Source organism: Leptodactylus fuscus, chromosome 1, assembly GCF_031893055.1.
Source record: "Leptodactylus fuscus isolate aLepFus1 chromosome 1, aLepFus1.hap2, whole genome shotgun sequence".
NCBI lineage: Eukaryota > Metazoa > Chordata > Amphibia > Anura > Leptodactylidae > Leptodactylus > Leptodactylus fuscus.
In genome coordinates, this window is record NC_134265.1 from 330192028 (window position 1) to 330252975 (window position 60948).

General features: G+C 44.3%; 1 protein-coding gene across 1 annotated transcript; it reads left to right on the top strand.

Annotated features, from left to right (window-relative positions):
* The first annotated feature begins 30972 nt into the window (after nt 1–30972).
* Nucleotides 30973–60461, top strand: LRPAP1 (LDL receptor related protein associated protein 1). The gene is made up of 8 exons (XM_075260985.1): nt 30973–31202; nt 43295–43439; nt 45289–45413; nt 45867–45987; nt 52006–52161; nt 52611–52693; nt 53968–54144; nt 59943–60461. Exons 1-8 carry the CDS (start codon nt 31032–31034, stop codon nt 60009–60011), a joined length of 1047 nt encoding a protein of 348 aa, XP_075117086.1. The 5' UTR covers nt 30973–31031; the 3' UTR covers nt 60012–60461.
* The last annotated feature ends 487 nt before the right edge of the window (nt 60462–60948 follow it).

The following is a 60948-nucleotide window of genomic DNA, read 5'->3' on the forward strand; positions in this document are numbered from 1 at the left end:
ATATATATATATATATATATATATATATATATATATATATATATATTGGATATATACACTACCTGGCAAAAAAAAAGTCGCGATTGTTAATATTTAGTTGGGCCACCATGAGCACGAATAACAGCATGCATCCGTCTCGGCATGGAGTCTATAATGTTCTGCAGTGTAGACTCAGGCATTTTGATCCAATTCTCGAGTATCAGGGAGCCCAGGTTACGCAGATTCGATGGGGGTGGTGAGTGACAGCGCAGGTTCCTTTCCAGCACATTCCAGTGTTTCGTGTGCTTCTTGTTGCACCCGGACACGACCATCACTCTGGAACAATGTGAAACGTGATTCATCTGACCACATGACCTTTCTCCACTGCTCTAGGGTCCAATCCTTGTGGTCTCTTGCAAATGGCAGGCGCCGACGTTTGTTGGTCTATGTCACCAATGGCTTTCTTGTGGCGACACAACTGTTGAGACCCATTCCTTTGAGTTCTCGTCGCATTGTTTGCTCTAAAATGTGTCGCTCCGTCGAGTTGAACATCTGCGTGAGCTCAAAGGTGGTTTTCCGGCGGTTACTCTTCACCAGTCGCTTTAGGGACCTACGACCTCGAGTTTCGAGTATAGTCTTACGCCCACACTTTCCACGGTTGGAGGGGGGTTCTCCACCATCTCGCCATGCTCGTATGACATGCTGAACAGATCTCTGTCCGATACCAGTTACTTCGGCTATCTCCATGATCGATTTGTTGGCCTAATGCAATCCAATGACTTGCCCCTTCTTGAAGGCACTCACATCTCTTCCTCTGGTGCTCTTCCGTTGGTAGACATCGCTTCACACCTTAATTATGATCTGCATTTGACAGGCTACAGCTCAATTATATATATTCAAGAATATATGCAAATTCCTGTCATGAACAGTTCATAATTATATCAGGGGTGGAACGCTACCTTGTTGCACAAGGCGACTTTTTTTTGGCCAGGCAGTGTATAAAGAGCAGTACAATTTAGCCCTATTGTAGCTCCACAGTTCTAATTACGCCAAACAGAATTTTCTTACTATTTTTGGCTATTCTATGCATAGTGTATCTGCAGAAATTGCGCTGTAATCTTTTTTTTTATAGTAGTTCATTAGTCTGAACTCTGTTCAGTTCTAGAAATCATAGAAATCACCTCCCTAAGCAATGGCTTCCTGGCAACCTGGAGGTGGGTTTGGGCTTAAACAGAGCAGCCAATCTGAAGAAGCAGAGCTGCGGTGGGTAGGAAAAATGGAGCCTAATGAGTGATGAGATAAGGAGCCTCAGACTACTTCAGACTGAAGACAATGTCAAAGATTACAATTCTGAGCTTAAAAAGCGGAGACGTACTGAATAAAATAAGACCCAGTAGAATTGGCAGAGCAAATAACAAGATGGAGCACAATAAACTCTTTCTATGGTACTGTCCCAAGGATGATATTTTCTTAGGTAATTTTGTCTGGGAGCTAAGAGTAAACATGTCACATTTTGTGCTGTGATGTGGCAGACATTCAGCTACATTTCGAGTGTCTAATAAGATGTGATCATTGAAGGACCATCTGTCAGTCGGATCACAAATCATTTTCATCTGTAAATGACTGTAAAGTGTGTGTCATGTGTGGGGATAATACAAAATCTATACTCGTATCCTCAAGCCTTAACACTTCTCAGAAATTTTTTTTTTCAGGTGATAAAAGGCAAATTGCCTTGACAACTTGGTAATGATGCCCGTTGGGTATTCGTGGATATCTAGTTACAATGGTGTAAAGTCTAAACCTTATCAAGGACGACTGTTTTAAATATAGAAGATCAGCAATAACATTAGTCGTAATGCAATTCTGCAGCCATGTTAATCCGTCTGGGGCTTGTTTTGATGCTTAGAAAGATCTAATTGTAGGTGTTTTGCTCGTGGCTTCAGTACATTGGGTGATGTTATCTAATGTTCCTTGTCAAAAGGCAAAATTCACACTCTACTTAAAGTTTTTGACTCCAGGTCAATGCTATTGGCAAGGTCATTCACACCATTACAGCCATATGTTTATATTACCACCGTGATTGGTCAGATCTGCTATATGGAAGTAGCATGGGGTAGAGAGGGACGTGCTGAGCTCGGAGATATATAGATATATATGATTTCATTCAGTTTCTTCATGTACAAACTGTGGAAATGCTGTCAGGACACAGAAAAATCCTTTGAGACCTGTGGATTCACAAGCTTTCTCTATGAGTGGGTGGTGGGCAGGACTCACAGGCTTTCTCTATGAATAAGTAGGGAAGCAGGACTCATAGGCTTTCTCTATGAATGGATGGTGATAGCAGCAATCAGTGGTGCGGTCATATCTCCATATTTTCCCTGGAGCAGTTTCTTTTACAGAATTATGCAAGGCCTTGTGTTGATCATGCTAGTGTGAGCTGCGTATGTAGCCCAAATGTGCTTCCATGGCCTGCAGTATCTCCAGATACCCATCGAGCACATCTGGGACACCATTTGCAAAGGGAGCTACCAGTAGCCAATTGTGATGATGCATTCAGCATGGCATAACCTTCCTGAGACATCCATTAATAACCACATTGATGGGGCGTGGCCTAGGACCACATGAAGTAGAGACGCTCATCACTGCTGCTCCTGCCCTGCCTGCTTGTTTAAGCGCTGCACATGCTCCCTGGAGCCCCTAATGGGGAAGAAAACACTGCCTGGTGCTGCCCCACAGACCCCTGTCTCCTCTACTGCCGGCAGCCAGCATGGAATATGCGCTTACCTGGTCCCTGGTACCGCTGCCACGCGATCCTCAGTCAGACGACGGCCATCTTTGAAGGCTGTGCCGGCACCTCTGGCCTCACTCTCTCCCTCCACGCTGCCTCCATTGCTGTTGGAGCTCCTCTCTGGAGTGTCCCTTGTAGGCAAGGGGGAAACAACCGCAGAAGGACGGTGGACCTCATTGATGCTGCCAACCACTCTGCCACCCCCACCCTCTTCTTGGGCATTAATGCAGAGAGGGCTTTTGACCGCTTGGACTGACTTTTTATGTTAGCTACCCTTCGTTCTTTTGGCTTTTCAGGTGCTTTTCTCATAGCTATTGAGGCTTTGTATTCTCACCCTTCCACTGTGGTGAAACTCCCCAACTCTATGTCCACTTCTTTCCCTATTCATAATGGGACAGGCCAAGGTTGCCCCCTCTCCCCACTTATTTTTGCCTAGTGCATCGAACCCCTTTCTGCCCAGATTCGCTCTAATCCTAATATTATGGGGATTTTGGTTAGGGACAGGGTCTTTAAGATTAGTTTGTTTGCGGACGATGTTCTCCTGACCTTTACTAACCTTTATACATCTCTTCTCAACCTTCTTCAGGTTCTGAAATTGTATGGTGATCTGTCGGGATACAAGGTCAACCCCACTAAAACTAAGGCCTTACCTCTTAACATCCCTAAGGGCTCATTCACACTGAGTATACGCCAGCTTATTCTGAACGTAAAACACGTTCAGAATAAGCGGCGTATAAAGCCGTTCCATTCATTTCTATGGGAGCCGGCATACGAGCGCTCCCCATAGAAATGAATGGGCTGCTTCTTTCACTACGAGCACTCCCATTGAAGTGAATGGGGAGCACTCGTATGCCGGCTCCCATAGAAATTAATGGAACTGCTTTATACACCGCTTATTCTGAACGTGTTTTACGTTCAGAATAAGCTGGCGTATACTCAATGTGAATGAGCCCTAACTCCGTTTTGTAGTTGTTGCAGTCTAACTACGATTTTCAATGGAGGGAACTTCCATCCTGTATCTTGGTATAAAATTGTCTACCTCGTATTCCACATAGTACTCAGTTAACTATCCTAGCTTGTTCAGTGAACTGCGCTCCCTCCTGGATAGATGGTGTCCTCTCCATATCTCTCTTTTGGGTCGTATTGCGGCTGTCAAAATGTCTCTTCATCCAAAACTCCTTTATTTCTTTGAGACACATCCTGTGGTGGTTCCCCGTGTTGGGCTTAGGGCCCTGCAGAAGTCAATCTTCCAATTTATTTGGAATGGTAAACTCCACCACATCCCTAGATCTGTCATGCTAACAGGCAAAGAGAGAGGTGGGTTAGCTGTTCCTCACCTTTTGCATTATTACTGGGCATCCCATTTATGCTGTATCCCATTTTGGGCCGCTTCTCGTGCATACACCAAATGGGCCGGGGTTGAGATGCTTTGGCTGGCCCTAACCCATCCTAATGCATTTTTGTGGTCCCGATCTCCTCCCCCTCTCCCGATCCCTCTACTGGGCCCTATCTGCTTCACGCGGGCTATCTGGGTTACATGTTCAAAACTTTTTCCCGTGGCATCACTGTGCTCATCTATGGTTTCCTTTCTCTATAACCCACTCCTCTTACTGCGGCAAGGGTGCGCCCGTGGAGTAAGCTGGGTCTGTTCCACATTGCTGACTTGGTTGACCCATTGTCTTTGGAGCTCAGGCCATTTGAATATTTCACTTCTGTGTTACACTTGCCTGCTACTGAGTGGCTTCATTACCGGCAGATAGCTCATTTTATGTCCACCCAGTTTGGCTCTTTGAAGGTCTCCTTACCTACTGCTTTTGAAAAGGTTTGTAGGGCAGGTACATCCACCGCGGGCCTAATATCTGGTATTTATAGGCTTCTTGTTTCTTTGGAAGAAAGTGGCTTCCCCTCTCATAAATATATGGAAAGGTGGTCTCAGGCATTGGGTAAGCAGAGCTCAGTGGCAGATCATTTGTTCCTGTGCGATTAAGTCCTCCACGTGTGTAACTTTTAGGGAGACCCATGTTAAGTTGCTTATGCACTGGTATCACACTCCTGCCCTACTTCACTCCCTCAATCCTAGCATCCCTCTCCTTTGTTGGCGTTGTGGAGTGGAATTGGGTACCCTGTTCTATATCTTCTGGGATTGTCCAGGAATTTGTCCCTTCTGGCAGGAGGTGAAGGCTCTTATGCATGCTCTTTTTATTCAAGGCGTTCCTCTGGATCCTTTTACCTTCTGGCTCAATCTCCCTCTTGTTCATCTAGGTAAGCAGACGTCCAAATTATTCCTATATACATGGCAGCCAAGCACTCATTGCCCTTCACTGGAAACGAGCCTCTCCTCCATCAGGCTCTGACATAGTGGCCCAAATTAAAGATGTAGGCAGTATGGAATCTCTAACGGCCTCCCTCAAGCACACCCTGGATTCATTCCAAGCTGTGTGGTCGTCTTGGGATGCTTACTATGTTATGAATGGCCTCTGACCCCCTCCCATTCTCCCCTATGTCTTCTCCCTTTGTTGTATTTGTGCCCCCCGTTGTTTTGATCCTTTTGATTTTTTAAGATACTGATTTTTTTTTTTGTTCTCGTTGTTCTTTTGTGGTTTGTTTTTACTGTATGTTAAAAATACTTCAATAAAAATTACAGTTGAAAAAAAAAATAACCACATTGATAGCATAAATCGAGATGTTTTGAATACTGTGTTTCCATTTTTTTTTATTTGTACATTGTTAACATGTCTCCCCTCCCAGTGATTTCCATAATTCCATGACTTTTCCTTCATGGTATTGAAACTCCCCATACACAAGTACATTTCCCTGGGAAATTCTGAAACGAGTTTTCTGGAGTATAAATCAAGAAGGAACAGGCTCTTTCAGGACAATTCTATATATTGGAACTGCTAGAATGTTCTAGGCTTCTATAATTTATAGCCGGACCGGTAGAAGATCAGTCTCAGACATAAAGAAACACTCTTCTTATTTTAATGATCAGAACCCATCAAGGAGATATCTGTTCACTTAGGCAGGAGAAATAAAAACTCAATCTCAGGACAGGAGGCAATATCTTTTATTTATGTGAGTCAATATGATTTATAATGGCGGACAACTTTCTTCGGTTTTACGAAGACACTTGGTTAACCTTCATGTGCAACACATTTAATCTATAGCCTTTTATATATGGTTTACTTGTACTGTTTGCAAGTCATAAATGTCTTTTCAGACTTATTAGTTGATTAACATGTGTGACTTTTTATGAAGTACATCAAAATGCTCATGGCTTTCCAGCTCCTTGCATGCGCACTCTTTGTTGCGTTGGCAGATGCAAAGTAGATCCTAATTCTCACCAGCTGGCACTAAAGGTGTTATAATATTACAGAATCCTAGAACACTCTTTTCTGCTGCTGTTGTAATTCCTGCACGCTTTGGCTGCAGAACGGTGTATCTCTGCTGACTTCACTGTACTTATTTCGTGATCTGCACCCCTGTCCACAGATTCCACATTAATATACTGTAAGTAGATGTATAGGCAGGTCACTGCCTCCTACATAATCAACACTGTCTACTCCTGACGCTGCTGTCATTCCTATAGTCTGATTGGTTATAGGGTGGTTCATATCTTCCCTACTCACCACATTTTACTTATCAGCAGTAGCCTTCCCTCCATGCAAACATAGTCACATGTCTGGACAAGTCACTGGCTCCTGCAAGATCAACCAGCACCTCTACTACTGCTGCCATTCCTACTATCAGATTGACTGCAGTGTTATGACACCATTCTTGCCACTTGCAAACTTGCCCAATTCACATTATCATAGGATAAGTCACTGCTTCCAAGAAGATCAACATACTCTTCTCCTGCTGCTGTCATTCCTGATATCTGACAGACTACTGTGTGATCAGTGCACTATATGACACTATTCTTGTTATAGACAGCCTTATCCCATTCACATAATCATAGGATCGGTCACTGCTTCCAAGCAGATCAACATACTCCAGTCCTGCTGCTGCCACTCCTGACCTCTGATTAGCTACAGTGTGATATAATCATAGGATAGGTCACTGCATCCAAGCAGATCAACATACTCCTGTCCTGCTGCTGCCACTCCTGACCTCTGATTGATGACAGTGTTATCAGTGTCCACTTTATGACACTATTCTTGCCACTTACATGTGACAGGTCACTGCCTCATACACAATCTGCACACACTATTCTGCTGCTGTCATAATTCTTATAGTCTTTTCACTTCATGGTACTTCTTCTGGCACCCGCACCCCTGTGTCCATACTACTATACTGTAAGTATATGTAAAGACAGGTCACTGTCTGCTACAAAATCAACAGTGACCTCTTATATTGTCATTACCATGTTCTGATTGACTGTGAGGGGTTGATATCTGCCCTATTTAACACATTTTACTTTTCAGCAGCAGTCTTGCATTCACATAAACACAGTCTCATATCTGGACAGGTCACTGCCTCCTACAATGTCTGTATATACCTCTCTTGCTGCTGTCATTCCTGATAACTGATTGGCTACAGCAACACAAGTCTCCACTTTATGACACTATTCTTGCCACTTGCAACCTTGTCGCATTCTCATACTAACAGGACAGGTCACTGCCTCCCAAAAGATCAGAACACTCCTCTCCTGATGCCGTCATTATTGCCAAAATCAAGTCGCCCATTCGATCTGTAGTCTATGGTTTCTAGACACTCCTACATGAAGCAGAAACTAGAGGTGCCAACATTTAACTGTTAAAACCACTTAGCACCTTCCAGTGCGTTACCATAAACTTTGATAGTTTGGTATTCTACTGTCATCGTGTTATAATTCCATAATTAAGATTAGATTGTTGCAGAATGTATAATTACTTATAATTGTTCTGCAGAATTCAATCATAATTCTATAATGAAGTTTTGCACTACACTGTGGAGTCACACTGCCCCCCTGTGACTCAAGGGAAGTTCAGCCAGAGTGTGAATAAGTAGAAAAGTTACACCATAAAGATGAAGTCACATATTATAGCCGAAATCATAGGGTCAGTTACAATGCAAGAAATGACATTTACTAGAGGTCTCCAGAAGATTAATCCATAGTAGCTACATAAAGTTTTGCAAATTATTAATGGTGGCATCACCCATACCTGATTAAAGGTCACAATGGTCTGTGACTGGCATTGGGAATGCCATCATCTGTAGCGTACACACTCTGCATAGGTGTGCAAACAGGACTGGAGCTTACCTGGACTTAAATGGTTCATGTTTCACTTCCTATGAAAGCAAATGTTATCTCCCATTGTGAGACAATGAACAAAGTATCCTGCTGTAGTAAAGGTTGTATATATTAGATGATTTTATTATGGGTTGGTTGTATAGATAGGATGCATATATCATATATACAAACATGCATAAAATACATGGTGGTATATAGAATGGTTGTATAGGGCAGTACAGTAGTCCCCATGGAATCTGTACGCTGTCATTGCCCCCAGATCCAACACATTAGCCATTACTACTGCAAAGGACAGGGATGTTCCTTAGAGGGGTTGGTGGAGCTCTCCCACTCTGGCAAAATTTATTAGGTATTAGCCCTGATGTACAGGGCAAACTAAGAAAATGGTGCAATCACTCTCTGGCTGCCTTTGCCAGCCTCTGTATAGTGCACCCAGTTCGTCATGCGACCAAAAGACTTACTTGCCCATTCACCATAAAGTTGGACGTCCGTGGTTTTTATATAAGTGTATGAGATCGTAACATTCATAGAGTTACATAGTAAAAGTGACTTTAACTGTGTATGAACTGGCAGGTCTGTCTGCTGATGACATGACTAGCCAAGGGGACTCTTCAAAGGCTGGGAAGATGAAACAATACCCCCCAGTGAGTGAGTGCATCATTCTCTTTACATTAGCATGACCTGTACTATAGTGCTAAGACTTATTACATTTGGCTGGAGTGAGGCTTTAGGTTACAGCAACCAGAGCTTTTCAAGAGCTGTTGTAACTTGATCCAGGTAGAAGACCTGCCAAAGAGTTGAGATTCGGTCTCCATATTACCTCAATCTTGATTCAAGAATATAAGGATGTACTGGAAAAATCAGTCCAGGCTATGGATCTGTTGCTAATGTCTTGGTGTCAGATACCAACATATACCTTTAGAGGTCTTGAGGCATCCATGCCTCAACAGGGAGATAGGTGAGTAACAGAGGTTTTTTTTTATGTTTTTCTACCCCTGGGTCTCCGATTATTATACTCTGGGGTCTGAAAAGACCCCAGAGCATAATAATTGTTTATGGGTGTCCACAGTGGGACATAATACTGTGTGCAGGGGCCAATATGGGAAATAATACTGTGTGCAGGGGCCACTATGGGGGATAATACTGTGTGCAGGGGCCACTATGAGACATAATACTGTGTGCAGGGGCCAATATGGGAAATAATACTGTGTGCAGGGGCCACTATGGGGGATAATACTGTGTGCAGGGGCCACTATGAGACATAATACTGTGTGCAGGGGCCACTATGGGGTATAATGCTGTGTGCAGGGGCCACTATGGGGGATAATACTGAGTGCAGGGGCCACTATGGGGGATAATAGAGTGCGCAGGAATGCATAGGAGGGGGTCGGTCGAGGTTGTCAGTGTCGGTCGGGGGGTCCCCATGTCAAAAGTTCACCACGGGGTCCTGCCATTCCTAGTTACGCCACTGGGGACCTACACAATATAATTCTACAATTGTTATTAGAGAGACCCCTATCTGTCATGCCCATATGGATTAGGGCCCAGTGGTTGTCTTCATGAGACATGATACATGTCCTCGTTCTCTTAGACGTAAATCTGGGTAGGGGAACAAAACATCCAAAGAGAAAAGTATATGGAAATATCAATGAAATGTTAAAATACTGTCAAAACAAGTCTTAAGAAAAGCCCTAAAATAATTCACAGCATGACGGACGCATCTGGTTAGACATGAAGCAGCAGCGACAGATGACAAGCAATTACAGATGTGACAGAAGCCCGCTATTTATAATCTTACATTGCGATACTTCTCTTCTTATTCTTGTTTTTTCTTTGTATTTTGCAGATACCCCACTAATACGTCTTATATAATAAGTTTAGGGATTGTTTTTGTGGGTTGTCCCTGAAAATGCATTAAACGTAGAATTTACCAGCAAGACTCATTGCACTTCCAAGGGTTGGGATTACCCTTATGGCACTTGCAAACTAACAATAGTAAATATATAAAACAAAAATCTATGGCATAATGCATTAACTTTATAGTTAGTTCTAGTAAATATTTAAAAATTGTATAAAAATGATAAAAATCAGAAAACCCTTTAATATTTCTATAGCGTGGATGTGAATTATACATCAAAGCTGACAAACTAGCCTTATAAACATGTTTCTGCTTTTCAATTTATTTCTTGAGCTATAAAAGAAGTAAAATTCAACGACAATGAGCAAAATTTGACCCAACACGTCAATGGGTCAAACAACTACAAGTCGTATTCAGAATAACTAGGATGCTCTTTCAGCCAAGTCCTCGCAACGTCTTATTCAGGTGGATATCACTGCCAAGAACTGATCAATATGAAGATCTTACGGATTTGGTCACGTAAAAGAAACGAAATGAGGAGCATAAGGTCAATAGCAAATAATCCGTGAATTGTGAAGCATCCTGTTGAGCCATAACTATGCACACAGATCTCTAGCCCAATATGCTGTATAATCCATGTGGAATACTCCTCGGAAAGAAAATAAATCTTCCTTCATAGCAATAGAAAAGTTAGAATTAAAAAGAATTGACCACAATATTGTCTTCTTTTCAATAACGTCTTATCTTCTATTGACATGATCTACTACACTTTATTAGAGATGAGCGAACACTAAAATGTCTGAGGTTCGAAATCCGATTTGAACCCCATTATAGTCCATGGGGAGAAATGCTCGTTTCAGGGGTACGCAAAATTCGATAAAATTATACTTACCAAGTCCACGAATGACGGTCGGGCTGGATTCCCCTTGAAGTCTTCTCCGTGCAGCGTCCCCGCGGCGTCTTCCAGCAGGAAGTCACTCTGCCTAGGCATCGGGGCCTAGGCAGATCCGACTGCGCATGCGCGGTCGGCTCTTCCCGGCCCGACGCCTGAGCAGAGCCGACTGCACATACGAGGGCATGCCCGCGCATGCGCAGTCGGCTCTGCCCGGCCCAACACCTGAGCAGAGCCGACTGCGCATACGAGGGCATGCCCACGCATGCGCAGTTGGCTCTGCCTAGGCCGGATGCCTAAGCAGAGTGAATTCCAGCCGGAAGACGCCGCGGGGACGCTGCACGGAGAAGACTTCTAAAGGTAAGAGAAGAACCAGCGTTGATTGGCAGAATGTATAGCATTCTGCCAATCAACGCTGGTTCTGCATTGAACCTTAAACTTCGAACAGCTAGTAGTGTTCAATCGAATACGATTATTTCGAATATCGTAGTATTCGATCGAACACCTACTCGATCGAACACTACTCGCACATCTCTACACTTTATGTAAACCATATGCAATATTGGCATTCTTGGCTACCAACATTGGAACTGTTGCGGTGAGGACATTACTCTACCCATCCATTTCCTGGATATGAAATCTATAACCTAACCTGTAATCTAATAATTTGGTCATATTTCCCTAAGGGTCCATTCTGCTAGCAGAAAAAGGAAACCATTGAAGTCAATGGGAGGCTTTTTTTTTTCAGCACTGAAATTCCACACCAAATTCCACACCATTTTCCGCTGTGCACATAGAATCTGGTCTAGAAAATCAGATGCGTACATCGGCTGCATTTCCTGGCTTGAACAGTCAGGAGACCTAGAATCCTTTCATGATAGCGATCTATGATGAAGTCCCTCCTGGCTCTGCTGTCTATATCATATACAATACAGGACTTCAAACAAGGATGGACGCCCACCATCATAGATAACTAACTGAAATTGGGCCAGTAAATCCAGCCAATGCATAGACCAGATTTTCTGACCTGGATTTCCCTGTGTCATTGGGACATAAAGATCCAAATGGAAGGGTTCTTAACTTCAAGTCCCTCTACACTTGGAATAAGAAAATGTCCAGTCTAAGTATGTAAAACCTTCTTACAATACCATAAAGCCCCCATATACATTAGGTCAAAATCGGCCAAACCCAACAATTTTGGCAGGAATGTTTGATTGTTTTATGAGTTGAGGGAAACTAACTATCCCCCGACAGATGGATTAAGGATCAGGCATATTGAATTTCAACATGGCTTACTCGCCTCTCCCCATTTAGCACACAGTCGCACATGGGAGGGAGGGGTTGGGACGAAATGTTATTGAAGGTGTAAGGGTACTTTTGCTCTTGGGTCATCTACTGTTATCTTAGTCATTACTAAGCCTTTTTATCATCTGTGGAGTAATATTAGGGTGTGCTCACATCTACGTAGTTTAATCCATTACTCTAGTCCAGGGGTGCTCACACTTTTTGAGCATGTGAGCTACTTTAGAAACTTACCAATAGATAAGATCTACTACCCACTCCTTGTGGGCGCGGTGGGGCATGTCTGTGGGTGGGGCGTGGCATGTGGGTGGGGCCGGGCGGAGCAGGAGACAGCGGTGTTCAGGGATCCCCGGTGTCTGCTTGTTCACAGCGCAGGCTGAGAGTTATCTCTGCACACTGGCAGGCTGGGGCTGCGGCAGCCTCGCCTGCCAGTGTCTGGAGATGACTCTCAGCCTGCGCTGTGAAGAAGCAGCACCCCAGCTCCCTTCTTCCCTAAGAGCGGGGAGCGCGTCATACTCCGCTGCCCGGCCTGCAAGTGTCCGGAGTGCTTGTTGACAGCGCAGGCTGAGAGTCATCTCTGGACACTTTCAAGTGGGGCCTGCAGACACCGGGGATCCCTGGTTGCATAGCGAGCGATCGACCCATACGTCCTTCGCGATCGACCGGTAGATCGGGATTGACGTATTGGGCACCCCTGCTCTAGTCCATCGTAGGTCCAGAAGAATTGAAGAAATAATAAAGAATAATAAAAAATGAATCCTGATGGACCCCATTGACTCTAACACGGTCCATCGGGCATCCGTTTTTTCTCCTTGACATCACCGGATGATAATTTGGTCTTTTTCTTCCACAATTTCTAATAAACTCTGCATCCAAATATTAACGTTGCTTAAAACTGGCTATTAGTGAAATATTACACATCGTATGGACTTCATGCACAGGGTTTGTTTTGTAGCCTGTAAAGCATGGAGACAAATAGGTCTATATAGAAAATGTACACGCAAAAATGTGTTCCTTTTATATGCATTGGAACAGCCATTAAAAAATATCTAAGGTCTTGTACATTTGGTGCAATCGATCAAAAATCTGGGTTTAGGTCCAATATTTTTAACGCAACTGATGAGACTTGGAAGCCGAGGAAGCCCTGCTTCTGGATGTGCTCACCATGGCCTTACAGAGCAATTTCAAGTCATGTTTCCTGTAAGAGTGGCATCAGATCTCCGGAGGAGGGTTATCATAGGGGCTACTATTCCTAACCTATCATTATTCTAAGCGGCAGTGCTGTTTATCTACAGCTCATTGGCCTGTAATGGTAACTCGCACTTGTCATTGTCCTCAGCAGGCTACTTAAACCTTCCTTTTTCTCACAAGTACAAAGAAAAGTCAGACTTTGATCAGACCGTGATCAAGAAATACAAAATTTTGGTGCCAAATATGCCTATGTTACTACATCAGTCTGCGTGGGTGTAACACCCATATAGTAACAGAAATATCAGCGATTCCCTATAGGAAACCCAACAGGAGACCGAGAACCTCTAGTTGGGACGATGACCACTTGCCATCATGGAGCATGTCCTTTGGACATTTTTTGACTTTTTGGTAAAAATTGTTTTGTAGATCGACCAAAATATTATTTCCAGTGGTTCCCTGGGTCTGAAAAGTTTGGGGAACACCGATCTAAATAAATGAAATTGGTCAGTTGTACGTATATTACTGTCTTGTTATTCGTCGGGTCTGTTCAATAAGGCAGTTGTGGGTATCACATTCAAGTATCTGAGATACCGCAGCAATACCCATAACCGTCACCATGAAGAATTCACTGTAGGGAAGGGGCCCCGTTCAAAAGTTTGCACCCGGGCCCACAAGACTTTAGCCATGCCACGGCTCTGGTGTCTCAGCAAACCCCAGACTATAATAATCGGAGGCTTAAGAGAGATGTGTAAATGTAACAAAAAGTCATACTCACCTCTCTGGGTTCTGTCACAGCACCCAGTATTGTACTGCTTATGGTCTCTTCTGGCCACATGAATGACACTAGTGGCCCCAGAGGACTGCTAAAGCCTATGAAATCATTCAGCAGGACAGAAGAGTCCTGAATAGGGTGAGGACTTGCTCTGTGCGATGTGATGGAGCCTGGGAGAGATGAGTATGATGGATGGAGTGGGTATAGATTTAGTATGACTAGGTCAAGTCTGTATATATTTTTGAGTTTGATACATTGTTTTAATATTTGTACCCTGATGACCCAATAATATAAGTTGAGGAAATGTGTCGGGATATGTTTACAAGATGTCTTGTACAGTACACTATGTAGCTATTATTGTCTTTTTTGGTTGTGCCATTTTGTCAGATGCTATTGGTACCATAACATTTTAAGACCTTTTTGTCCCCTGTGACGTAACCGACTTTTATGTTTACTACATAAGATTTTCCATAGATATATCTTTAAAGAGGACCTTTCACCACTTTTGGGCACATGCAGTGTTATATACTGCTGGAAAGCTGACAGTGCGCTGAATTCAGCGCACTGTCGGCTTTCCCGATCTGTGCCCGCTGTAAAGAGCTTACGGTGCCGGTACCGTAGTGCTCTATGGTCAGAAGGGCGTTTCTGACCATTAGCCAGAGACGTCCTTCTGCCTCGCGGCGCCTATTGCGCTGTGCTGTGGAGCGGGGAGGAACGCCCCCTCCCTCTCCTGATAATGCTGGTCTATGGACGAGCTGTGTGAGCAAAGGGAGTGGGGAGTTCCTCCCGGCTCCACAGCACAGCGCGATAGGCGCCGCGAGGCAGAAGGACGTCTCTGGCTAATGGTCAGAAACGCCCTTCTGACCATAGAGCACTACGGTACCGGCACCGTAAGCTCTTTACAGCGGGCACAGATCGGGAAAGCCGACAGTGCACTGAATTCAGCGCACTGTCAGCTTTCCAGCAGTATATAACACTGCATGTGCCCAAAAGTGGTGAAAGGTCCTCTTTAATAAAAGCATCTTCATCAACAGGCAGGAAAGGTTTGTTGTTGAATCCCCATCTTTTTGTATTTAACAAAACTCCGCTCAGAACTGATGACTTGTCCTCCATTCCTGACGTGGAGAGAGGATGGTCCAGTCACAAGAGCCTTGGCATGGATAACTTTGGTATAGTGAAACCCATGAAGTGCATTGTGAATAGTTTTCACTGTTTTTGTCAATATGCCAAAGAGCTCTTTGGAGGGACAACGACGCCCTTATTGCTCCTAAGAGCTCATTTGCACATTACAAAAACAGCAATAGATCAATAATGGAGGCAAAGATTCAGCATTGAGTCAGGTGACCCTAACCTATCTATCTGCAGAACTGGGTTCATATGATGGTTTCTGATGACAGACTCCCTTTAAGAAAGTCAGGCTGTAATTGGAAGGTATTTAGGATCCTCCTATCACTCTATACCAGTGATGGCGAACCTATGGCACAGGTGCTACAGGTGGAGGCCACTGTGCGGGAGCCACTTTGAAGCAGATTATACTGTATGGGGACCACTTAGGAGCAGATTGTACAGGTGTGTAGTTCACTGTGGAGCAGATTGTACTGTGTGTGGTCCACTGTGGAGCAGATTGTACTGTGTGGGGGCCACTGTGGAGCAAAATTTACTGTGTGGGAGCCACTTTGGAGCAGATTATACTGTATGGAGACCACTGTGGAGCAGATTGTACTGTGTGTGGTCCACTGTGGAGCAGATTGGACTGTGTGGGGATCACTGTGGGGCAGATTGTACTGAGTGGGGACCCTTCACTATTTATATCGAACAGTATTGGTTTTATAGAAGACGTGATATTATTATAGGTCATAATAACATTGCATGGTCACTGTAAAACAGATCTGTACGATGTAAATAATGAACATTAATTGTTCAAAATTATACAAAATGCAGTACAAAATTGTTTCTCTAATTGAAAGCTCTGTAAATGCCCATTCACACAACTGTATTTTGTGGGTCCGTAATTGTCTGCACTCGTGGATCCGCACAGTATTAAGGTTAAATTGATGTGTTGGCACTTTGCAATAATTTAGTGAGTTTTGGGTTGTGGTTTGGGCACTCGGTCTCTAAAAGGTTTGCAATCACTGCTCTATAACCTTACTGGATATGAAAAGGTGAAAGGAGTAAAAGGAGTATGTGATCGATAGATAGATGATAGATAGATAGATAGATAGATAGATAGATAGATAGATAGATAGATAGATAGATAGACGGTATACATTTTCTACCAGTGGCTAACCTGGTCTGCAAAGTCTTTAGCTATGCCACAGTAGAGCTCCTTTATTCACCACCATGTTCTTACTGCATATATTTCCTAGGCTGTAGTCCCCAGGTTAGTCTCTGATCAGAGGTAAAAGCATCACAAAAACAAGCAAGCGAAAGCCAAGTTAATGAGGAAGGAAAGGTCGATCCAAAGGTCAGATGGAAGCAGTATCAGTACGAGGAAAAGTCAGAAATGTAGCCGGAGTGTTGGGATCAGACGTCAGCAATAGATACATCACATCCAAGGAGAAGCTCAGAACCAAGAACATAGCAAAGTGTGCAAACCAGCTCCCAATCATAGAGTACATACGGACTAGAGAAAGCTACTAGAACTGCATCTTGTTACAAAGACAACCATAGTTCAAAATCCCTATTAGAACACATATACATCATGGGGGAGGTCACCTGCTACGGACCCCTGTCTATACATCAGAGAGCGGGCTTCTAGAGCTGTCCATGTATTATACTGTGTGGACAGCCATTTAAAGAGGACCTTTCTTCACCTCTACAACTTCGATAGGTTTAATCCAATAGTGTTGCTCCACTGATTCTGTGCCAGTTGGATTTTTTTTCTCAAGCCCCCTCCATTCCTGAGCAATCAGTGCTAATTGTCTACTTTCAGGTGGGCAGTCTCAGATTATCTGATCAAACTGAGATCTGTCATCTTGACAGTAGAGAGCCTAAATAGCATACTGGGTGCTGAAACTAACAGCACTGATTGTTTGCCGGAATGGTGGGGCTAGAAAAAAAATGATCCTAATGATCCACCCGAAACAAGACAGCTATCCCTCTAGTGTCACCTAAAGATGTCTATTCTGTAGGTCAATGACCAAACCTTCAACGGAACGCTAAATCTAGAAATGAATGATAACCGTAAAAAGGAAATAGTAAGCCCCCTGTAACCTGCAGGAACCTACTGCCAAAGACACGGACAACAGTTAAGACACGATACAGGGGATAAGGAAATGAACATAAGAACAATCAACACAAAGAACTTGCTGCTTTCTCTAAAGTCGAGCTTGTCCTCTATTCTCCTTCTCTTCGAGGCCTCTACAAACTAGCATGCCATGGGAAGTTCTTTGGCCTCCAACATCTCTGTCTGCATACCTTTGGTTGACTTGACCTCCATAGGCCAAGTCCTTCACCACTGGCAGCCCACATTTGTCAATTTGCAAAAAATTTTTCAAGTTCCAGAATATGGACCCTGACCTGACCTAAGCTTCTATTGCCTCCCGCACACAATGGTACTTGTGATCCACAATTGTGGGTCAAAGTATGGCCACATGCATTTCTATGGGCCCAGGCACTCAACTGTGTGTCCATGCCATATCCAATAACCACAAATATTTTAGTCTACAATTGCGGCACAAAGAAGTTTCGGGGATCGTACAAGTCTTTTTGCAGATCCGTGTCTGCGGATGACATACTGACATTTTATTTGCGAATTTCGGATCAGTATTTGTGGACAGTAAAAACCACTACGGTCATGTACAGGAGGCCTAACTATGTTAGTATGTTAATAAGTTCATACTCCCCTATGGAGACACAACAAGGTACAGGACAACGAATTACTGAGAATTAGGAGACACTTGTCTTACCAGAAGTCAAGATGGAACATGAAATTTTATTTCCTAATGAATTTATGTCTTTTAGGCGAGAGCGTCCAGAAATAGATCGCAATGTGATTAGAACAAATGAAAGATTATAGAAAGGTCAGACACATAATTAGCTAAATGAAGAGAAAAACCAACGACAAGTGTAAGAAAGTAAAAATGTCATCATTTGCCGTGTTAATAAGAAGAATCCCTAAGACACAGGCAGCCTGTAACCATTAGGTTTTAAGACCAGAAAAAGGCTATAAGGCTCATCGGTGACCTATAGATAATGGGAAGACTGATGGACCGTCTGGATTAGAAAATTAGGAAACTAGCTAGAATAGCTAAAAAGTGCAACCTGGTATGTCCAAGCATTACGTGGACAGTCCATTGATTTAAAGGGGTTCTTTAAGACTTCATATTAATGACTTATCCCAGTATAGATCAATTAATATGATCCATATAGTCATCACAATGGTCTACCGGATTGGCCAGCTACAAGGGGCCCGAACGACGGAGGCCCGAACACTAGTGTGAACCTAGTGTAAGATATAAGGAAAGCAATAGAGATGAGCGAGTACTGTTCGGATCAGCCGATCCAAACAGCACGCTCCATAGAAATGAATGGATGCACCTGGTACTTCCGCTTTGACGGCGGCCGGCCGCTTAACCCCCCGCGTGCCGGCTACGTCCATTCATTTCTATTCGAGCGCGCTGTTCGGATCGGCTGATCCGAACAGTACTCGCTCATCTCTAGAAAGCAAGTGTCTGTGGTTATCTATCATAGGAATCGAGTTGCATCACAAAAATGGCAGAAAATACAGAATAGGTGTTGGACATATGAACAATGTAACACAATACAATGATAGGTATTAAGACATATATGTAATCCATATGTATGGATGAGAGGAGAGACTTCAGTAACTTTAGATCGATCTTCCTGGTATTGCAGGATTAACACTGTGTTTTTGTTCCATAGTAAAGTGTATAACACCAATCCGATTATTTCCATTAATAAAGAAGACTTTGGAAGTTTCCGATTTCCTACTGTCGCTCTTCTAGCGGCTATAATGAAACACTAGCCATGTAATGGTATATTTCCTCTATAGTGTCCTCTGCAGGAGGAATCTTATTGGAAATGCTATCAAAATGTGATCAGAGTCCGACAGCTGTCACCTCTATAACCAGAGACGTGAAGGAGCCTCTAAAGCACTGCGACCCTTTACATGGTCTGTACAGCATAGCCCCATTCATATGAATGATGCTATGTGTCAAAGTACAGATGAAGATGGTGCTGTGTCTGCTAAAAATTGAAGCTGCTGCAGCACCCCTTCAGGCAGGCTGGGATATTTGTTCTTGTGTTAATGAGATCTTAAAGGTAGACATGTCCTAGTACTTTGTCATTGATGGCCATTAGCAGGGAACAACTTCATATTGTTTAGACCTGTTCTAGACTATTGAACCTGAGCTGTCCATCCTGACCCCTTGGCTTGTCTACAACCTTGTTTATCTACCACTGAACCTCTGCTTGCCCCCTCTGGTTCCCCATATATCTGGTCCCTCATCAGGAGACACATATCCCAGTACCCCTCCGATACGTGGCACAGCAGGTCCACATATTCGCTCCCGCTTACACCTTACAGAACTGTCTGTGAATTTGAAATGCACATGACGTTGAAACCTGGGAATGAAGACAATGTTAGAGACGGAAACTGCTAAGCTGTGTGCCCTTTTAGAGACTGCAACCAATAAGGTGAGGTTCACACCTGCGTTCAGGGTCTCCGTTCTATGGTTTCCGTCTTCTGCATGCCAGAAGACGAAAACCATAGACCGGGTCCGGCCGTGAGCGGCGGTGAGCGTTTTATGCTCTCCGCCGCAAAACCGGATTTTTTTATCCGGACACAGAGTACTGCATGTCCGACTCTGTGTCCGGATTCTAAAACCCGGTTTCGCGGCGGAGAGCCTAAAACGCTCACCGCCGCTCACGGCCGGACAGCTTTCTCACGCATTCAAATGAATGGGTGAGAAAGACTCCTGCAGGTTTCCGTCTCCTGCTCTGTTTTATGCAGGAAACGGAAGCCTGCAGTACGGAGAGGAGAACACAGATGTGAACGAGCCCTAAGCAGTGTGCCATCTACTGTAACCGCCAAGCTGTATACCCCTTTGAAAATGTATTGTAACCCCCAAGCCTTGAGTTTATTTTCACGACATGTAGGTTTTTGCTGTCCGCTTGAAAAGTCGGACATCTTTGGGAACGAACACTTAAGGACACCCACGGACAGTAAAAGAACGCACCCGATCTCCATTTAAAGGAATGCAAAATGTCACGGACACAGCTAGTGTCCGATGCTAATGTCCCCACAAGATTTTGAACGGACATTAGCAGTGGACACTAGCTGTCGGACACCGACGGTAGTGTGAACGCTCCCTAACAGAGAAGCCGTCTGTTATGGATCTTAGATGGGGATCCCAGGTGACAGAGCTCTCATCCCTTACACCAAGCCTAATAGGATATATGGCCTGAAGTTACGTTGATGTACAGTAATGAAGTCTAAAGCTTTCAGTCGGCCTCACGTCTTATTAGGAAAACAAGGAAGAAGTTCTTCACTGGAGCTAATACCGAGTGAGACGTTACTCTTCCTATAAGCACTTCACGTCCTGTAGCTTCTAATCCTGCGGCACAGCAGGGATTTGGTTATCATCACATACGGCAATTTTCAGTCCTAAGTGTGAACATTTGTAAGATAACCCATCTGTGCTGGCATTATGATACATGATCGTGAGCAAACAGAAACTCCATTGTGCTTTCCTTATAGTGTTTGCATAAGATGTTTCTTCCCTGCAGTGATGAAATGAAATGTCATGTAAAGGGTATTGTATACCCTTAAACATCGTATGTGAGAAACAATATCGTGTAAAAGTTTTAGGCAGCACAGTGCTGCAAAGTATGAATGATTTCAGTAATAGAAATTCAGTTCTTCTCGGTACTTGCTGACAGTCTTTGGCAGGATTCGGTAGGGAGGTTGTTCCCGCCATCTTGGAGAACTAAGCACAGACCTTCTGTGGATGTTGCTTGCTCCAATCCGTCTGTCTCTACATGTCATCCCAGACAGACTGAATGATGATGAGATCAGGGCTATATCTGTGGGGGCCAGTGGCGTAACTACCGCCATAGCAGCGGAGGCAGCTGCCAGAGGGCCCGGGACATTAGAGGCCCGGTGACAGCCACTACCTCTGCTATCATTATACTCGGGGGTCTTTTCGGACCCCCGAGTATAATGATCGGCGGACCGGGAGAGGTAAGAAACATAAAAAACACTGTTACTTACCTCTCCACAATCCTGCCAGGCCTCCTTCCTGACGTCTCTGATGTCACATGAACCCGGCCTGTGTCCCGGGTCATGTGATGTCCGACGTCATTGAACAAGGACAGCAGCGGAGAAGACAGCGTAGGAGCCGGGAGACAGGTAAGAAACAGTAGTTTTTTATGTTTTTATTCCCCCAGGTCTCCAATTATTATACTCTGGGGTCTGAGAGTATCATAATTCCTAGTTACGCCACTGGTGGGGGCCATATCATCACTTCCAGGGCTCCTCTTCCAAAGGGCAAAGGTCACACCAAATATTGATGGGATTTACAGTTCTCTTTTCTTCATTCACTTTGTTTTGTTAATTGTCGAAAGTAAACTATTAACCCTTCTACTTCTGAAAGCATTCTTACTTTACAGGATTTTTTCCACACCTGCCTAAATTTTTTTCACAGTACTATCAGAAGACATGACAATGGGTATTGAGAACACTTTAATCAGTAGAAAGGAGGTGATATTGGTGAAATTGCCATGACTTTTAGCTTCATGCTCAAAAATGTCCTAACAGACAGTTCAGTTTTTCTCAGGAGTTACACCAGTATGTCTTAGGAGGATCTTCTGAGCTAGAAGGAAACCAATTGGTGGTTGGAGGAGGTATACAATAACAGAGAAGACATACTTACACACACCTATCCCATGCTCTCTGTTCCAGCAGCCTGTCCCCCATTACCTCTTCCATTCCCAATCAGACCAGAAGTGGCAAAATTCCTGCGACTTCTAAGACCAGTCACAGGCCTAACGTGCAGGACCGGTGGAGAAAGCTATTTTAAAAGGTTTTGGTCAATTCTTTGCATCCTTTAATAAACGCTTCTCCACTAATTCTGGGACAGCTGACATTTTTTCTCTACCCCAACCGCTCCTGAACATTCAGTGTTGTTAGTTTCAGTACCCAATGTGCTAAATAAGGTGGGCTATTGTAAGGTGGGCTGTCCTTGATTAGAGCCGACAGCCCAGAACCACCTACCTGATAGTAGAGAACCTACTTAGATATTGGGTGATGGATCTAACGGCACTGATTGATCAGGAATGGTGGGGGCTAGAGAAAAAAATCCATTGGTGCCAGAATCAGTGGAGCAAAATCTATTGAAGGATGTTGAAGTTGGTGGAAGTGGTGAGAGGTCCTCTTTAAAGAACATTTGACCATTAACTAATCCTAATATTATAAATTTGAAAGTTTGTGGCTTTGGATGTTTGTTCCTCAATCACGCAAAAATGTCTGAACAGATTTGAATGAAATTTGGCACAAAGATAGATTGTAACCTTGATTAACACATAAGCTACTTTTTATTCCAGTAAATAACATGGCTTCATGACTGTTATGAATGTATGTTCACATACTATATTACAATGCTCTTGCAGCATCTTATCTCAGGTTCTGATAAAACCAGATCTGTTATCTCTCTGTGTAAACACTCAGCTAACCCTCAGTCTATTGTGTACATGCATCTGGATATTATCTGATCTGCTCCAGGCAGTGCTGACAGACTGGATGGGAAAACACCTTTAAGCAAATTGTCAGTTTGCCAATCTTAAACATACTGGGGAAAAAGAAAGTCTAATTTATCGCAAAATTCAAAAACAACGAGAGCTATGAAGGTAGCCAGGAGTCACAGAGTTCTCCTCAAGCGGAGCTCAGGGGGATCATCGACGCCAAGAACACACTCATTATATGGCGTCCCAGTGAGCTGCTGAGATGCCGGAACAATCAGAGGCACAGTGAAAGGAACAACTTCAGCGGCAAGCCAGCTTCACAGCTGCTGAAATGCTAGAGCATGCAAATCATCGTCGCCAACAACACGCTCATTATATGGCTTCCCAGCGAGCAGCTGAGATGCCAGAACACTCACGGGCACAGTGCGAGGAACGAGTTCAGTGGCAGGCCAGCTTGACAGCTGCCGAAACGCCGGAGCAGGCGGATCATCAACGCCAACAACACACTCATTATATCGCGTCCCAGCAAGCTGCTGAGATTCCGGAACAATCACAGGCACGGCATGAAGAACAAGTTCAGCAGCAGGACAGTTTAAGAGTTGCCGAAACGTCCGAGCAGTCGAAAGATCGACAGCAGCAATTTGCTGAATATAGGCGGATCATAAACGCCAAAAACACGCAGACGAAGTCGCAGACAGAGGCTAGTTCATTATCAGGAGACTGCAAACTTCTCTTTCACTACTTTTTTTGGCTACAATGCTTGTTCCTATTCTGCAATCAACAGGTATCACCCCTCCACCCCGCCTTGTGCTCTTTGGCTGACCAGAGGAGAATTTATGTAACTGGATAGGGTTTGGCTTGTAAGAAGAGTACAGGTTCTATTGATTTTCTCCTTGCACAAGACAAACATCTGTAAAAGCCCATAAATGAGCTGTCTGGCTTATGGCCACTCATACAATTTACAGTAAATTGCTCCCCTAGAATCTGACAGTGACAGTACGTTACACGTTCACAATATACAGTCCAGGCTGGTTACTGTTAGTACTAGCAAAATTCAGCTTCTGAAGAAGACACTTGTACAATGAGAAATATGGGCGAATCTAAGAATGATCTGAGTAACCCAAGCTGTGTAACAGATACAGTATATATTAAAGGGGCTACCTGGTTTAGAATGTGTTATTAAAGGGATCCTATTATTAACACTCTTTTTTTACCCCTCACTAACACGTCGGAATAGCCTTAAGAAAGGCTATTCTTCTCCTACCTTTCAATGTCTTCTCCGCGCCGCCGTTCACTTGAAATCCCGGTTTTCATCAGTATGCAAATGAGTTATTTCGCTGCATTGGGGGCGGTCCCCAATGCTGTTTGAGCATCCGCAATGCTCTGCGAGAACTCTCTCCAGTGACGCCTCCATCTTCTTCAGCAATGGCCTCTTCACGCTCGGGCAGGGCTGACTTCACATCCTGCAGCCATTTTTTTGTGGCAGCTTACGCGAGCAGGAGCAGTACGCTCCTGTAGTTCTAAAAAAGATCGGGAACGGAATTCCGATCCTAATTGCTCAGCCTTACCTGCATAGAACTGCTGCCGCTCCTCTGAGCTCCCGGCCGTTGTTCTCTGTCTTCTCCTCTGTCATTCACACGCCGGCAGAGCGCCGTATGCGCAGAGCAGAGCTCAGCGCATCTCAGGTGTAGCAGAGCTCAGCGCACGGCCAGCTCTGTTGCATCTCAGGTGTAGCAGAGCTCAGTGCACGGCCAGCTCTGCTGCATCTCAGATATAGCAGAGCTGTGTCAACTCTGCTATACCTGAGATCGGACCACAATGGAGACTGCTGTGGACCGATCTTAGACTCCGCCTCCTCTGGCAGAACCAGCGTTGATTGACCGAATGCTGAACATTGTATTACATTCGGCCAATCAACGCTGGTCAATGCATTCCTATGAGAAAAAGTCAGGTCCCGCATAACGCAAGCTTACAGGGATCCCGACGCGATAAACCCCCAAAGAGCTGTTTGAGTAACATTTCTACCTAAATAAAGCTAATCCCTAGCTATCCCTGCCTGTACATCTGTCCCTGTCTCACAGTCACATAGTTCACAGTCTCATATGAACCGAATCTGAAATCCACCATTCGTATAAAGTGGAGTTCACCTGATTTAGCCAGCCAATTACTTTTTCCGATTTTTTTCTGATGCCTCCGTTGTCGTAGTTCCTGTCCCATCTCCCCTGCACAGTTATTGGTGCAAACAAAAGCACCAGGGAAGGTGGGAGGGGATACGAATTTTTAGTGCGTTTGCCGCGTGGTATTCGATTGGAATCGAATATCTCGAGCACCCTGATATTCGACCAAATACCAATTTGATCAAATGCTGTTCGCTCATCTCTAGTAAAGTAGTGAAGCCAACAATTTCCAGCTTCACTATTAGCTATAGAGTGGGTGTTTGGGCCACAGCACCTACAGGAGAAGCTCCTGAGCCCAAGAGAGCAACCACTGCTTGAGTACAGTAATTGCCAACAATTGCTGGCTTCACTACTGCACATAGATGGACTGCGCAGAATGCCAGGTGCTGCCGCCTCCATATTCAATCAGCACCAGACATGTATCCAGTGCTGCAGTCATTTTAAGGGAGATAGATGGGAAAAACGCTGTAGGTAGCTTAGGCACAGATCAGGCGCCATATTATCCCATATAAAACTACACCCATGCTGAAGGGAAACCCATTGTAAGAAGGTACATATGTGAACGCACCCTTATAGAGAAATATTGTGAAAAGGCAGCAGGGTCCCACCAATAATAAAGACAAACAACAACATTTATTTGCTGAAACTGTACAACCCCTTTAACTAAAGTCGAGCTAAGGTAATGTTGGGACACTGAATTTTGCTATGGAGGCCACTCATCTTTACCTCTACCACTGGTGAAATGTATTATGTGTCATTTCTATCGATCCTTTATGAGTTGTCCCCTCTACTGAGTCTATACAATATGGCATGAATGAATTATTATATTAAAATTGCTCTGCAGCATAAACATAATGGAGTTTTGATAAGTGGAAATAAAACTGCATCAATAATAGATGCCGACGCCATATTTGTCTATCACATTAAATCATTTGGAGAGAATAATTGGATCAATATTTACCTCCTGCAATTATGTTACTATTTGTTTTCAAACCAATTTACATTCAGGAGATTGTTCAAAAAATTTTGCATATTTAGTGTTTTTTTCAGGAAGAGAGAATATGTCAGTGTAATTCTTATAACGTTGTGTTAACATAATAATCCCCTAATTATCTGAGGCCGGACCAACAAGCGAGTGAATGCTATAAGCTTGGTTTATGAAATCCCCTGGGAAAATCTGCTGACATCGGGAAAAAGTTGGCCACAGGGGTGTAGCTATAGAGGGTGCAGAGGTAGAAGTTGGTTCCAGGCTCTGGACCATGCTGAGGTCTCAAAGGTCCCAATGTCCCATAAAATATGTCACTATTGTAAATGACACAAGGTAGATGGGGGCCCAAGGCAGATTTTGCTTAGGGGCCCAGGAGCTCCACATTACAACTCTGGCTGCAACTAAGGGCAAGTTCAGACAGTGTCTTTTAGACCGGAACCTGAGGCAGAGGCCGCCTCAGATTCTGGTCCACTGCACCGGCATCCAGCCACGCACTCCGCTCCGGATTAGGCCCAATGAATGGGCCTAGTCCGGAGAAGGGAGTGTCTTCAGGCTGAATCGCGAGCCTGAAGAAAACCTTTTTTCTCGTTGACACGTCGGAATAGCCTTAAGAAAGGCTATTCTTCTCCTACCTTTAGATGTCTTCTTCGCCCCACCGTTCGGTTAAAATTCCATTTTCCATTGTTATGCAAATGAGTTCTCTCACAGCACTGGGGGCGGGCCCTAGCGCTCAAACAGCACTGGGGGCATCCCCAATGCTGCGAGAGAACTCTCCAGCGCCGCCTCCATCTTCTTCTGGAACGTCCTCTTCATGCGTCTTCTTCCGGCGCCAGGGTCACACTTATATGCCTGAGCAGTCGGATTTGCCATCAGGCCGCAGGAACCTGATCGCGATCGTGAAATTCACTAGATCACCAATCGGGATCCATTCTTTTCCGATCCCGATCGCTCAACCCTAGTTAATAACCTTCATTGGGTGGCCATTGTTGGTCATATAATATTTCCATACCGAAAACCATGGTTTCGCCAACTTGGCAACTACACTAAGAGAGCACACCTTAAAAATCATGGAAAGGGTGAGGAATTGAGAAATAGCAGGTGAAGGGAGCAGGTGATAATATACACAGTAACTGCACGGAGCCATGGAATAAAGATATAACACAGTTTAATAAAGAAAGGAGGGGAAGGGAATGAGAGCGGGAGAGAAGGTAAGAAATAAGTATACAGTAGCTAAGCAAAATGTATAAGGTCTATATGACAGTGCGCACAACAAATTGTGGTAGTTACCCCTCTAGTGTCCTTAGTTAGAACCTGGATGCATTGACTAGGAGAGGCCTCTCTTAAAGTAAGTCAGTAACACGGTGCACCATATCAATCTTCCAGGCAGGGGCCTGCTTTATCTTCCAGGCAGGGCCTGTTTTACCTTCCAGCACACAAGGCTGCTTTAAAGCTTGACCGAGCTGTATGGCCCCTCACTCTACTCCCACGTACCTCTGTGTACAAGCTGACACAAGGCAGGAATAGTGAAGTCTCTCAGAGTCCTTGTTTAGCAAAGGAAAGTCCTTAGTGGGCACAGCAACCTGCAGCAGGTCCTCTCTGCATGACATGTGTCTCCTTCTGCCTGCAGTTTCCTGTATTCTCACACTTTTCCTCCCTGCAACATACTATTTTTCTCTGAGATGTAGGGGGGGTTCTTTTGTGATTAGTTTTGCCCTGCAATTTAATCTTTCGGCAGTAGATGGCAGCAGTAGATCAGACAAATCACACAAGCCCCTTACAGACTAGTGCCCTAATGGGGTGCTGTATTTAGTTTTTTTTCCGACCCCATGGCTTGTATGTACGCTGTAATCTACAGGCAATGAAAGTTCATTGAAATATGATGCAAAGCAAAAACCTGGTAACATCCCTTTAAATATCCCCATGAGACAAATAATGGAGATTCTCCTATTAAAGTCTAAACCTTTCCTGTGAGCGTTGTCTGTTTTCGGCTTTGCTTAAAGAAAAGTTATTTTTTCATATCTAGAATATTATCGCAACGTTCAATTGATGTTGTTTGGAAAAAGACCTCGAGCTTTCAAAGTGTAATAAAAAAAAAAAGATGGAGACGAGAAGTTATTGCTTTTGTTACAAAAAAAAAAATTGAATAAGCCTTTTTTTTAGCAATAATGCTGAAATTCGGTGTTGGAGTTATCGTTAACCCTGTAGGGTATGTTCACTCTGAATTTTTTGGTGTCAATCAAGATTGGTAAATAACTTGCCAAGACTTGCCATCTTTTTTCAGTGTGGTTTTTGAACCATATTGGATAAGGTCCAACCTATTTTGGCCGCTATTTTTAACTTTGCTTGACTTCTTATGGCGGTTTCTTCATGCCGGACTCTGCCGGATTTTTTTTTTTGCCTGATTCTGACCCCCATTTGATCAGGACCAACTTCCAACCCACAGATCGCTCTACCCAGTAGCGTATCTAGGAATGGCGGGGCCCCGTGGCAAACTTTTGACATGCCCCCCCCCCCCAACTGACGCCGAAGACCTCGACCAACCCCCTCCTCCGCACTCTATTATGTCTCTTAGTAAGCCCTGCACACGGTATTATGTCCATTAGTGGCCCCTGCACACAGTATTATGCCCCATGGTGGCCCCTGCAGACAGTATTATAGCCCATAGTGGCCCCAGTACACAGTATTATGCCCCATAGTGGCCCCTGCACACAGTATTATAGCCCATAATGGCCCCAGTACACAGTATTATGTCCCATAGTGGCCCCTGCACACACAGTATTATCCCCCATAGTGGCCCTTGCACACATTACTATGTCCCTTAGTGGCCCCTGCACACAGTATTATGCCCCATAGTGGCCCCTGCACACAGTATTATCCCCCATAGTGGCCCCTGCACACAGTATTATCCCCCATAGTGGCCCCTGCACACAGTATTATCCCCCATAGTGGCCCCTGCACACAGTATTATAGCTCATAGTGGTCTTTTCAGACCCCAGAGTATAATAATCGGAGACCCAGGGGAATAAAAACATAAAAAATTACTGTTTCTTACCTGTCCCCGGCTCCTACGCTGTCTTCTCCGCTGCTGTCCTTGTTCTATGAAGTCGGACGTCACATGACCCAGGAAGCAGGCCGGGTTCATGTGACATCAGAGACGTCAGACAAGAAGGAAGGAGGCCTCGCAGGATCGTTGAGAGGTAAGTAACTGTGTTTATTACATTCCCTTACCTCTCCCAGTCCGCCGATCATTATACTCAGGGGTCTGCAAAGCACAAGCCAAGCACAAAGAAATTGCCAGAGGACGTCAGGTAAACTACTTTATTTTTTGGGTCATAATGATTGAGTTGGTGGTAAAAACATATTTTTATGGTTAGTTATTCCAACTGCGTTCAAATGAATGGGTTGTAAAACTGACCGCTAGCAAGACGTCCCCTATCCGGTTTCACCAGGGCGGACAGTAGACACTGGAAGAGATGGATTGGAGATGAGCGAATGGTTTCACTAAACAGATTCTCGATTCCAACTTTGATTTTGAAAACTGACCGGTCGATCCCCTCTTGTCCAGTAATGGCTAAAGATCTGTAAAATTGATTCACAATTCTCAAAGCCTGATCTCAAAATTGAATTACTGACTTTTGCAGAGAACCAGCACTTCCCACAATGTATCAATATACTATACTATGATCCCAATGCGTGAGTACAGGCGTATTGTGTCTGTCTAATTTTGTTTAGATTTTGTGAATTTTATTTTTAGTTTTTCTTACAACAAATGTAACTTATGCTGCACACCGTTTGTTAAAGGGATTCTATCATTAAAATGTTTTTTTTTTTTGTCCTTAAGACATAGGAATAGCCTTAAGAAAGCCTTCTCCTACCTTTAGATGTCTTCTCTGCGCCGCCGTTTGGTAGAAATCCTGGTTTTCGTCTATATGCAAATGAGTTTTGTTGCAGCACTGGGTGCGGTCCCCAGCGCTCAAACAGCACTGGGGGTGTCCCCAATGCTGCGAGAGAACTCTCCAGGGCTGCCTTCATCTTTACCTGGAACGGTCTCTCCCTGCGTCTTCTTCCGGCGCTGATTTCAAACTTCTGTCTGACGACGGGCGGTACAGCTGACTGGACATGCCTAGAAGTTTGAAACCCAGGCCAGAAGAAGATGCGTGAAGAAGCCGTTCCTGGAGAAGATGGAGGTGGCGCTGGAGAGTTCTCTTGCAGCATTGGGGACGCCCACGGTGTTGTTTGAGCGCTGGGGCCCGCCCCCAGTGCTGGGAGAGAACTCATTTGCATACCGACGAAAACCAGATTATATACCGAACGGCGGCGCCGAGAAGACATCTAAAGGTAGGAGAAGAATAGCCTTTCTTAAGGCTATTCCTACATGTTAGGCAGAAAAAAATGAGTTTTAATGATAGGATCCCTTTAACCTATCCATCTTCAGGTTGATATGCTGGGTTCCTTTAACAGATCAGCCTGGGAACTATGGACCGTACATGAACTAAGTTTCCTGGGCAGTATCTGGTCATGTGCATGCTATCTAAGAGTAAGAATTGGTATGATTTTTTATAAATTGCCATGCATGGTCACATGAATGATATCAGTGATGTCGCTATTGCAGGGCGGCAGCATTGGTGAGGAAGGGGATTCAATGGGTGAATAATGTATATTTTGCATACAGTCTTGCAGACTATAACAGTGTGACTTCTGGATTGTGGTGGGAGCCGCATATGCTGAGCAGCCCTCAATCTCCTGATAGAGTCTCAATAAAAAGCCAAAATATAAAATCCACCAATGACTTGAAAAAGATGGAAACTTCTTTAAATGGAAGAAAACACCATCTATAGCCCCTCACAGTGGTCTTTGTCAAGTGCAAACAACTCTAGGAGTCTGTCTCACTTCCATGCAGTTATTCTGTTACCAGCCGCTATGCTGCTCATCCTGTGGCACCTAAAGATGCTAAAGAATGCAGCACAGCGCTGCAGCACCGACACAGTTAACGTTCTGCAGTGGGCGGGTACACGTGCTCGCAAGGAGCCAATGCGCAACCAGTTCGTGTTCAGTGTCAGGAGGTAACCAATCAGGAGCCGGGATCCAGGGCCTAACATTGAGCGGCGGCGGCTGCGGTGTCCCTGTGCTCTCCTGCTCCTCCGTGCAGACATGTTTACACCGCTGTGCCGCTTACTGCTGCCCCTGTGCGCCCTGCAGCTGCTCGGTGTCCGGGCCGGGGGTGGCAAATATTCCCGGGAGGTGAATGAGAACCGGCCGGACGAGGAGGTGGCGGAGTTCCGGATACAGAGACTCAATCAAGTGTGGGAGAAGGCTCAGAGGGTGAGTGGAGGGGATGGGTCATGTGATCTCCATAGACAATGATGGATACAATGAAGTAAACGCATAGTGTATGGATATTTATATGTAATGTATCTGTGTGAGTGCTGTATATATACGTGTATACTGTGTTTGCGTGTGTATATGTGTGTATATGTGTGTTTGTATACTGTATTGTATTATGTGTATACTGTTTGTGTGTATATACTGTATATGTGTATATTATGTGTGTGTGTGTATATATGTATATATATATATACATATACACACACACACACAGTATACACATATATGTGTCTGTATACTGTACTGCACTATGTATATATGTGAATGCAGGTGTGAACAGCGTCTTGCACCCACAAGCTAAATCTCCATCTAGACTTGTGCCTGATTCTTCTTACATTCATAGGTTAATAACCAGATCTTTTTCACAGCTGAGGTTTTGCTTCAGTTACACTGAGTCCAGATAATCCCACTTACCCCCGGACATGTGCAGGACTTTTCTCTCCACCAGTTTTCGGCAGAATCTGCAACACGGGCTCTTCTGGAGACTCTGACGTAGATGTGAACAAAGCCTTAGTTCACACCGGTGTTGTTTGTCCGTTGCTCTGGTCCATCAGAGGATCAGAACAACAGACAAGCGGACAGCTAAAATAGCAATCACAGAGCCTGATGGACTCCGTTGTCTCCATAGGATCTGCTGGTTTAGGACTGAAACTGGCGGGTGAAAAAGCCTCATCCTCCGATTTCTGGCAGACATTGCAATGCAGAGATTCCGGTGCTATTGTGACTGTAGCCTATGCCCAGGTCCATACTTCTGCTAGGGGATCGGAACGACGGAGAGCCTGTCTGCTAAAATAACAGTTACCTGTGGACCCCATAGACTATAATGGGGTCCACTGGGTGTCCATTTGGTTTCCACAGTTTTTATTACTGAAACCGGTGGAGAGAGAAGTCCTCCATGCAGGACACTTCTTTATGCTGAAATTCAGCAGAATCTTCATACGCAGATGTGAACATACCTGAGGCCCTATTCACATTGTGCTTGGGGACCCCCGGAATGGAAACCTTATACGCATTCAAAAGTGGTTACCTGGGAAACTCGTGGACCCCATAGACTATAATGGGGTCCAAGTGGTTTCCGTACGAAACATGCAAGGAGAAAAGTCCTGCAAGCTGTGGGTTTACTTTAGGTAACCGCTGTTTAACACGCATAGGTTTCCGTTCGGGGGGGGGGGGGGGGGGTCCCCAAGCGGACTTCCTGAACGGAAACCTGAATTCCAGCCCCATGAATCCCTTGGCGTAAGGCCGAAGCTCTGACACAATGTGGCAAATCATTATTCCCTTTACGCGAGTTTTTGGGCACAGAAGGATGATGATATGGCGCACATTTGGTGCAAAGTTATTTCCTGCACCAAACATATGCCATGACCCCCTTTCCGCACCTTAGCTACCATATTATGCCGATGTGGGCAGAGCAGGATGGGGCAGCCCAGAAGCTTCATTGTAACTCATGGCAGTTTTCGGACATGGGTTGTAATAGAAATCTATGGTAGTTCCTAAATGGCGTAGATTTACATTTCGATGCAGGGAGGTCTGATTGATTCCTGAAGAGGCAAATTCACAATCTTGGAAACGCCAAAAGTGCTCTGCTCATACCCGAGCTGCATAGAAATCTTCAGTTTATAGGGGAAAAAAAGTTTCCTTTGTCCTCGATGACTCTTGAGCAATATATTATGAAATCACAGCCGAGTTCTGGTGAAGTCTCATCTGGAAGGAGGAGATTCTGGGGTTTGTTGATCTTGCAGAAATATTACAGATTTTTTTTTTTTTTTTTTTGCTTTTTCCAATTACAGAGAGTCTGTTACCAGAACTTAGCATGTCAACACACCCCGCAGATAGATAGGTTAGGGTCACCTGAACCATTGCGAATCGCTGCTTCCATTGCTCATTACCTCTCTGGAACAATGAAATTGTCCTCATTGCTCCAAAGAGCTCATTTGCATATTGAAAAAAAAAGCAATTGTTCACAAGATAAAACACTGTGTGATTCGGGTGACCCTAACCTATCTATCTGTGGGGCTGGAGTGATATGCTGGGCTCTGGTGACAATCCCTTTAAGAAACGTACCGGGGTAGGTTATTCAGATGGATCCGTAATGTGAACCCCATCCATGTTGTGTGAACTTGGAGTACAGCGTCCATTGATTTCTATGGGCCCTCACTCCACATTATATACCTCTCGCGTATTGTTGCAACAACAAAACAAATTAGGACCTGCTGGATCTTCTTACTTTTAGGCTGTCACAAACACTATGTGGGGAGGAGCATCTGTGGTGCTAGAAGTCCTTACCCTGCACAATTCTGTCCTTCCTTACCATATTGGGGTACATGGAGTGGTCTATGGTTACACTTTAGGTTATAGGCATAGGCACTAGAGATGAGCGAGTAGTATTCGATCGAATACCTCCCCGCCATAGGTATTCGTGTAAGTGGCCGAACATCAAGGGGTTAAGCGCATCAAATATTCGATGTGTTTAACCCCTTGGTGTTCAGCCGCTTAAACTAATACCTATGGCGGGGAGGTATTCGATCGACTACTACTCGCTCATCTCTAATAGGCACCATACGGTGGTACACGGAGTGGTCTATGGTTACACTTTAGGTTATAGGCCTAGATACCATATTGTGGTGCACGGAGTGGTCTGTCGTTACACTTTAGGTTATAGGCCTAGGTACCATATGGTGGTGCACCGTGTGAGATTTTGAGCGCTGTATACGCTCCCATTGATTTCAATGGGAACCTGGATCGTATACGCCGCGTTATTTTGCGGCCATGATTTTGCGGCCGCAAAATAACGCGGCGTATACGATCCATGCTCCCATTGAAATCAATGGGAGCGTATACAGTGCTCAAAATCTCACACGGCGCATACGTGCCAGGTCACGCGGCACGTTACTCCGTGTGAATGCACCCTAATACACTATGTAGTGGGCACAGAAATACGTCCAAGAGAAATGCAGTCGTTGTTCCAACCCCCCCTCCTAAGTGTGCAGATCTATCCCCCATATGCCCCCTAACATTGACCAGCATGATTTTCAGAAATGTTTAGTGAATAATTCACTAAAAGCGCCATAGATATCTACATACCGGTGAATGAGAATCCAGAGGATAGACTGATTCACTATTACATTACTGATTTGCAGATTTTTTCATTATAAACGATCAGTTATTAACTTCACCTCCCCGTAAGATGTGAGCTACTTCTTATTGTCTTATAAGGAGACCTAAGCTAAGGAGACCTATTACGAGATACGGACCCAAACATTTGGTTAATGTTCGTTATAAAGTATTAAAGTTGTAGATTTAACCCTACATGACCCAGGTTTTTGGACATTTTGCCACCTGAGCAATTTATGATGCGTACAGAAAAATAAATCAATAAATGCTAAACCTACATGTTTTAATATAGACATCAGACGCATTGTGAAAATATTACTCAGCACTTTATATACACAAAGCACCGTCATGCAACTTTGCGTAATTTATCTTTCCTTAACCCCTTAGCGACCCTTGACGTAACTGTACGTCATGGGTCGCATGGGGATGTATGGAGCGAGCTCACACGCTGAGCTCGCTCCATACACGGCAGATGCCGGCTGTATAATACAGCCAGGACCTGCCACTAACAGCAGCGGTCGGTGCCCGAGCCGATCGCTGCTGTTAACCCTTTACACACTGCGGTCAAACGTGACCGCAGTGTGTAAACGGCGCCGGCGGCATGGGCGCCGCCATGTTTTGCCGATCGCCGCCCTCCTGAACGTCACATGAGGGCGGTGATCGGTTGCTATGACAGCCAGAAGCCTATTGAAGGCTTCCAGGCTTGTCTCTGCACTAGATCTATTAGACGATGCCAGAGGCCAGAGGCATCGTCTAATAGAAGTGCTGCGATTTTCCTATTCACTGCAGTACTGTAGTATTGCAGTGAATAGTATGAGCGATCAGACCCCCTAGGTTTCAAGGTACCTAAGGGGTCTGATCATAAATGTATAACAAGAAAAAAAAAAGTTTTTAAAAGTATTAAAAAAATAAAAAAAATATAAAAGTTCAAATCACCCCCCTTTCCCTAGATTAGCTATAAAAGTAATTAAAGAACATTAAACATAAACATATTAGGTATCCCCGCGCTCCAAAATGCCCGAACTATTAGAATATTAAAACATTTATCCCGTACTGCGAACGGCGTAGCGGCAAAAAAAATAAAAACAGCCAAAAAGCGTTTTTTTCAATACTTTGCCTCCTATAAAAAATTGAATAAAAAGTGATCAAACCATCAGATCTTTCCCCAAATGGTATCAATAGAAACGTCATCTTGTCCCGCATAAAAAGACACCACAACCAGCTCCATACATGGAAATATGAAAAAGTTACAGGTGTTAGAACATGATGACACAAATTTTTTTTTTCTATTTTGCAAAGTTTATCATTTTTTTAAAAGTATCAAAACATTTCAAATACTATATAAATTTGGTATCACCGCGTTTGTACTGACACGTAGAACACAGGTAACATGTCATTTGTACCAAACAGTGAACGCTGTAAAAATTAAACCCATAAGAAAATGGCGCAAATGCATTTTTTCTCCAATTGCACCTCATTCTGAATTTTTTTCCAGCTTCCCAGTACATTGCACAGCATATTGAATGGTGCCATTACAAAGTACAATTTGTCCCGCAAACAATAAGCCATCATGTGACTCTGTGAACTGAAAAATGAAAAAGTTATGGCTCTTGAAATGTGAGGAGGGAAAAACGAAAATGTGAAACCAAAAAATGGCCTGGTCCTTAAGGGGTTAAAAAAAATGCATAGAAATTTATGACCCAAGCAGAAGATTAGAGGCGCACCGCATCTCATAAAAAGAAAACTTCACAACATACAGAGTTGATACATGCCACTTATTTTTTTGTTTATGTGAACATTTTATCTAGGTTTTTCTGTCCGTTTGAGAAGTCGGACATCTTCTCTTGCGGACAGGGAAGGACGGGCACGGAGTGCAAAAGAACGCACCCGATGCCCATTCAAGTGAATGACAGGTGTCACGGACACATCTAGTGTCCGCTCCTAGTGTCCGTGACAGATTTTGAGCGGACACTACATGTCGGACACCGACGGTAGTGTGAACGCTCCCTTACACTGCTCCTGCAGTAACCTTATCTCAGGTCCCAGGGCTGTTATCTCTCTGTATAAACTCACTTAACCCTCAGTGTGTACACACATTTGCATGTTATCTGATCTGCTGCAGTGCTCACAAACTGACATGGGAAAACACCTTTAATACAAATTGGCAATTTTAAACATGAAAATCTAATTTGTCGCAAACAACTAGAGCTATGAAGAAAGCCAGAAGTCACAGACTTCTCCTCAAGTGGAGCTGAGGGGGATCATCGATGCCAACAACTCATTTATTATATGGTGTCCCAGTGAGCTGCTGAGATTCCACAACAATCACGGGCACAGCGCGAGGAACAAGTTCAGCAGCAAGCCAGATTGAGAATTGCCGAAACGCCGGAGCATGTGGATCATCAATGCCAACAACGCGCTCATTATATGGCTTCCCAACGAGCTGCTGAGATGCCGGAACAATCCTGGGCACTGCGCAAGGAACGTGTTCAGCGACAGGCCAGATTGACAGCTGTCGAAACGCCGGAGTAGACGGATTGTCAACACCAACAACACGCTCAGTATATGACGTCCCAGCGAGCTGCTGAGATGCCCGAACAATCACAGGCATGGTGCGAGGAACAAGTTCAGCAGCAGGACAGCTTAACAGCTGCCAAAACACTGGAGCAGGCGTACCATCGATGGCAGCAATTTGCTGAATATAGGCGGATCATCCACTCCAACAACCCGCAGACAAAGTCACAGGCTGAGGCTATTATAGTTATATGATGGGGATGGCATATATTTACTAACACAGACATATCAGAGGAGCTGACAGATCCTCTGACCGTAACCATCAGTGTAATAGTGATGTCCTGATGATGGCGTATTCGTATAACAATGCATTAAGGTGACTTTTGTCTTCTATTATTCTGATTAGAGATGAGCGAACAGTGTTCTATCGAACACATGTTCGATCGGATATCAGGGTGTTCGCCATGTTCGAATCGAATCGAACACCACGTGGTAAAGTGCGCCAAAATTCGATTCCCCTCCCACCTTCCCTGGCGCCTTTTTTGCACCAATAACAGCGCAGGGGAGGTGGGACAGGAACTACGACACTGGGGGCATTGAAAAAAATTGGAAAAAGTCATTGGCTGCCGAAATCAGGTGACCTCCATTTTAGACGAATAGTGGATTTCAAATCCGGGTCATATGAGAATGTGAACTTTGTGACTATGAGACAGGGATAGCTGTACAGGCAGGGATAGCTAGGGATAACCTTTATTTAGGGGGGAATGTTATTAAAAATAACTTTTTGGGGCTCTATCGGGTGTTTAATTGTGATTTTTGTGAGATAAACTTTTTCCCATAGGGATGCATTGGCCAGCGCTGATTGGCCGAATTCCGTACTCTGGCCAATCAGTGCTGGCCAATGCATTCTATTAGCTTGATGAAGCAGAGTGTGCACAAGGGTTCAAGCGCACCCTCGGCTCTGATGTAGCAGAGCCGAGGCTGCACAAGGGTTCAAGCGCACCCTCGGCTCTGATGTAGGAGAGCCGAGGGTGCACTTGAACCCTTGTGCACCCTCAGCTCTGCTACATCAGAGCCGAGGGTGCGCTTGAACCCTTGTGCACACTCTGCTTCATCAAGCTAATAGAATGCATTGGCCAGCGCTGATTGGCCAATGTATTCTATTAGCCTGATGAAGTAGAGCTGAATGTGTGTGCTAAGCACACACATTCAGCTCTACTTCATCGGGCTAATAGAATGCATTGGCCAGCGCTGATTGGCCAGAGTACGGAACTCGACCAATCAGCGCTGGCTCTGCTGGAGGAGGCGGAGTCTAAGATCGCTCCACACCAGTCTCCATTCAGGTCCGACCTTAGACTCCGCCTCCTCCGGCAGAGCCAGCGCTGATTGGCCGAAGGCTGGCCAATGCATTCCTATGCGAATGCAGAGACTTAGCAGTGCTGAGTCAGTTTTGCTCAACTACACATCTGATGCACACTCGGCACTGCTACATCAGATGTAGCAATCTGATGTAGCAGAGCCGAGGGTGCACTAGAACCCCTGTGCAAACTCAGTTCACGCTAATAGAATGCATTGGCCAGCGCTGATTGGCCAATGCATTCTATTAGCCCGATGAAGTAGAGCTGAATGTGTGTGCTAAGCACACACATTCAGCACTGCTTCATCAAGCCAATACAATGCATTAGCCAGTGCTGATTGGCCAGAGTACGGAATTCGGCCAATCAGCGCTGGCTCTGCTGGAGGAGGCGGAGTCTAAGGTCGCTCCACACCAGTCTCCATTCAGGTCCGACCTTAGACTCCGCCTCCTCCGGCAGAGCCAGCGCTGATTGGCCGAAGGCTGGCCAATGCATTCCTATGCGAATGCATACTTAGCAGTGCTGAGTCAGTTTTGCTCAACTACACATCTGATGCACACTCGGCACTGCTACATCAGATGTAGCAATCTGATGTAGCAGAGCCGAGGGTGCACTAGAACCCCTGTGCAAACTCAGTTCACGCTAATAGAATGCATTGGCCAGCGCTGATTGGCCAATGCATTCTATTAGCCCGATGAAGTAGAGCTGAATGTGTGTGCTAAGCACACACATTCAGCACTGCTTCATCAAGCCAATACAATGCATTAGCCAGTGCTGATTGGCCAGAGTACGGAATTCGGCCAATCAGCGCTGGCTCTGCTGGAGGAGGCGGAGTCTAAGGTCGGACCTGAATGGAGACTGGTGTGGAGCGATCTTAGACTCCGCCTCCTCCAGCAGAGCCAGCGCTGATTGGTCGAGTTCCGTACTCTGGCCAATCAGCGCTGGCCAATGCATTCTATTAGCCCGATGAAGTAGAGCTGAATGTGTGTGCTTAGCACACACATTCAGCTCTACTTCATCAGGCTAATAGAATACATTGGCCAATCAGCGCTGGCCAATGCATTCTATTAGCTTGATGAAGCAGAGTGTGCACAAGGGTTCAAGCGCACCCTCGGCTCTGATGTAGCAGAGCTGAGGGTGCACAAGGGTTCAAGTGCACCCTCGGCTCTCCTACATCAGAGCCGAGGGTGCGCTTGAACCCTTGTGCACACTCTGCTTCATCAAGCTAATAGAATGCATTGGCCAGCACTGATTGGCCAGAGTACGGAATTCGGCCAATCAGCGCTGGCCAATGCATTCTATTAGCCCGATGAAGTAGAGCTGAATGTGTGTGCTAAGCACACACATTCAGCACTGCTTCATCACGCCAATACAATGCATTAGCCAGTGCTGATTGGCCAGAGTACGGAATTCGGCCAATCAGCGCTGGCTCTGCTGGAGGAGGCGGAGTCTAAGATCGCTCCACACCAGTCTCCATTCAGGTCCGACCTTAGACTCCGCCTCCTCCAGCAGAGCCAGCGCTGATTGGTCGAGTTCCGTACTCTGGCCAATCAGCGCTGGCCAATGCATTCTATTAGCCCGATGAAGTAGAGCTGAATGTGTGTGCTTAGCACACACATTCAGCTCTACTTCATCGGGCTAATAGAATGCATTGGCCAGCGCTGATTGGCCGAATTCCGTACTCTGGCCAATCAGCACTGGCTAATGCATTGTATTGGCTTGATGAAGCAGTGCTGAATGTGTGTGCTTAGCACACACATTCAGCTCTACTTCATCGGGCTAATAGAATGCATTGGCCAATCAGCGCTGGCCAATGCATTCTATTAGCGTGAACTGAGTTTGCACAGGGGTTCTAGTGCACCCTCGGCTCTGCTACATCAGATTGCTACATCTGATGTAGCAGTGCCGAGTGTGCATCAGATGTGTAGTTGAGCAAAACTGACTCAGCACTGCTAAGTCTGCATTCGCATAGGAATGCATTGGCCAGCCTTCGGCCAATCAGCGCTGGCTCTGCCGGAGGAGGCGGAGTCTAAGGTCGGACCTGAATGGAGACTGGTGTGGAGCGACCTTAGACTCCGCCTCCTCCAGCAGAGCCAGCGCTGATTGGCCGAATTCCGTACTCTGGCCAATCAGCACTGGCTAATGCATTGTATTGGCTTGATGAAGCAGTGCTGAATGTGTGTGCTTAGCACACACATTCAGCTCTACTTCATCGGGCTAATAGAATGCATTGGCCAGCGCTGATTGGCCGAATTCCGTACTCTGGCCAATCAGCACTGGCTAATGCATTGTATTGGCTTGATGAAGCAGTGCTGAATGTGTGTGCTTAGCACACACATTCAGCTCTACTTCATCGGGCTAATAGAATGCATTGGCCAATCAGCGCTGGCCAATGCATTCTATTAGCGTGAACTGAGTTTGCACAGGGGTTCTAGTGCACCCTCGGCTCTGCTACATCAGATTGCTACATCTGATGTAGCAGTGCCGAGTGTGCATCAGATGTGTAGTTGAGCAAAACTGACTCAGCACTGCTAAGTCTGCATTCGCATAGGAATGCATTGGCCAGCCTTCGGCCAATCAGCGCTGGCTCTGCCGGAGGAGGCGGAGTCTAAGGTCGGACCTGAATGGAGACTGGTGTGGAGCTATCTTAGACTCCGCCTCCTCCAGCAGAGCCAGCGCTGATTGGTCGAGTTCCGTACTCTGGCCAATCAGCACTGGCCAATGCATTTCTATGGGGAAAAGTTAGCTTGCGAAAATCGCAAACTGACAGGGATTTCCATGAAATAAAGTGACTTTTATGCCCCCAGACATGCTTCCCCTGCTGTCCCAGTGTCATTCCAGGGTGTTGGTATCATTTCCTGGGGTGTCATAGTGGACTTGGTGACCCTCCAGACACGAATTTGGGTTTCCCCCTTAACGAGTTTATGTTCCCCATAGACTATAATGGGGTTCGAAACCCATTCGAACACTCGAACAGTGAGCGGCTGTTCGAATCGAATTTCGAACCTCGAACATTTTAGTGTTCGCTCATCTCTAATTCTGATATTTCTTGGACACTGAATTAAGTTGCGGGACCTTCACCTCCTCCTTAAATGTCAGTCTGTTTTATTGGAAATAGCAGCTCGGATATGAAGTTAAGATTTGATTGAAATTAATCTTCCGTTCTTAAAATGTCACCTAATATTTCACATACGGCGCTAGGACAGAGCCGCGGCAGTGACTTTTAAAGGGAAGTGATTTTATTTTATTATTTTTTTATTAAAGGCTTAAGAAAACTGGAAATGTGGCCGGAAAATAAAGTGACAAGCGAAATAATGTTTAGCGCCAAAACCGGCTGTGTCTAAATAGGGTTAAAAATTCTGGGACATCAGTAATAAGTTTAATGCGATATGATTTATGAATAACCCCAAAGATATTACAGATGGTTCTGGGATATTACAGATTTCTAAATTGGTAAAAAAAAAAAAAAAAAATTAAGCAAAATTTCTGATTTTCTCAATAAAAGATATTAATACCATATTGCTTTTATATGCCGTAAGGCCTTATTCACATGACCGTGAAAAATTTACTTTTCTTTCTACTGGCTCATTCACATCACTGGGCGCGTCGGGTCTCTGTGGCCAAGATACACAGTTGTGTGAATAAAGCCTAAATATTTGGTAGGAGTTGGTGGTACCCAATTTTTTTATGTATCGTATTTTTCGGACTATAAGACGCACCTAGGTTTTAGAGGAGGAAAATAGGGGGAAAAAATTTTGAAGCAAAAAATGGTAAAATATTTAATATATGGGAGTTGTAGTTTTGCAACAGCTGCAAGGCCACATTGACAGGTGACCCTGCAGCTGTACGGGGACGCATAGAGTGTTTTGGGTTTTTTTGCGGGGCCAGATGTACTTTTTAGTTATACCATTTTGGGGAATATCTATTGCTTAGATCACCTTGTATTGAAAAAAAACCCGGTGGTTTAGCAATTGTGATTTTTGACGTTCACTGTACAGGAAAACTATTATTAGACCGGGCATTTTCGGACACAGGGATACCTAATGTGTATGTGTTTGACATATGATTTTCTACTTTTATATATATTCTAGGGAAAGGAGGTGATTTAGAACTTTTATTTATTTCATTTTTTAATTATATATTTTTAAAGCTTTTTTACTATTTTATTCCCCCCCGGGGGCTTGAACCTGCAGTCACTTGATTGCAAGTCCCATAGACGGCAATACAACTGTCAACTGTTTGCCGTCTATGGGACGTTCTGTATATTACTATTACGGCTGGTCATAGACTAGCCGCAATAGTAATATAGCAGTGACAGGCCTGGGAGCCTTCATTAGGCTCCCGGCTGTCACCGGATCAGGTTGGCTCCTGCGATATCGCCGCGCAGGAGCCGGCCTGCAACTTCACAGGTATGGGGCCGGTGGGGACCGGCCCCGGGGGAAGAAGGGGCCGCCAATACAGACCCGGCATCCGCTGTACTAGCGAAGCGGTTGCTGGCGAGGGATAGACGCCGGCACAGGTGCCGGGGCCTGAGACATCGCTGCGATCCTCTGCCCTGCATGAAGCCAGCGGCGGGGGGACGGAGGAGCGGAATAGCATCGCCGCTATTGGCTTCATGCAGGACAGGGGAGCGCAGCGATGTCTCAGGCCCCGGCACCTATGCCGGCATCTATCCCTCGCCGACATCCGCCTCTCTAGTACAGCGGATGCCAGGCGCCACATTCGGACTATAAGACGCACCCTTCTTTTCCCCAAAAATTTGGGGGGAAAAAGTGTGTCTTATAGTCCGAAAAATACGATACATCTCTGTATTTACGCAGTCATGTGATATTTTCGCCATGCACTGATCATCATTTAGCTTGGTCAACACAATGAATAAAATTTGAGGCACAGTAGGGCCCCTAGAGGTTGCTAGGTTCACAGTGATGACCGTGCCCGCCCAGCAGGTGACTTAGCCTTAGTCTTCACGATGCTAAGACACTTGAATGGCTTATTGTGGGCACCTTGTAATTCTGAGCGCCCTGTTATGGTTTGTGTCTTCTTTAGCTCCAGTTTTCAGCTGTAAAATTAGCTGAACTTCACAGCGATCTAAAAATACAAGAGAAGGATGAGCTGAACTGGAAAAAGCTGAAAGCCGAAGGATTAGACGACGATGGCGAAAAAGAGGCCAAACTCCGCCGATCTCTGAACGGTACTTATTCATTTATTTCTAATGTCAAAGGAATTTTCTCATGAACCATATTTATACTTTATACATATTTATAGACTATTACAGGGTAAACATTTTTGCAAAGATAAATCATTTTTAAATTTTGCAGAGTTTTATAGATTTTCTGAAACCATCTTCGTGGTGACATCTGTTGTCTAGATCAGTTGCCAATAGATATGACCATGAATGCAGGAACTTCTTTAGGCTGCTGAAATAGGTCCCCCCTTGGCGTGTGCACTTAGTTATGTGGTAGACAGTCTCAGACCTGTGAATAACGCCCCCCCCCCCATCCTTCCAACATAGCTGCAGGCCAAACTATACCATCATTAAAGGGATTCTATCATTAAAATCAAATTTTTTCTCGATCACACATAGGAATGGCTAAAAAAGGCTATTCTTCTACTTTTAGATGTCTCTATGCCGCCGTTTGCTAGAAGTTTTCGTCTGTATGCAAATGAGTTCTCTCACAGCACTGGGGGCGTCCCCAATGCTGCGAGAGAAATTTCCAGCGCTGCCTCCATCTTCTTCAGGAACGATCTTTCTGCACATCTTCTTCCAGAACTGGGTTCAAGCTTCTATGCATGCGCAGTCGGCTCTGCCATCGGCATTCGGGCAGAGCTGATTGCACATGTTCACGGCCATTTTTTTGTGGCTACTTACCCCAGCTTACTCTGTAAGCAGCCACAAGAAAATGCCCTCTTACACCAGGCGGGCATGCGCAGTCAGCTCTGCCCGAGGCCCGACAGCAGAGCCGACTGCGCATACATAGAAGTTTGAACCCAGCTCTGGAAGAAGACGTGCAGAGAGGCCATTCCTGAAGAAGATGGAGGCAGCATTGGAGATTTCTCTCGCAGCATTGGGGACGCCCGGGATTTCTACCGAACGGCGGCGCGGAGAAGACATCTAAAGGTAGGAGAAGAATAGCCTTTCTTAAGGCCATTCCTACATCTGATCAAGAAAAAATGTGGGTTTTTTTTTGTTTTGTTTTTGTTTGGGTTTTTTTTAAACGATAAAATCCCTTTAAAAGGGTTTTCCACCCCAAAATGACTTACCTGGTTGCTCAGGAATGGTGGGGGCTAGAGAATAATTTAAACTGTGCCCAATTCCATGGAGAGGCATCTATTAAGGTGTGGTAGAAGGTCCTCTTTAAAGACTTATGGGGGGCTCTTACTTCTTATCTCCACTGCTCCAGTCAAGTATTCCCATAAGATGTAGTATTAATAAGTAATCATGATCGCATTTCCTAGAGAAAGAGAATCAGTGACTTATCTGTAGATGGTTAATATGTACTTCATTAGGTCTCAATGTGGACCTAGTGCATTGGTCTGCAAAAAGTCAATGATTTATATCAAATGCCTAAATTCTTTTGTATTTCTAGCATGTTAAAGGGATGATGATGATGATGATGATGATGATGATGATGATGACCTGTCCACAAGATCTAATAATCTGGGCGCTAGAAGCTTCTGCTGTGGGCAGACCCAAAACCAGCTTTGCTTCTATTCAAGTAGTAGAGACATGGCTACAGCCCCATCTACTGTATAATGGTGGCACCAGAGTACTGCAGCTCTGCACCTATTACTTGAATCCACAGCAGAAGAATCAGGCATCTGGATGCAGCGAGATCAGCTGATCGGTGCATGGTCCAAGTGTCGGACCCCCACCATCAAAGCATCACACAGATCCATTTTAAGGCACTATTTTTTATTTTTTTTTTTCTCCTGTTACCTTGATGTGGGATCAACAAAATAAAAAAAATAAAAATTGGAGAAAATTTCGGTTAGTCTACTTTCCTAATATTAGATCATGTGTTATCATTTTTGTGTTTTAGTCATAATGGCCAAATATGGATTGGATGGCAAGAAGAAAACGCAGACTGAAGATGATAATTATATTAAAGATGGCACAGAGAACGATGTGTTAAATGATCCTCGGTTGGAGAAGCTGTGGAACAAGGTGAGGCCTGAAGCTCTATGTAAACGCATCTCTCAGCGCAATAGAAAGTGAACCAAACCTACTGAACATGGTGTTTGATCCTTAGGCAGCATATTATAGAGCAGGAACAGCTGAGCAGATTGATATATAGGTCTATAGGAAAATATTCAGTATAGCTTATGATTTAGTGAGTGAAATCCCTGATCATCTAACCTTAGGAGTCCAGTGGGCGTCGGTCACTGAGTTGCCCCACCCACTGGAGTCATCAAATCTAACAGAGATTTCTATCAATAAATGACAAGTTCTACTGAATCTTTAACTGGAAAACTAAATATCAATCTGCTCAGCTCCTCCTGTTCTATAATCTGATGCCCACAGACAGGACTCTAGATGAATCACTTAAAATTATGAAATACTGATTATCTTAGTTCTGTGACTTGAGCAGCAATATAACCGAGGCGTTTTCATTCCTAGGCTAAGACATCTGGTAAATTTTCCGATGAAGAGTTAGATAACTTGTGGCGGGAATTTGTTCATCACAAGGAGAAGATCAGTGAATACAATATATTGCTTGACACTGTGAGCAGGACCGAAGGTAAGGGACCTTGACTGGGAAGATGGGACTACACTGCAGGAAGTGTGTTGTGTTCTGCAAAATGTCTTCCTTCCACAATTTGGCCTGTATTGCAGTCGCTGACTATGCAGTGATATATTTTATATATGGGATTGCAGACTTAGAATAGTGGGTTATAGGTGTCAGTTTCTGCAAGGAATATGGAATAGGGTGACTTTCGCAATGATTGAGTCCTCTGATGGTGATCATGTAAAATGTAGGGGAGAAGTGAGAAGTGAAATTGTGATAACCTAAAATTATAATGATATTTCGCATGAGTTGGTGTTTTGGTTGGGTGTGTAGGCATCCTCAGGCCTCTTTATAATGACCCCTCTCACATTGTGCTATATCGCAAGTCCCTGAAAGAGTCCTAAAATAAAAAAAATGACTACTCAACTGACCCCGAGGAATTTGTCGCACCCACTTCTGTGATCCTACCAGTGTCTGTTTACTTGCATAGAGCATGTGATTACCGTATATACTCAAGTATATACGGTACTACTGACTAGAGTGTTCACGTACCCTATTACTGGCATTGAGACTACGTCATGGCAGCCATGATTATAGATTATCACGTGACCTATGCAAGTACACGGACACTAGGAGGACTGGAGATGAGGTAGCGCTGGATTCCTGAGGGACCGGTGAGTGTTAATTTTAGTTGTTTTAGATGCTTTAATTTTATGCTGAATTTCCACATTGGATTGGATATTCCAAGGCATACACTCACCGGCCACTTTATTAGGTACACCTGTCCAACTGCTCGTTAACACTTAATTTCTAATCAGCCAATCACATGGCGGCAACTCAGTGCATTTAGGCATGTAGACATGGTCAAGACAATCTCCTGCAGTTCAAACCGAGCATCAGTATGGGGAAGAAAGGTGATTTGAGTGCCTTTGAACGTGGCATGGTTGTTGGTGCCAGAAGGGCTGGTCTGAGTATTTCAGAAACTGCTGATCTACTGGGATTTTCACGCACAACCATCTCTAGGGTTTACAGAGAATGGTCCGAAAAAGAAAAAACATCCAGTGAGCGGCAGTTCTGTGGGCGGAAATGCGTTGTTGATGCCAGAGGTCAGAGGAGAATGGCCAGACTGGTTCGAGCTGATAGAAAGGCAACAGTGACTCAAATAGCCACCCGTTACAACCAAGGTAGCCAGAAGAGCATCTCTGAACGCACAGTACGTCGAACTTTGAGGCAGATGGGCTACAGCAGCAGAAGACCACACCGGGTGCCACTCCTTTCAGCTAAGAACAGGAAACTGAGGCTACAATTTGCACAAACTCATCGAAATTGGACAATTGAAGATTGGAAAAACGTTGCCTGGTCTGATGAGTCTCAATTTCTGCTGCGACATTCAGATGGTAGGGTCAGAATTTGGCGTCAACAACATGAAAGCATGGATCCATCCTGCCTTGTATCAACGGTTCAGGCTGGTGGTGGTGGTGTCATGGTGTGGGGAATATTTTCTTGGCACTCTTTGGGCCCCTTGGTACCAATTGAGCATCGTTGCAACGCCAAAGCCTACCTGAGTATTGTTGCTGACCATGTCCATCCCTTTATGACCACAATGTACCCAACATCTGATGGCTACTTTCAGCAGGATAATGCGCCATGTCATAAAGCTGGAATCATCTCAGACTGGTTTCTTGAACATGACAATGAGTTCACTGTACTCCAATGGCCTCCACAGTCACCAGATCTCAATCCAATAGAGCATCTTTGGGATGTGGTGGAACGGGAGATTCGCATCATGGATGTGCAGCGGACAAATCTGCGGCAACTGTGTGATGCTATCATGTCAATATGGACCAAAATCTCTGAGGAATGCTTCCAGCACCTTGTTGAATCTATGCCACGAAGAATTGAGGCAGTTCTGAAGGCAAAAGGGGGTCCAACCCGTTACTAGCATGGGGTACCTAATAAAGTGGCAGGTGAGTGTATATTTGAATACTTCATTTTGATAATGAAAGATATATATATATATATATATATATATATATGTTATGCAGAGAGAATAAGAGTGAACAATGACTTGCCTATTAGACCCCGTGTTTTGGAAACAAGGGTTCATTAAACCTCTAAAAAAAAAAAGCCAAAAGGCTGCGGGTTTTTTTTAATTTAAGCTTCAGTCATCCTCTCCAGGGTTTGATCATATCGCCTCCACTGGGAGGTATATAAAGATAACCACTGCATCCGATCGCTGTATTTGGCTCTAGTAGAGATCTGTTTATATGGTTTCTCCCCAATACTGCTGTGTAAATGTATCCGCGCTCTGAGAACCAATTGTTGGTACTAAAAGCGGCGGCATCCAGGAGCGGTAAGTATCATTTGGTTTATTATTTTTTTGTTTTGTTTTTTGAATGTCTGTTAAAGGGTTGATAAATGCACCCATATACTTTTAGCCGTGTTTTGAGTGAATTCTGGGTGTCTCAGGGAGCTCCTGGTATCTCCTGCATTTGTTTACTTGGTTCAGCTTCCTGGTATGTAACTTCCACACTAACCCCCTCACCTTATTCCCCCTCCACCCCCCTTTTTCCTCTCTACCTCCCTCCTAAACACCCTCTCCCTTTCCCGACCTACTCAGCCAAACCCCCGACTCCATTATACTTACCTTCCATGCTTCTTCCTGCGAGACGGCTTCTTCTTCTTTACCGATTCTGCAGGCATGTGCTCTTCTCCAGCGCTGCTCTGTTCTCTGCAACGATGATCCACCTCTCTGGCGCATGTGCGGAAGTAGCACTTGGAGAAGAGGACATGCCTGAAGAATCAGTAAAGAAGGAGGAGCCGTCTCCCAGGAAGAAGAAGGTAAGTATAATGGGGTTGATTGGGGGGGAAGGAGTAGTGACAATCTATTTCCAGAAATGGGGAAAGGGATTGTCACTGGATAATCAGAAAATGTCCCTATACATTTTACCTTGGGTAACCATACATTTTTGATTAATGTTAAGATTAGTGTAGGGATTTCCAGTTATCCCGGACAACCCCTTTAAATCAGTCCCTGTAAAGTTAAATCACTCCGAAGTCCCCTTTTAATCTCAATATATTGAAGAACTCATAGCACTTCTACATCTATGCACTGAAGTTTTTCTTAATTGTTCTCGCACAGTCAAAAGACAGAAGAGTTGCGAGCCGCGAACGCTGAAGCCCCTTGAGGACGTTGTAATCTCATTGCAGCTTCATCCATAACCTCTATTGATGCGGACACCTTTGTGATTCTTGCAGAATATACCATTTAATTAATTTTCTCGCTCGCTCCATGTTCTACGATTGAAAGATTGCATTAAAATACAATTACAATCAGGTCGGGCGCGGACGTGTCGGGGTAGCTTTTGTTTGGCAAGGTAAAGTGTTGGACAGGATCTTGGAGATTTGTCAGCACAGAAACAATTAAAGACCGGATCTAAAGATCAAAAATATTGCGCCAGAGGCGGCCGGTGAAGACTTCAGAGTAATCTTAGTGTTTGCTGGAGGATTTCTGTAAATAATACTTGCTCTTTTGAGGGTGAGTTACAGGTGATGATGGCAGTGTAAAGGTCTTAAAGGGTTTTATGTAAGCCGCTGGCAAATGACGCTCCAACATCTAATCCACAACCTTAACTGACATTTGTTTTATAACCAAACGGACATTTTGTAGCAACACGAGAAGTCATGACAAACTCTACACTACACTTTTTTTTATATATATATATATATATATATATATATATATATATATATATATATTTTATTACATTATTATTTTATTTATTATTATTATTATTATTATTTTATTATAATTTATTATTATTTTTAATCATGTTATCATGATCAAGGATGCAGACATGGAAGTAAAAAAACTGCAATTTTTATTTTTCTAGCCTATTAGTAGTTCATTGAAAGTACTTTTTTCTACAATCTAATATGGACTCTTTTAGTACTTCTGTAGCTTTTTGTAACCTCTGTAGGGTCCATTCACACAGAGTTTTTTAGCGAGGATTTTGGCGCTGAATCCGTGTCAGAATCCACATGGAAAAAAAGCCCCCCCCCCCACTTCCATAGAATTCTATGGGTTCCGCTAGCTTTTTTTATTCTGCTAACTTCCTTCAGGCGAATTCCGCCTGCAAACACCAACGCAGTCAATGGGAGGTGGAAAATCCACGTGGAGTTGGCAAAAACCACTAGCGGTTTTTTTCAAGGTCCAGACACTGTGCTGGAGGAAAAAAAAAACATTTCCTAATTCCTAAAGCGGATTTTTTTTTCCTCGCCAAAAAAGTCCGTGTGAATGGACCCATAGACTAGAAAAAACAATACATAGGAACCATTGCCTCCTAAGCTGAAAAATTTAAGAGCCAAAACAAATTTCTAGTCGCCAAACTGTCCAATGCTCACCACATGATATTCTGCTCCCCCATATCCAGTATAATGCTCTCTGATTTCCCTCCACACAGTATGGTGCTCCTCAATGGCGACCCCCTCACAGTATAATGATCCCCAGTGCCGCTCCCCATACAGCATAATGCTCTCCAGTGTCCTCACACACAGTATAATGCTTCCCAATGTTCCCCACGCACAGTGTGATGCTCTCCAGTGCCCGACATGCATAGTATAATGCTCCTAAGTAGCCCTCTGGCACAGAATTCTGCACCCCAGTGAACCCGCACATGCAGTTGCCCCAAGAACTTGCATATACCGTATTTTTCAGACTATAATACGCACCTAGGTTTTAGAGGAGGAAAATAGGGGGAAAAAATTTTGAAGCAAAAAATGGTAAAATATTTAATATATGGGAGTTGTAGTTTTGCAACAGCTGCAAGGCCACATTGACAGGTGACCCTGCTGCTGTACGGGGACGCATAGAGTGTGTTGTTTTTTTTTTTTTTTTTGCGGGGCCAGATGTACTTTTTAGTTTACCATTTTGGGGAATATCTATTGCTTAGATCACCTTGTATTGAAAAAAAAACCCGGCGGTTTATGATATATGATTTTCTACTGTTATATATATTCTAGGGAAAGGAGGTGATTTAGAACTTTTATTTCATATTTTTATTATATATTTTTAAAGCTTTTTTTTTTTTTTCTTTTTTTTACTATTTTATTCCCCCCCGGGGGCTTGAACCTGCAATCATTTGATTGCAAGTCCCATAGACGGCAATACAACTGTATTGCCGTCTATGGGACATTCTGTATATTAGTATTACGGCTGGTCATAGACCCAGCCGTGATACTAATATAGCCGTGACAGGCCTGGGAGCCTCATTAGGCTCCCGGCTGTCACCCGAACAGGTCGGCTCCTGCGATATCGCCGCGCAGGAGCCGGCCTGCAACTTCACAGGTACGGGGCCGGTGGGGACCGGCCCCGGGGAGAAGGGGCCACCGATACTGACCCGAGGGATAGACGCCATCACAGGTGCCGGGGCCTGAGACATCGCTGCGCTCCTCTGCCCTGCATGAAGCCAGCGGCGGGGGGACGGAGGAGCGGAATAGCATCACTCCTCCCGCTGCTGGCTTCATGCAGGGCAGAGGAGCGCAGCGATGTCTCAGGCCCCGGCACCTGCATCTATCCCTTGCCGGTATCCGTCTCTAGTACAGCGGATGCCACATTCGGACTATAAGACGCACCCTTCTTTTCCCCCCAAATTTGGTGGAAAAAAAGTGCGTCTTATAGTCCGAAAAATACGGTAGTTTATACTTAGTTTTAACCTTTTTTTTTTTTTTTTTTATCAAATATTTCTGGTAGCCCCATGTTCTTTTTACCTTTGCAACCATCCACTCAAGAATGAGTTCTTCCAGAATTCATGGTCTAAGTTGACATCATCACTTGGAGATACAAGTGAGTTAATGCTATAAAAAAAAGGCTTCTGTGAAACTTGGTTTGTAGAGAAGTAGCCATATCTGAATGGTCACTCCATAGTTTAGGGGGAAACCAAAGCAGAACAAAGAGTCACTTTGTTAGGGGATGACCCAACCCAACTCCCAAGGCTTATGTTTTCATTTGAGTTATCCTCTTGCTAACAGAAATCCACAAAAATGTTATCAGCCCAGACGAACACGAGGTTAAGGCAGAAGACCTGCACGGCAAACACGCAGATCTAAAGGACAAACTCCGGAGCATAAACCATGGATATGAACGTCTTCGGAAAATAAGTCATGAAGGTTACAGTGGTGAAAGAGGTGAGTGTGTGACTCCGTTGTAGATAGGTTTGCTTTCCCTCCATCGTACCAAAAATATCAGAAGATTCATGCCATCCAAATAATGGATCAGACTTGTTTGTTACAGATGGTTCTCACATAGTGAATGGGGTGAATTGTCATCTGGATGGCTTCCTGCTCACTATGCACATGCCAGTTTTTGTGTCTGTTCATTATAAAAGCCTATTCAAATGACCAAGTGCATTGACGGTGTCGTGTCTGTGAACCATGAAATAAAATACTCCACAGCTGCATTCATAATACTGCTGGAACTAGTCCATACGTCCCCGGGTTCATGCTCTATACAGACACTGAACTAGCAGGGCATGCTAATAGATTTCATGCATTGTTTTTGCAAATAGCTTATATCTGTATGTATGTATGATGATCATTTTTTATTATAACTCTACTCCATTTTCTTATCATTTTAGATTTTAATGAACCAAGAGTAAATGACCTGTGGGACATGGCAAGAAAATCAAACTTTTCTCAGAGCGAACTTGAATCTTTCAAGGTAAAGTGGAACAACCAAACCTGCCTTACTGAAGATCACTAGACTCTTGTTGCTCGGTATTAAAGGGGTTGTCACATCTCCAGTTTTCCTGTGCTCTTTTTCTCACTTCCTGTATTCTTCAACAAGCTGGTGGGCGGCTTTGCCTGTTTGATAGACAGGACACTATGAAGTGCCTCAGTAGACATTACCTTTACCATGAGAGGTTGTCTATTGCCATGACTAGATCTGTAATATAAATGTAGATTAAAGGGGCTCTATCACTGGATTTTCGCTATTTAGATAAACATATGCCTGAATAGCCTTTAAAAAAGGCCATTCAAGTCCTGCTAATCATTTGTTAAAAGACCCCCCTTCCCTGTTTTAATTAATTACTTTTTAAACGTATATGTAAATGAGCCCTACCGTGCACCGTGGGCGTTCCCGTTCACCCCTCACGTCATACTTTGTCCACGCCCTCCTCTCTTGGTTGTTCTATCATAGCATAGATCTACTGTGCACATGGAGATTTATGATAGACACAGGGAGCTGCAGCCCTGCTCTGCACTGATCACTACTTAGAAGACGACAAAGTAATGTCATCACAGGGACAAGCCAATCACAGAACAGTAGTGATGTCATCACAGGTCCTTTTCCGGAAGCAGGGAAGAAACAGTTGGAGCTGGTGAATCAAAAGCAGGAGGAGGGACTTGCACAGAACAACCAAGAGAGGAGGGCGTGAACAGAGTATGACGTGAGGGGTGCACGGGAATGCCCACGGTGCACAGAGGTATACATTTAAAAGGTCATTCATTAAAACCGGGGGTCTTTTAACAAACGATTAGCAGGACTTGGATAGCCTTTTTAAAGGCTACTCAGACATGTGGCAAAAATCCAGTGATAGAGCCCCTTTAAATAATATGCCCAGACAGGCTCTGAGCAAAACCTAAGAGCATCTGATAACAGTTCTGAGAGCAAGTGTGATCCCGAGAACTCAACCCCCCTCCCCTCCAGAGAGCAGTGAGTCATGTCGCTTGTCCTAGGATAAGATACCAGGTCAGGAACCTAGAAAACATTGTGTAAACTGTGGGAGGAATAATTTCACATAGCAGGCAAAGAAAGCAGTGTTTCTAAAGCAAAGTATTTACGAAAGCTCTTGAATTTGCATAAGCTAGCAGTTTACATAGGGATCTTGAGATGGGAATACTCCCTTTAAATAAACACTTACAAAAAATGTACATAAAATATATATTTTAATTAATATATTTTTTTTATTTTTTTTGTGTGTGTAAATTTAGGAGGAACTGAAACATTTTGAATCTAAAATTGAAAAACACCAACATTACCAGAAGCAGCTCGAGATCTCACACGAGAAGCTGAAGCACATTGCAGAGACAGGGGACAAGGAGCATATCCAGAAGAGCAAAGAGAGGTATAACGCCCTCACTGACAAGATCAAGGAGATGGGTTACAAGGTTTGTATCCAACAGGATTTTATTGAACGTTGTCTTTTCTATGTAATTGTATTTACTTATTCCATCATCTGTGTGCGTTGTTGGCATATTGATGATATAATCAGACTAATACTAAAACAAGAAGTCATGCCAGTCTTCTGGCCCCTTGCCACATCAGGTCTTTAAAGGGATGTTCTAGTTAGTGGGCCTATAAACTTAAAAAGCTGTACTCCCCTCTCCCCTGAGCCTCCAATTCCAGTGGCGATAGGTCCACCTGCTGTATATGGGTCCACTGCCTGCCATCACTTTGTAAGCAAGGAGACCACTTCAGCCAATCACAGGTCTCAGCAGTGACCTCTTCACAAAAGGCACCTGATGACTGTGCTGTCTGTGAGAAGGTCACTACTGAAGCCTGTGAATGGCTGCTGTGGTCACCAGACACAAACAGACAAGGAACCTGTATACAGTCTAACAGACCTGCCGCTGCTGGAGACATAGGCCCAGGGAGAGGTGAGTAATTGTTTATGTTTATTGGCCCATTATCAGCAGTATAAACAAATTTAAATAATCCATCAATGAAAGTTATCCCCTAACCGATGCTGTCTGATCGGTGAAGGTTCAACTGTTTTCACCCCCACAGCTCTCAAGAGCAGGGGTCTCAAGTCTCTCAGTTTGAATGGAGCGGTGGTCACACTTGCATGCTGCCACTCTGTTTCTCACCGTGGGACTACCAAAGATAGGCCCAGCGCCACACCTCCCATGAGGCGACCTGAAGCGACCGCTTCAGGTGGCGCTATGCCAGGGCCCCGGGGAGGGCGGCATTTTTGCTTACCTAAGCCAGTCCAGTACAATCTGTCCTGGACTGACTTAACATCACCGAGCGGTGGATTGGGGAGGCTGCTGGAGCAGCGCTGCTCCAACAGCCGCCCCTCACGCTCAGGCAGAGAGCATGTCCTCTCCGTGCCTGTTCTCTGCCTGCTAACGCCGCTCGGCCACGCCCCCTTCGCTCTGCCCGGCCCCCCTTCGCTCCGCCCCCTCCTCCCAGGAAAGGGGGGGGCGGCTTTCTGTCATCCGCCTCGGGCGGCGGAAAAGGCAGGTTCACCCCTGGATAGGCCATCATCGGGTGTAACAGTCGTCGTCGCAGAGGGTATGACCACGACCAGGGCGGTCAGCACCGGGGGCCCCACAAAGCTGACATTGCACATAACAGCCTGGCAGAGGAGAAGAAACCTAGGTTTTCCCAGATAAATGCCCTGCCCACCAAACTGCTTCCTCTCCAGCCATGCAGGTGCTGGGCTCAACTGCTTTCCTTTACTCTTCCATCTCTCCCCCTGCTCTTTTAGTACTGGTTCCCCTTTGCTACTTTCCCAATATGGGACAACCAGTTATTTCTTGAGAAATAAAATGCATGTATTGTTTTGCCTTTTATATGCAGTAGTTTTCCTGTCTCTATCCACTACCAAACCCCTAAAAAAAAAATCATAATTTTTTTTTACTTAATACCTGTAACATCTGGCTGTGGCAATTTTAATGGTTTCTGAAAAAAAGAAAGTAAAAATGTGCTCACAACTAAAAAAAAGCTTAAAAGAGATAGGGTGGCTCCAGCCCAAAATTCACACCTAAACTCTGCAAGCATGGTACTCTGCTTCTTAGCAATTCCATAGCGATGAATGGTTTTTGTATAGGGCTAACTAAACTTTCTGACAACTTTTGACTTTCTGGAAGTATTTGTGTCGTTAATAAATTTTGTTATATATTTCAATAAAAAAAAAAAATCTGGATCCTTTCTGTGAAACCCTGCATTTTTTCCACTATTTATGATATGATATGTCTGGAATATTTTAGCTATCAACCATAGTGTCATATGAAAGCTAAGAATATGCTCTTTCATATGACACCAGAAGCCAGTTTCTATGTTTTATATTGTCTGAGATATAACTGTTTGCAGTGACCCTCCACTCTTTTCCTTTACATATTACACAGCCCCGTGCTCCATAGATAGTAACATTCAGAGAGAGACAGAAACCTCTCTCAATACAGAAACAAGGGAAAGGGTGAAAAATTCAGGATTTCACAGAAATGGGCCAAAATTTGTTAATAAAGTACGTTTCAAAATTTATTAATGACACAAATACTGTCAGAAAATCAAAACTTGTCAGAAAGTTTAGTTATGCTTAACTTGAGGCCTCACCCAGCTATATTTTTGGAGAAAATTGAACTAGTGAATTGATGTCATTATGATAACCTGTGCCAATAAAACTGCATCAATATTATAGTGTAAAAACATCTAAGTATGTGTAGTATACTTTGTTGGGGAAAAATGGCTTCCTTCTCATCTTCCAGGAGCCTGTATGGCTTCTTTGCCTGCCTGCGGTCTCTCTGTAAATGTTCAGTAATCCCCCACAGTAATGGAAGCTGAATGCGGATGAAGCCTTGATGTGTTGAATCATATGTTGACTTCACCATGTATCTATATCTGTTTGCACACAAGGAATTTTTTTCTAGCATTCATGGACATTGTCAAATTAAAAGCTATATCCACAGTCGTTCCCTGGTAATTGTGCTCGGGATAAAAGACAAGGAATAAGCCAGCATGTCCGTCTTTTTATGAGCTGTAGGAGAGGCTTTATTATTCTGTGCTTACTGTAGAACATACAGTACATCTGTATTCACCATGAGTAAGATGTTCTTCAGCTCCTGACATTTGTCTGATGTGGTCAATCTACTTAAAAGAGAACGGCATTATTAATGTGCCCTATTTACCTTGTCATAACCGCCGTGATTTAAAGGACAGCTGCCATTATAAAATGTTTTCTGTCATGGTGCAGATACACAAAGACTTAAAGGGCTTGACCCATCACAAGGATCCTATCTATACTGCTAGTTTATGTGGATTTAAGAATTTTCCTAAATGCTTTGCTTTATCAAAACTGCTTTGTTTGGCCGCTATCTTAATTTATTCACTTCATTGTTTACACTCTGTTTCTATGGCCCTTGGGATTATCTGCTCATTTGTCAAGTGATGGAGCTGCCTGCTCTGGGGGGGGGGGGGAGAATACCCCTTTAATGTGTTTGTTCTATTGGATGGTTCTTTTTAACTTTTTTATTGTTAGATATCTAATGTATTTTTTTATGTTTTTGGGAGCAATCCAATGTCTGTTTAGTTTGCATTACCCCCATATAACAGGAGTCGGGTTGTGTAGGTTGGACCTCCTCCATGAAACAGTAGCCTAGCTGTGTAGTGTACAGCTCTGCCTATAACTACATGTGAATTAGCCCTTACTCTGGACTTCCTCCCTATAACAGCAGTCAGATGGCCTATAGCAGGGCTAGGGAACCTTTGGCTCTCCAGCTGCTGTGAAACTACAACTCCCAGCATGCTCCATTCACTTCCATGGGAGTTCCCAGAACAGCAGAGCCAGTATGCATGCTGGGAGTTGTAGTTTTGCAACAGCTGGAGAGCCGTACGTTCCCTACCCCTGGCCTATAGGAACAATCAGATTGCCCACTCTGGATCTTCTTCCTTAAGCAGAACACTGGTTGTATAGTCTGTATCTCCACCCTAAAACAGCATCTTGTTTGTCTAGTCTGGCCCTCCTCCTTATAGTAACAATAAGATTGCTTAGGGCTAGTTCACATATAGTTATTTGGTCCGGATTATGACGCAAAATTGTGTCAACAAAAGGGCAATACAGTGGTTTAGTAGTTAGCAATACAGCCTTGCAGTGCTGGAGTCCTGGGTTCAAATCCCACCAGGAACAACATCTGCAAGGAGTTTGTATGTTCTCCCTATGTTTGCGTGGATTTCCCCCCCCCCCCCCCACTCCATAGACATACTGAAAAAAAAAATGTACATTGTGATCCCTATATGGGGCTCACAATCTAAATTTAAAAAAAAAAAAATCTCTGTCGAAAAAAAAAAAACGCCTCTCATTGAATTCAATGGGAGCCATTCATTTCCTTTTTACGCAAGCGACCTGCCCTATCTTGACGCTACGGAAACCGCTGCGGCATCCGCGACAAGACAAGCCCTCTGGACTACACCCATGCAGTTTTGTATTTTTTTTTTTTTTTTTTATGTAGATTGCGAGCCCCACATAGAGCTCACAATGTACATTTTTCCCTATCAGTATGTCTTTGGAATATGGGATGGAAATCCATGCGAACATGGGGAGAATATACAAACTCCTTGCAGACGGTTTTTTGCCCTTGACGGGATTTGAACACCAGGACTCCAGCACTGCAAGGCTGCAGTGCTAACCACTGAGCCACCGTGTGGCCCTTGGGCCCATTGATTTGGGCCTAGTCCGGACCGGAAAGCCACGACCGTCGGAAGCCACGATAGTTGCGGCTAGCTGTGGCAGGTGCATTTTGGTCCAGGTTCTGATGCGGCTTCCCGCATCAAAATCCGGACCAAATAACTACACGTGAACTAGCCCTTACTCTGAATCTCCTCCCTATAACAAAATCTATTGTAATGCTGAGGCCCCACGTTGCGGAAACGGCAGCTTCTTTTGTTGCAGATTTTGCTGCGTTTTTTTGAGCCAAAGCCAAAAATGGCTACAAAAGGAATGGGAAATATATAGGAAGTTCTTATACTTCTCCATTCTGCTCAATATATACCTGGCTTTGGCTCAAAAAAAAAAAAAAAAAAAAGTGGCAGTGTTTCTGCAACATGAGGCCTCAGCCTAAAACAGACAAAATTATAGAAAGGCTGGTGCCTACCGTATTTTTCGGACTATAAGACGCACTAAGGTTTTAGAGGAGGAAAATAGGGAAAAAAAAAATTAAGGAAAAAAAATTGGTGAAATATTTAATAACCTAATAATATAATATTTCACCAATGTAAATAGAACCGGGGGCTTTTGGACACAGGGATACCAAATGTGTATGTGTTTCACAGTAATGTTTTTGTTTTATATGTATTGTAGGGATATGGGGGTGATTTGAACATATCTATCTATCTATCTATCTCCTATCTGTCTGTCTGTCTATTCTATCTAATCTCATCCATGGATGGAAAGAGACACCCTGCAGTGAAGCTATGTAAGAAGAGAAAAAGGGGCGGGCCAGACGGGTGAAGGAGGTGTGGTTTTCTAAGCAAACTTGAAAACACACCTCTTTCACCTGTCTGGCTCGTCCCTCCTTCACTGCCTCTCAGATCTGGCTCTTGCAATGAAGCCACACAGGCAGGGAAGTAGGGGCGGGCCAGACGGGTGAAGGAGGCATGGTTTCAAGCTTGCCGAGAAAACCACGCCTCCTCCTCCCGTTTGGCCCGCCCCTCCTTCCCTGTCTGTGTGGTTTCATTGCCGGAGCCAGATCTGAGAGGCAGTGAAGGAGGGACGAGCCAGACGGGAGAAGGAGGCGTGGTTTTCTCGGCAAGCTTGAAACCACGCTTCCTTCACCTGTCTGGCTCGCCCCTACTTCCCTGCCTCTCATATCTCGCTCCTGCAAACACGCGACACAGACAGGGAAGGAGGGGCAGAGCAGGCAGGCACCGTGCTGCTCTCCGTGCTGCTCCTCATAGACAGGACACAGACGCTGCACACGCTGCATTCGGACTATAAGACGCACACACATTTTCCTCCCATATTGGGAGGAAAAAAAGTGCGTCTTATAGTCCGAAAAATACGGTACTTTTTTTTTTTTTTCTTTTTGTTTCTTCTGGAATAAGAAAATCATTCAGTAGTCCTTCTATGTCTTGGGTAGCAAACTTGAGTCATCCCCTTCAGACTTCTTGCTTTCTTCTCTTTTGACATTATTCTCCAGCATAAGTAAAGTAATACTTTTGGATCTGTCTCTGTTCACACCCCCTGCAGGTGAAGAAGCATCTCCAGGACTTAACAAGCCGTGTGTCTAAGGATGGACTCCCGCACAACGAGCTGTGATAGAAATAGGAGGCAAGAACAGAGACATTTCGATATACTAACATGAAAGGCCAAATCTGGTGTACTTGCCGACCGTTCTGCAGAGAACACCCCGCTTCTGTCGGATTTGCAGGGGACGTTCCTTGGCAGAGGTGCCCTTCATCTTGCTACATCCCATGTCGTCTTGAGCTGAAGCGTTCGCGCTGTCCAAACCTTCTTTCCTTTCTTTTAATAGAGAATCAGAATCATTATTCCAAATCACTTAACATTCGTAGAGTTTGCCGAAATTCAGATTAGTAGCCGTACATGCGGAACTTCTGCCGTGTATACATTGTCCACGCTATTTTGTACTTTTATTGAGCCGGATGAGTGTATGTTGCCTATAGAGATTGATTGATTGATTGTGATAATTAAATATTTTCTATTAAAAAGTTCCTGTGTCTGTATGGAAGGAATAAAATCCCAAAATTAGTTTTGTTATTGCGTTATTTCTCAACAGTCCTTGTGCTGACATTGCTTCTGTATATTTGCTTCCTCAATCATGGGTCGCACGCTGTGAGCCTTCATACCAGCCGTACCAATCTAGCATGGCATAAATTAGACAAAATGATGGCCAAGGATATTAAAGGTCAAGGCAAAGGGTGTTGAGAGTCACTAGCCCATATTTACGATGACGTGTGACATTGCAGTAGCCATATTTGCAACTTTTTTCATTTCTTATCAAATTTGGGAAATGGGAACCCCCAAGTAGATATAGTTTTAGCCAAATTTATACAGTGACTAGTGGAAGGGTGTTTGCAATTTTAATATGACTGTTAAGGGGTTAATATCATTGTTTTGGATAATAGCCATTTGACCAATAGGTATTTATGTAGAAGATGGGATACATATAATTTCAGTGGGGATCATCCATCACTGTCTGTCTCTACAGGTCATTGGTTTTGTTTTAGTAGCGATC

Bases quoted from the DNA above. Each gene is read 5' to 3' on its own strand.
- LRPAP1 (XM_075260985.1), top strand. From the start codon at position 31,032: ATGTTTACACCGCTGTGCCGCTTACTGCTGCCCCTGTGCGCCCTGCAG. The intron at 43,440-45,288 runs GTACTTATTCAT...TTTGTGTTTTAG, and splicing joins ACTCCGCCGATCTCTGAACG to TCATAATGGCCAAATATGGA. The intron at 45,414-45,866 runs GTGAGGCCTGAA...TTTCATTCCTAG, and splicing joins TGGAGAAGCTGTGGAACAAG to GCTAAGACATCTGGTAAATT.